Source organism: Engraulis encrasicolus, chromosome 3, assembly GCF_034702125.1.
Source record: "Engraulis encrasicolus isolate BLACKSEA-1 chromosome 3, IST_EnEncr_1.0, whole genome shotgun sequence".
In the NCBI taxonomy this organism is placed as follows: domain Eukaryota; kingdom Metazoa; phylum Chordata; class Actinopteri; order Clupeiformes; family Engraulidae; genus Engraulis; species Engraulis encrasicolus.
The window spans coordinates 5,039,162-5,105,635 of record NC_085859.1 but is presented as its reverse complement, the minus strand read 5'-3'; the positions used below and the strand labels follow the sequence as shown (position 1 = coordinate 5,105,635).

Genomic DNA, 66,474 nt, shown 5'->3' with positions numbered 1-66,474 from the left:
CAAGGCTTGAATTGGGTAGATTCATCTTTGCGAACGACGCGTCACTAAAGCCACATACGTTATCTAGGGCCAAAACTTGTTTCCAATCCAGATCCAAAAATGGCCCACCCTTCAGTGTTGTGGTGGAGGGAAGGACGTTTGTACACAGGATTGCACATTACATGTCTCCCTCCATCCATTTGTTGACGATGTGAAGTTGTCCTGTGCCTTGGCCAGACAAACACCCTCAAACCGTAATGATACCACTTTCATGCATGATGGTGAGGAGGGTGTTCTTGGGATCATAGACAGCAGTACTCTTTCTCAAAACACATTGAATTGTGATAATGCCAAACAGCTTGATTTTGGTTTCATCTGACTACAGCACCTCCTTATCATATCCTAAACCAGTCTGATGTCCGCTGACAAACCTCAGGTGGGACTGCACAGGTTCCTTCTGAAGTAGAGGTACCATGTGTGCACTACAGGATTTTAAATCTTTGTGGCATTAAGTGCTACCAGTAGTTTTCTCAGTGATTTTGGTCCCAGTAGCTTTGATATCATTGCCTAGTTCATCCCGTACAGGTCTAGGGTGCTTTCTTTCTGTTCTCATGATTATTAAATCCATACAAAAGGTCAAATCTTGTATAGACCCCAGACAGGCTGATGGACAGTCATTTTGTATACCTTACATTTTGGAAGAAATGCATCAACAGCTGGGTCATTAATACTCAGTCTCTTTCTTGTGGCTGTGTAGCCCATTTAATCTTTGTTCAGGCCTAAAATCTTATCCCTGATATCATTTGACCGCTCTTTGGTCTTTCCCATGCTGGTGAGGTTGGAGTGTGACTGATTCACTCATATTATGGACTGATTCTGCTGATTCAATGTGTCTTTTATGCATGTTAGTATGTACAGGTGTCTTTAATTCAGATGACAAGTTGATCGGAAGTGCCCATCTGGTCTGAGGGCCCGGAACTGTAATCAGTAGTCAGGAGATCAAATACTTATTTTGCTCGATGAAATGGAAAGGAATTAATATATATTCTCTTAAGTTAATTTCTGGATTTTCTTTTTGATATTCTGTCTCTCCATATTAGAATACATATTATCATAACATGTATTGACTGATCATGTCTTTGTTAGTAGGCAAACCAACGAAATCAGCAAGGGATCAAATACTTATTGGACTCACTGTACCTATCCATATCAAAATTCGACTTTAATTACTGTAATTGGCCTCTCCATTGTCTTTCCGCAGCTATATACCTGTATATTCAAGATGGGCAAAGACACACAAAAAGGATAATGAGAGACTCCTTCCATTCCATATTTGAAAGGCTGCCCTAAAACATTTACATTTTGTTACAATTTTCAATTCTTTTTGTTTATACCAAATATGGTGAAGTGTGTCCAAATGTCCTTTTATTTCATCTTTGGTGTGTGAAGATTCTGAACTGTGTACAGGTCTTATATGTAACTCAGAGACCTGTGTGATAGTTACTACTAGGTACTCCTCAAAGGGTTAACTGAGCAGCTGACACTGACAGCATTAACAGATACTGAAGGCATGGCAGCCAAATCCTCTGTTTTCATAGCACCACCAGTTGATCCCTGTTTGCTGAGGACACATGTTCACACACCTTCCCCAAACCCCCATGATCCTCATCACCAGAGGCAAAACAGTAGAACTCGTACATACAGAATGTTAATAAGGAGCCGTGTTCGTGAAGCAGTAACCAATGGGACAGGTTTCAAATGATGTTAACGTCATGGAGTCAAATGTGTCACAAGTAGTAAATCATATGAAAATCGACGAGTTTTACTGTAGTAAACATGGTTTTACCATGGTATGTTATGGTTACTGTAAGTACTCTGAACTAACCACAGAATTACTATGGCTTATCCATGTTTTTGGGGGGTAACCATGATTTGACTGAAGATCACAAAGTTACTGGTTTGAATCCCACCCTTACCTCTCCCTACACCTCCATGCATGGCTGAAGTGTTCTTGAAAAGGCACCTAACCCACATTGCTCCAATGACTGTCTCCAATATGTGCGTTGGAAAAAAAAAACGGCAATTAAGTGTAATTTAATTCAATGAATAATTATAAACCGTGGTAAAACCATGGTTCGTTTTCAGAGTAAAACCATGGTTAAATGTATAGTTAAACCAGTCAAACCATGATTGAACCATAGTAAAAAAAAGAAACCGTGCCAAACTATACTAAAAAAAAAAACATGAAAACCATAGTTAACCATGGTCGATTTTCGTAAGAGAAGTATGTTGACAGCAGAGCAGTTAAAAATGGAAGAAGTTTTGATTACACGGTGTCAAATCTACAGATACAGATGCTTAAAAAAAAAAAAAACAACGCTTGTGCAAAAAATGGCCAGTATTGTTGGTGCTCCTGGTGAGTTTTTGCTTCTACTTGTAAATTTGCAATTTAACAGAGAAGCTCTTTCTGTACGGGCGCTCTCTGTCTGTAGACCTACTCTGGGCTTGTGTTGTTGCTATGGTTATCCAAGCGTCTGCAGGAAAAAGGCGCCTCTCTTTTTGAGACACAGCTGATATAAACACAACCCTTACGAAAATAGACCATGGTTTTACTATGAAAACTGAACCATGGTTTTGAACCATGGTTTTTAGTTACTCATAGTTGTCACGTTTTTTTTTAGCACGGTTTGGGACGGTTTAACCATTGATTGACTATAGTTCATATAACTATGATTCAACCATGGTTTGACTATGATTTGCCCATGGTTTAACTATGGATTTAGCACACACAGCTTTATAAATTGGCTGTTATCAATTGCAATGACCAAGTCGTAATATATTACTAAAGGCCCCGTGCACTGTCATAGTAGTGTAGTACTATAGTAGTTAACTTTCAATGTCTATTACAGCGTGCCACAGGAGTTACGGCGCACATTAAGGGGCTACCTATGGATTTACCATCTTTTGCAAAAATTATGCAAAAATGAACCATAGTTTTACTATGATAACTAACCATGGTTAATAGTTATTCATTACATTACAGTGAGCCGACACTTTTTTTTTTTAACCCGAAGCAACTTACAGGCTATTGGTTACAGTCCCTGGATCATTGTTAGTGCTTTGCTCAAGGGCACTTTAGCCATGAATGGAGGTCTACGGAATGGTGGGGGCAGGATTCAAACTTGCAATCCTGTGATCTAGAGTCCAACTCCCTTGCCATTACACCACAGCTACTCACATGTACTTGATCATGGGTTTCGTGTTTTCTTGGGTAACCAAGAAAACCATGGTTTGTGACTATGGTTTAACCCCATCCACCCCCCCCACTATGTTTTTTTAAACCATGAGGTGGGTGACTGGTTTTAAAAAATAAAATAAAATAAAATAAAAAACATAGTCACAAACCATGGTTGTCATGGTTACACTAAAAACCATGATTAACTGTAATCCACGGAAAACCTATGGTAAAACCATGATTGGTTTTCATAGTACAACAATCATGGTTAATCTTTGTATTATGCTGTGTACAGACCAGGAGCGAATGGAGCGAATGGAGCGAACGGAGCGAACGGAGCGAACGGAGCGAACGGAGCGAACGGAGCGAATGAAGCGACGGAAGTCATTATTTCTGTATGGACGGCACGCGACCTGCGCTACCAAAGCGAAATCGCCAGGAGCGAAGCTTCTTGCGCGACCAGAGCGAATTTTGACGATTAAACTAAATCTAATCGCAGGCGAATTCGCTCTGACGCTGTTCGGCGAAAACCAATCGGAACGTTCATATCTCTGAATGTCCAAGGCTGTCAAGCCAGAGCCGTTATGTGATTAGCTGAATCAAACATGTCAATCCTGTGTCTGGAGCGAATACAGGGAATTCAAGGCGAAACTTTTTCTGCTACCTCTGCTACAGGCAGCGCAGTTCGCTCTTGGTCTGGACACGCCATTATATGGGCTACTCTACCACTATGACAGCTACAGTTCTAGAACTATGGTTGGTTGATATGCAGAAATCTTTCAAACAAGTCAACATTCGGAAAGCAGCAGGACCTGATGGGATTCCAGGCTGTGTAATCAAAGTTTGTTCAGAGCAACTGGCTGGTGTGTTTACAGACATCTTCAACAACTTCAACAACGGCTTACGTGAAAAATAAGACACTTTACCACCTTTATAAACCCCAGCCAACGATTTGAACTGTATTAAGCCCCAAAATAGTGGCATACCCCTTTAACTATTGTTGGCATCTGAGTTAGTCTGAGGTAAGATGGCAGCGTTGCGTCCTGATTTCTGCTACTGTTTAGAATGCCGACGTGATTGTTTTCTCCACGGAGTCAGAGAGTCGGCGAGTCGAAGTCATGGGTATGGCGTGAGGACGGGAGGCTAGATAGCTAAGGGGCGGGGTTGTCATATGGTCACCCTACCTGGCTGTGTCAGCTTCTCCTTCGCCTTCTGCAGCCGCTGCCATGTATACTGATCACTCCGCACTCTGCCAATCATGCTGCCGCTTTTGCACCCTCTCATGCTGCTGATGTCACACCCACTCCTATTTTTTATTTTCTATGTATTTTTTGGGCTTTTCTTGCCCCTATTTGACAAGACAGTGAAGGTTATGACCAGGGCTGTAGTGGAGGGTAAACGCACGTAAACGCCGTTTACGCACCTCTGGAATTTAGGAAATAGCGTTTACCCACCTCTAAATAGCGTTTACCCACCTCTAAATAGCGTTTATGCAGCTCTTAATGGCAATTACGCACGTCAAAGTTCCCTGCGCCTTGTGATCTGCCGTTGGAATAATCCAAAATAAATTTGGTGTCATTTTAAAAAATATTGTTGAACATACTTAACGCTTTAGTAGGAATCATTTTCATCCACTCCAGGTTTCTCCTCTACCGTTCGCAAATTAGTCACGCCCTTCTCATCAAATCTAGCCACTTCGCAACGTTTGTCCGAAAGAAGTAGGGGACAAGCCAGTGCGCCCCATGTTTACAAGCGAAAGCGCATCTGCCCGCCGGTTCTACGGACGGCAATGTCGATAGAAACGCAAATGCACGTTCGCGGTGGAGTTGGGGAAAAAATCCCGCGTGTGAAGCCAGGTATGAAAGTAACCTAACACAGGAGTAAGCCTAGTAACACCACCAAATCCATCATTTAGGGAGGTACAAGTTTTGTTACACCTTGTCACAAGACTTAGCCTAAAAATTATTTCATGATCTGACATGTCCAAGTTATTTGCAAAAGCAATTTCTCAGAGCTAGAAGGACTCATTCCTGAGTAAAGAAATTATAAGCTTCTTCTTCATCAGCTTCTTCTTCTGTCTATTTCCTTTGCAGTTGTTGATAACGCTGTATGGGTTAGCTTATGAATGGTAGGTAAAACTCCAGTTCCTCTCTTAATGGCTGCAGTGCCTATTGCTAATCTATGAGCACCATGCCACTACAAGTAGGCCCTAGCCTAGCTAAGTAGGCCTAATGGATGATGGTGGAGGGGTAAATTGTGAGGTGTCTTATAAAAATATAAGCCTAAAATGTAGCCTAATAGCACTTCATTATCAATTCAGTTGAAAACCACAAATGTTGTTTTTATATTTAGTTTCCAATGTTATATAGCCTAATGCCATGCATATTTGTGGGGAATGGCTGAGATGGGCCTACAGTACATGATGGTGAATCTATTTTTAAAAACCTAATGCAGAAAGTGGAATAGGCCTATGAAATTGAGCTGCATTGTTATGCTGTTGAGCTACTCCAATATAGGTGTTAGGCCTAGGCCTACTATCTAGGATTGTAGCAAAGGCACACTCTGCATCATATGATCACACAAATTATGTGATAGGCCTAACTGAAGAAATTTTAATTGTCATTTATAGTAGACAAATGAATGTGCATGCCAAAAAGTGGCTTTTAAACAAATGACCATTTTGGATGCGTTGATACCGATACTTTATAGGCCTACTATCATGCCTGGCCTCATACCCATTTTCAAACCTGTAGATACACAGATACACTGATGACACACGCGTCGCGTCGCGGTCTGTCTGATCAAAAAAATCATAGTTTACCCACCTCTAATTTGACCACTACAGCCCTGGTTATGACCAGAAGTGAGTGGGGAGAGAGAGACGGGGAAGGGATGGCAAAGAACCCAGGCCGCAAATCAAAACCAGGTCAGCCGCATAGCAAACGAGTTCCCTACCATTTGCGCCACGTCGTTGCACCCGATCCTGATAATGCTGCAGCGTCTTCTGCAGTTGCCGCGCTAGCTTCTGCTGCTGCTCCTGCTGCTGCTTCTGTTGGTGCTTCCGCTTCCGCTGCTGCTTCCCTGCCTCCTGCAGTTGCTGCGTTAGCTTCTGCTGCTGCTGCGTTAGCTTCTGCTGCTGCTGCTCCTGCTGCTTCCCTGCCTCCTGCAGTTGCTGCGTTAGCTCCTGCTGCTGCTCTGCTTCCGCTGCTGCTCCCGTGCCTCCTGCAGTTGCTGTGCTAGCTCCTGCTGCTGGTCCCTGATATGAGAATATAAATAAATGTAGCCTAAAACATGCAAGGACATGGGGGTTATCTAACATTTTGAGCTATATAAACTTTGATTACTGTATATTTTTGATATGTTTAATCTCAAGATATATACACTGTTCAACAAATGCCCAATTTAATCATACTTCTGTGAAATCAACATGTCCAGTTAGGAATCAGCACTGACTGGGAATCTATTTTGCAAGTTTATACTGCAAATTGAACCGGGAACAAGTAGAATTGAAAGGCAATAACCAAAACACATACTAAAATAGAGTTAATCTGCAGTTGGTGTCCACAGACCATTTCTCTGTTTTAATTCTTTCAGGCTGAAATTTTAAGTCACTTCTAAATTCTTAGAGTGTCCCACCCCCACCCCTGGAGGTACCATGAGGCGGTGTTAACCACTCACTGAAATCTTTCATTCAAGATGGCACATCATTGTGAGGTGTTTTGCTGTGTCGTCTCGCAAAGTTTCCAGAGCTTGCAATACAGTACTACACCAGGGCATATGGAGGGGGCTCTAGCGGTGCACTTCCTGTGTCACCTGGTACAAAGGAGATTGGGATCCCGCTACTGGGTTGTGAACCCTCCTATGGCCAAATGCAATGTAATGTAATGTAATGTGAACCCTCCTACCCACCTCCATATCTCCTGTAGTACTAGATTGCCCCGTGGTATAACCTGAAAGCTTTAGACACTGCTGAGAGACACAGCAAACCTTCTTACCACACCTCACAATGATGTGCCATCTTGGATGGACATCACTGCCTGAGTGACTTCAGTGGATGATAAACACCTCCTCATGATACCTCTAGGGGTGATAAACACCTCCTCATGATACCTCCAGGGGTGATAAACACCTCCTCATAATACCTCCAGGGGTGGGATACTGTCAGACCGCATCCAAATAATGCATATATGAACAGAATACATGTTTTGGGTAGTGTCCATCATTAAAGTTACACAACAGTAGGCAAAATAGATTCATAATCACTGCTGCTTCTGTGGTGAATGTTTTATCTTATATGATTCATATGCAGATTATTATATGTACATGTATATGCAGGAATATTGAGATATGTGTATATGACTATATGTATATGTCTGTGGCTATGTATATATCGTTCCAGTGTGTCAGCATTGTAATTTGGGATGAGTGCCAGCTCAGATGAGGTGTGATTGAGCTAATTAGCATCTGTAAAGGGCTGGCAGGGCCATGCGGCTGTGTGAGCCCAGAGTATAAAAGACTCTGGAATGACACAAGTCAGTGTGCATTCCTACCTAAGATCAGCGAGAATGGTACTTCTCGTTAGGATGTTCCATGTTACTGTTCCATATTTCTATGGGGCAGTAATGAATAAAGAAATCTGCAGAAACTCACTGGACCCAAAGTGCTTGTCTGACAGTAATAGAGAAGAAACCCACATTTAATGGTGTCAGAAGTGGGATGATGATGGAGCTGCAGACAGGGGAAAGATGGACTATTCCAGGAAGGACAACATCTCAAAAAACTTGGCCAAGTAAGAAGTGGAAGGAACCTACTGGAAGAAGTTCATCAAAGACCTGCCGACGGCAAAAGTTGGGCTGCACTCTGGGCCCGGTGAGTAGATTCCAATAACGTTAATTATTTCAAATAATTGTATTATGTTAGCTAAGGAAGTGGGAAGTTAAGCTGAAATGTACAGTTGTTTGAAATGATGAGGTTGGGGACGATAAAGAAACCAAAAATGGATGATCCAGCATATTACCGAGAATGAGGGAGTGTTTGAGTTATACAAATGGCGGGCACTGCACACTTTTATGTGGCCTATTAGAAGCGGTGTACAATATGAACGGCGTATGTGGTAGGTGGTCGATTTCAAGGTCTTAGGTTGGACAGGCTCATTTTTGGATATGAATTGGACGATCAGCAAAAATAGATGCTCAAAATATTGTTCTTTAGGTGAGGGAGAGTTGCGTAAACTAGGGTAGCACACTGCACACTGAAATATGTGGCCTTAACACTAGAACTACCAGGATTTTTCTGCCTACCTAGAAATAGGCTACCAGAGAGGGGTCATTTGACCCGCCGGCTTTTACCTAATACACTAATGACTCATTTTGTTATGGTAATGAGGCTGTTAGGGGCCATGTGTGGGGTGAGGGGTGAGGAGGTCACACCTTACAGTGGTAACAGCCAAGCCAAACAGGGACAGACAGCTTCTTCCCAAGGGCTGTCAGCCTCAAAAATCACCACAGGTAAATAGCAACTTGCATGAAGATATCAGCAGCAAAGACAGATAGCACAGCTTGGCGGACAGTGTGTTACAGTTTTTCTCCATTGGTTTGGCTCATTTCTTGAAACTGAGATGTCATTCTTTGGGACAAATCCCAAAACTAATTTGCAGTTCCTCACAACAGAATGGCATTTATCATTGCTTTCATCAAATTTCAAATGCTTTTGTACATGTCTCAATCATGTAGTACATCCTTGCAAATAGCTATGTACAAGTATCCTACAGTTAACACAATCAGCTTACATTTAGTACAATTTTCAAATGAATGTACCTTGCTGATTTATCCCAATTGGTTGATTGTCAGTGTAATGGTTGTCCTGAAAACATGTCAGCATATTTTCTTCATATAAGTCATCATATGCAGAATAGTCTGCTCAATTTTCAAGATAGTGTTAGGGAATTGGGATAAAATATTTTGGAACGTTTTGGAAGATGTCATATCAAAATTATGATACTCAGGTTAGTATATAACAAGTAACATCATTTTTGCCTAACAAATGAGGAGAGTTCCACATTGCAGGTGACTAATCTATTTGACCAATCCAATCCAGAAACGAATCGCTATGAAACAAATATACAGAGTATCAGTTGATAGAAATACTGGCAGAGTAAGAGCTGTAGCACCAGTATGTGCAGGTAAGTCAATTATTCATTGTTTATCATTTTGAAACATATAAGTAGCCAACACTGTGCAGACTGGGTTTCCAATTCTGAGGGTGTCAGTATCCTCCTCTTTACATTTGGAATCCAGCTTTACAATGCAGTGTATGACCAAAGCATTACGTACATTATGTGCCTGTTCTCTTTGTATCAAAAACTACCCCCAAAAAAATCTGCATATGCGTGCACTCTAGGATTGGAAACACAGTGGGTTGTATTGACTGTGTGAAGAACATATTGAGCAGCATTGCTGTGACTATATGACCCATCTACATGATTGTTTTTGTTTTACCTTATTCATCTCGTTTTGAGAGACTTCTAGCGCTAGAGGCAGGGGCGGGCCTATAGGGGGGGCTGGGGGGACAACTGCCCCCGGGCCCGGGCCCCCCAGGCCTGTGAGGGGGCCCGAGTTCGCCCCTTCCTTGGCCGACGGGCCCGGGCCTGCAAGTACTCGAATAATCTAATGCACTTCCATTAGCCTAGCCATAGCCATCGGACGCTATTATAGACCAGCAGGGTAGACTACAACATGACGGTGGTTCATTTAAATTATAACAACAGCAAAGTAGCAAGGTAGCCTATGTTTAATTACTATATTTCTTTAGGTCAATGATGGCAACCATTATCCACACAAATATGTTTGAAATAGCAATATAGATATGTTTGTGTATTTTATTTTTTTAAAACATGGTGAGCTGGACTTGTGGGATATATCGTAATTCACTCTCATTGGTTGTATGCAGAGAGCGTGCAAATTGCTACTATTCATAACCTACCTCAATACTAAAAGCTTGCCTTGGGGTCCCCTTCCCCACACAGGCTCAAGCGACTCTGTGACTCAAGTGACAGCTGTGAGCTGCTAACAGCCCCATTTCCACAACAAAAGGAGTGTCCGCAGGGGGTCCAAAGGGTCAAATGACCCTCTTGTGGGTCTTTTAGGTAAAAAGGTCAATTGACCCCTCCGTGGTAGTTCTAGTGTTAAAAGCAGTGTTTAAATTCTGAAGGGCATTCATGCGAGAGGTGGTCGATCCCAAAGACGTATGATGGGCAGTCGTATTTTTGTGAGAATCGGCCAAATGGAGCGCTGAGTGATGAATGGATGATCTTATGTAAGGATATTATCGAAGGGTGTGTGGCGAATGACAAGGTGGCTAGATCATGTATTTTATGACAAGAAGCTATGATTTATGAACGAGGTTTGAATTGGTAGAAGGACTTTCATAATATCTTGGATGTAAGACAGGCACAGTTCATTACGAGAGATCTCGGTGTGTATGAGTGTAGGCCTACTGTGTGTGTGTGGTATTACTCAGGGAGCAGAGGAATAATTGTATGGACAAATTTAAATACTAGGTGAAGATGTTTAGCTTTTTCCCCGTCGGAAGATGAAAAATAATTTTAATTATGGATCAACCTCTGGTGTAATTGTAATAGTGGAAGTTAATAATTTTTGCTGTATGTGAATTTGGCCATAAAGAGAGAAATATATAGAGAGAGAGTATGCAAATTAGTGGCGCAACGGATCATCATTGATCCGTGGTCCGTTCGGACCAATCATTTCGGTTCGGCACACACATGGTCCGCGGATCGATTTATGAAATTGTGCGCATGTTCAATCTAGTCGTTTGGGACGTCTACCTCACGCACTGCATGGAACACAAACAACAACACAAACTGTTCCCGAAATCTTGCCTGTGCCATAGTTGCAAAACATTCCGTGTGATAGCCTACTGTAAATGCATTTTGAAGACTGACTGTCAAACTCAAACTGTCAATGTCTAGAACTACTCTCGCTAAATGTTTGTGTTGCGATCGGTTGAGTTCAGCGCATTTGCGACGCAGTGAGATATGCTCATGTAACGTACCGCGATTGTCGCGTGTGATATAAAACTTTGGCAAACTTCATTCATTTCGTGTTGTGACTCCTCTGACATTTTGAGGACAGCGAGCAGGTTAAATCATCTGGTTAGACATTCTGTGCGCTCTGATGTCCCTGCAGAGTCTCCGCCTTCTTAAAGCAGCCGCTGCCCTTTTTAACAGTCAATGCCGATTCTCTCTCTCTCTCTCTCTCTCTCTCTGAAATGCTGAACCGCTGAGGCAATTGTGTTTCAATAAAAGATTGATGCATTTATCTGCATTTGCATGTACAATTAAGGACATGAGCTCTGGTCTATGCGCCATCTGTCAGTAAGTCACAAGACTTTAAGCCATTATTTTGGTAGTGTGCATATTCTGAATTAGACATTTTGATATAGATTAATCTAGATTAATTTCATAATTGCAATGAGATTAATCTACATTCAAAAATTATCTATGCCCACCCCTAACAAATACACAGCTTATGTTTATTTGTCTTATCGATTTAAAAAAAAATAAAAAAAAATTTGCTGATCCAAAAAATGATCCGATCCGTGGGCTCTGATCCGAGGAACAATCCGAACTGTGAGATTTCTGATCCGTTGCACCCCTAATGCCAATGTGTGTGAAGTGTTATTGTGTGTGTGTGTGTGTGTGTGGATCCACAAACAGAATGTATGTGTGTGTGATTTGTGTGGCTCTGTATATGGTGTGATATCAGAGAGAAGAAAAGAAAAAGAGAAAGAAAGGAGAAAGAAAAAAAAGAGAGAAAACATTGATTGGCTTGTAGGTAATGATTGGATTGAAAGATGAGAAGAAAGTACAGAGAATTAAAAGGTTTTTGAAAGTGTGAATAGATGGAAAGAATTATTTCTTTTGGATGGAGGTATCTAGTGTAGAAGGAACAGGTCAGGTAGGGATGAAAAGCAAAGGGCTGAGAGGCCATATAGACTGTGTTGGCTGGAATTATTTCAGTGTATAATATACATGGCAAGATAGAAAGATAGCCTACTTTGATAGAATAAGAATGGAAGAAGGAATGAAGTGGAGCAACAAGGTAACTAAAGAGTGGGAGCTAACAGAGTGGTGACATGGCGAGTAGCATGGTTGGTGGTTGCGGCTGTATATGATCTGTTCAATAAGCTTTGACTGTGTGTTGAATGTGAAATCATATAGGCTAGCAGGAAGTGTGGAAGTCAGAATGGCTATGCAGAAATTTGAATTGGGGTGAAAATGCATGCAGTGTGAACTGATAAGGTATTTTAACATCATACGAGGAGAAAAAGTACATTTCTGTGGATGTGTGGTACTCTGTTTGGCCACTAGAGGTTAATTACCATGGAAATGGGGAGAGAGATGGAAGCTGAAGTGACTATTTGGAAGCTGGAAGCCGGAACTAGCTTTTAATTTTCATTTGGAAAGAGCGGAATGGAATGGAATATTCCTTGTGGGAAAAATAAAATAAAATAAAATAAAAAAGGAGAAACATATGGGCAAGAAAATAAGGGTTTGAGAGATTCACTGAACAGAGAGTTAGTGCTTGGTTTGGGTGAGAGAGAGCTGTGTCTGCCCCAACATAGAGGGGGTTGAGTGTTTTAAGATTTAAATGGAGTGTGGCAAGGAGAGGTGCCGACGGTCTGGAAGGAAAACATTAACATGTCTGATCTTGAAGAATTAAAGAAAGCAATGGATGTTAAGGTGCTGGCAACTACAAAAACTAAGTTGAGAATACTTAACATAGATTTGCAATGCATTGATGACCAGGGGGCAAGGAGTGGTTGACAGTCTATGAGGAGTGGAGACCCAGTGTGATTTAACAGGTGTGGGAGCACTCCCAGACTGGCTGGGCCCTGTGGGCAATTGTGTTATCACTGGTCTGAAGTGGTTCTTAGACTTTTAAAGTTGGCTGTTAAACATTTGAAAAGGAAGAAGTGACTGGAAAGAGCTCAAAGTTAACAAACAATTTAGCATGGAGTGAATGACGAAGACAGGAAGGTCTTATCTTAAATTGGATTATGATAATGGGCTGCGATGGACAAAGGGTGGAAGTGTTTGTCTGCTGAGAGAAGAAAGAATGGGCCAACTTCAAGGCTATGATCAATGCACCAGTGTAGACAAAGGTACCGGTAATTGACAGAGTCAGCATTTCTTGGCAAGGAGAAAAGATCAAATAGGCTAGTGACACATTGGTAATGGGCGTAGCAGAAATTGGTGGATTTAAGGTGAGAGAACATTTGGAGTGATAAAAGCAAAATACTATAGAGTTTCATGGGTAGCATAGAGGTGCATTAGGCAGCACAAATTCAGGATACAATGCTCAAAATTCAAAGTACTTATTGTCTAATAGGTTAACATGTTAGATAATGGTCTGAGATAAGAAGCTTGTATGTATGAGAGTGGGTCAAATGCAATGAGTGAAAGAGTGAGGAATGACTGTGGTGTGTCGGCAGAGAGAGATGGATATTTCTGTGTATGGTTGTATTAGATATGCCAAGTTTAAAGATATCAGGAACTACAGAAGAGTGTAATGGCATTTGGACATCAATCCATAGCATAGAAATTCTATGGAGAGAATGTGTGGAATAGGTGGCTGAGAGAAATGTGGTTTACAAATTGGAATGCAAATATGAAAGTGAGCGAGATTGAATGTATGAAGTACAATTTGAATGGAGTATTTGGAATTACCGGATATTTATCTGGAAGTGGAGGACAGATTGGTGAAAAGGAGCTGACATTTTAGCTAAGAGCGGGAGAGAGTCACCCAGGAAGAGGGGTTTGCATATGAATACTGAATGGCCACAGTCTTGATTGAAAACCCTGATTAGCTGGACGAAGTCACAGAAGGTGTGAAGGGGGCTCCAGCAGGAGGTGAAACCAGTTTGAACTAATAAATTGCAAGCAGCCAGACTTGCAAAGGGAATAGTTGATCTGATATAACTGGTGAAAAATAAAATAAAAATCTGAACGGTGCAGGAAACTTTGGCTACTTAAAAAAGGAAGCAAATTTGATTGGGGAGATATGGTAGTGAACGAAGGGAAAACATTTTTGGAAATACAGGGGTGTGTTTGCAAAGGAAAAGGGGTTGAATCATTTCAATGGAATCAATTCAAGCAAGCAATGACTGACTGAACGAAACCGACTGACAGATTAAATGTGTTTTGAAAACATTTATAACATCAGTTGGAAACGCCCTACTGCATGTCATATCTTTGCATGAAGCTATGAAAATATCTAACACTGATATTAACCCCAACTAACATCTAAAATTAACATACTGATGTTTCCCCACTGAAACTAACAATGGGTCTGTTTCCAACCGCTAAAATAGGAATCCAATGACCGTATTCCAGTGAGAAGGCTGGAGAATTGGGAGTTACAAATGTAATTTTCACAATTGTAGCTTAGGCTACAAAAGTGAAAAAAGGGGGGTGCATAGGTTGATTAAACATGGAAAGAAAAAAATAGAAGATTAGAAAATTGGCAAAGAAAAGTGGGAAAATTTACAGAAATTAGAAGAAATTTGAAGAAATTTGAAATTTATAGTTGAAAGAGGTTTACATAATTCAGGAGGTAAGTTAAAGGAGAGGATTTAAGAAAATTGCTATAGAATTTGACTGGAGAGTAGAGAACAAATTGTTTAGATTGATGATAAAAGTGTTAGTAGATTAGACAGGAATTAAGAGTGTTTAGAGATTGAATTGTGTGAGAAATGTGAAAGTACTAGTTAGATTGTGTATGTCTGAGTTGGCTAATGAATGAGAGTGTGAAATTGAGATAGTCTATCCGAAGAATTGATACTGCGCTGTTTGTGTCTTTACAGATCGACCAGGGCGGAGATGGTGGCCAGTGACTGAGGTTTACAACGGAGGTGACAGAGGTCGATCCCAGGGAGGGGACAGTCGTCAGCCAACGAAGACGAGGGAGCCAGCTGAGAAGGAGTTAGAGGACACGATGGGAGTCAGACCAGAACAGGAGGCCAGTACCCAGGACACACTGGAGACCAGGGGCTGGAAAACCCACCAGGCGGACAGCAAGTCATTTACAACTGAAAGCTAATCAAGATGAAGAACACCGAACGGCAGTCTATCCATGGGCTGACTCGGGGGGTTCAAGTCAACAAAGGAAGAAATTTCACACCTGAGGCAAAACTAGGAGGGATTCAAAGTGAATTAACAAACCATCAAATAGACTGGGCACATCTACTGTCGAAATGGGGGAGCTGTTTTCGATGTGTAGCCGAAGGAAGAAAAGGCATCAAGACAATGCATACATTTCAAAGGACTTCAGAAATCCCTAACACATGAAAGCAACCGAAACACAACACTTGGGAACACAAATGTTCAACCTCGAAAGGAGCTAAGACAGGATTAAAAGTCATTAACATCTTGATAACAAAAGACGCAACAAACAACAGCAAGCCAAATTGCATACATCACAGAGAACAATAGACTCTGGGAGACTGAGCCATGGAGGAGGAAGCAGTGACAGAAGCAAGAAATGACATGGGCATATCAGTGAATGAAATTGAGTCACTGTGGTTGAACTTTGAAATGAGCACGATGAATCAGTTAGGAATGTTATGATGAGAAAGTTGATTAAGTTCTGACACAGAGCTAGACAAATTGCCATATCATTCAGAGTTAATGTACAGAATGTCAGATTCTTGCCACTTACACAACTTGAATAGTTAGCAATGTAAACATGAATCATATAACAACAGAATAATTAATTAGAGGTCAAATCACGGCAATAGCTGAGTGGAAACAGTGTGATATTTCATATTCATTGATAGGATGACAAAGTGTGTGCAATGTATTTGTGAAATGATATGATTGGATATTCCTGGTAGTTTGAAGACAGTAAATTGATAAGCAAATAGCGAAGAGACATATAACTAATCAAATATTTAGTGTAACTCAAGACAATGTAGAATGGTCAACAGAATCATGGGTTAATCATAGATACATAAACCATAATGTAATGTGTAACACTGTAACACGGTTAAGGGTTGCAGATGGCCTACAGTACCCAGTTAAAATTTTAATGCAGAATGGTTACAAATTCATGTTAAATCAATTCTTAACTGAACATGCAGGGCTGTCATATTGAAATGAAGCCATCGTTGGAATTTTCCCTTCACGTCTTGTTTTTCCCTTAAATTGGCAGAATGGGGTTTTTGCAAGATGTAAGGTTTTCGCCACGATTTAAGAATTGAAATTTGAAGATTGAATATTGAAGGCATATAAGATAAAAAATTGTAACCCTTTGTGAGTCTTTTTGAGACTCAAAATGGGGGGGTTATGTGGTGAATTTTTTATCTTATATGATTCATATGCAGATTATTATATGTACATGTATATGCAGGAATATATGTGTATATGTCTGTGACTATGTCTATATCGTTCCAGTGTGTAAGCATTGCAATCTGGGTTGAGTGCCAGCTCAGATGAGGTGTGATTGAGCTAATTAGCATCTGTAAAGGGCCTGGCAGGGCCATGGGGCTGTGTGAGCCCAGAGTATAAAAGACTCTGGGATGACACAAGTCAGTGTGCATTCCTACCTAAAATCAGCGAGAATGGTATTTCTCGTTAGGATGTTCCATGTGACTGTTCCCATATTTCTATGGGGCAGTAATGAATAAAGAAATCTGCAGAAACTCACTGGACCCAAAGTGCTTGTCTGACAGTAATAGAGAAGAAACCCCACACTTCCTTATGGGACTGGCTGATTAGAAGCATGATTAACTTGGAATAGCAACACATTATGATGATGTTCCCTTAATTTTTGGGCAGTGTACTGCATGTGATCTTTCTTGACCTGGCAAATGCCTTTGGATCCGTCTCCCACAATATCCTGTGGACAGCCTTCAGCTACTCTGGGGTGCCAGAGCACATAATAAAGTTGGTCAGGAGCTACTTTCAGGATCTACAGTTCTGTGTCAAGGTCGACAACAACACAACTGATTGGCAACATCTGGAAATTGGCATCATGGCAGGCTGCACAATTTCCTCACTGGCCTTTGTCATGGCAATGGAGCTAATTATACGGGCATCCCGGTGGGTGGTGGGAGGTGAGAAGACCGGCCTGTGTCTTCCACTAGCAAGGGCCTACATGTACGAAATGACCATCATTGCAACTACAAAACCTTGCACCAGACGTCTGCTTCAGAAGCTCCAAGCCAACATCCATTGGGCAAGAATGCAATTCAAACCATGCAAATCACGCAGCATCTCCATCATTGAAGGACACCTAAAAGGCGAGCAGAGAGGAGCCAATTCCAACGGTCCTTGAGAAGCCCTTCAAGAGCCTTGGACGGTGGTATACCGCAGATCTCAAAGTCACCCACCAACATCAGTAACTCCAGCAGGATTTGGTGAACGGCCTTAAACAGATTAACAACACTGCACTGACAGGGAAACTGAAGCTGTGGTGTTAGCAGTATGATCTGCTACCCAGAATGCTGTGGCCGTTGACCATGTACGAGGTTTCACTTAGCCATGCCAATCGTCTGGAAAGGCTGGTGAACACGTATGTATGTGGGTCATTTCGTGTGAAATCAGACCACTTTGGGACCCGAGCCGACACAGATTTCAATCATAGTTGCTGTGCCTGTTTAGTAGCAAGATAGAACCCCAGAACTGCATTTATGTGAATCTGACACCAATATTAAGGGAGAAACAGACTAGCAAAGGTTTACATATGAGGGGAGGACACTATGCATTCAGCCTCGATTATATCAGTCAGTGTAAGTCACAAAAGGATGTCTGAGGTGTGAAGCTCTTTTCTGGCTCTACAAATTACACACAGCATGGAATACAACAACCTTCACAATATGAATTATGATACATTGAAACATTAAAAATTGAACATCAAAAAACATACATTTGGTATACATTTTAACATACAAATGGCCGGTTTCTTGTCTACACATTGCCTCTAATGTCATGAACAACACCTAAAAATTGGGTGTTTGGTTCTTTATTCATTTCACCCCTATCACCATATTCTGAGGGTTGCTGTGTTCCATGCTGTTTGTGTAATTTGTAGAGCCAGAAAATAACTTTCAAATAACACCACAGACATCTTTTTGTGACTTACACTGACTGATATAATCAAGGCTGATGCATAGTGTCCTACCCTCATATGTAAACCTTTGCTACTCTGTTTGGTCGAGAGAAAGAAACTAAGCTGGAGTGAACTGTGGGGCATGGAGTCCAATCGGTTGAGTTTCATCATCCGAGCAACGTATGATGTGATACCTTTTCCCACTAATCTCCACTTGGACCCATCCTGCTCCCTGTGTACAACCCCTGCAACACTCAAACACATTCTGGTTGGCTGCAGGAGCAGCCTCACTCAAGGGAGATACACTTGGAGACCCAACCAAGTTCTCAAGTGTCTGGCTGAAAAACTTGAATGCAAGAGAGTAAACAGACAGCAAGCCCAGCAGCATCCAGAATGTTCACACTCAGCAGCCACTGTTTGTGCGGGAAGGGGATAAGCACAGAGGGGGTCCCTCAAACCACGATCTCTCCTCATTGACCAGAGGCTTGTTGTCCCTCCAAAGATAGCAACAACAACTATGCGTCCAGACATTGTCCTCTGGTCTAATTCCTGCCCTTGAAGAAGCCTTTGAGCGCAAGAAACTCCAACCTTGCAACTGAAGCATAGGACAAAGGATGGAAAGTAAAGGTGCACCCAGTGGAGGTTGGATGTAGGGGGTTTGTGGAAAGCATGGTGGCGAAGCTCCTTAGGGAAGGGAAGTTGGAGTTAGGGGGCAGGCTCACAGACACGGCGCCACGGCGCCAACTCATTGTAATGGTGCAATACTTGGGATACTCAACACCACATCCTTTCAGTTTGTTAGTTTTCACCAGTTATAACATTAATAGGGGGAAAGCTGCACTTTAGGTAGTATGCTTTCTCTGACAATGAAGTCTCCATTGTTTTCACCCTTGTGTTTAAATTTACCTGATATTTTTCTCCTCCTTTCTGACTTGTCTTTTGAGTTGACGCATCTCCTGCTGCATGGCAGTCATGACATGTAGCACTGGGTCCTCCTCTTGACGATGTCTCTTCCATGAGGGAATTGGTGACTCACCAGAGTCACTCCTGTGAGGCTCCTTTAAACATAAAATGTTAACCAAATCAGTTTTTTCAACCAAACCAGACAATACAAGAATTTGCATAGAGAGAGAAAAATGTTTGGGTAGTGCTGCTTAAGTGAGATGATGAACTCATTTTCAGACAACAGTCAATCTGAAACACTTTTGGAAGCATTCTACATACATATGAAACTGTATTTTGCAGCATCATTTCTGTTTTGCATATGATTTTTTTTTTCAATTTGTCTCCATCCATGTATTTCTTTGTCTATCCACAACAAAAGCACAAATCACTTCTCATACCTTCAATTCAGTGTGGACCATTTTCTCCTCCATGGTTTCAACAGCTTCCACTAATGTGTGTCTCTGCAGTGCTGGAATAGTGTAGTGCTCTTTCACATGGGTGCCGCAGAAGGAGGCAGTGCAGGTCAAACAGGTTTTAACAGCCTTCAGTTTCCGCCCGGTGCAGAAATCACACTCCACATCTCCAGGACCAGCATAGCTTTGGGCAGGCAGGACAGGACTGAAGTGCTCTAGCTTGTGGACCACCAGTGCCAAGGCTGAGTTTGAGTAGAGTGCCGGGTGGGAGCTGTATGTGCGTGGACACTGGGGACAGGCGTAGTGGCCTGCTTGGCTAGGCTGTTCCCAGTATGAGGTGATGCACTGCTTGCAGTAACTGTGTCCACAGGGGATGGACACTGGGTCTTTCAGTACACCTGTGCAGACTGAACATTTGAAGTCTTCGTTGGTCAAGAGACTGACAGCCAACTCACTGTAGAGACAAAAGCAGTGCTTAATTTCAGGCTCACTCTCCACGCCTCATTTGAATACAAGACAACTGTGATGATCATACCCAGCTCAGTGAATCAGGAAATGATGGAATTTACCTGGCATGAGCTGGTGTAATAGATTCTCTTTTAAAGTCTTCTGAATCCACTGAGTGTAGTCCAGATGAGAGGAACCGTTCCAACTTCATCAGTCTGAAATCACAATATAAACACTATTAAACAGCAGTAGATTTTGGCACACCCATCACATACTATCACATACTGTAGTGAAACAGGATATGTATGAACACACTGCCTTAAGAGAATTCAATGTGATTTTGTGAATTTAATGTGAACTGAAATGAAAGAAACTCTCTGAACCTTGAGTCAGGAGGTCTATGGTCCTGTTTGAAGAATAAAGGTTCATCCAACAAATGCAAATCATCTTTATGCTCACTTTGGGTTGGGTTCAAATTCTCCTGTGAAGTTTCGTGGTGGATCCATTGATTGGTCAGACACACAGCTGGGGGCAGGTGAGTCTGACTTCTCCATCTTTACACTGAAATCACAAAATGTTGACATTCATAAAAAAAGAAAGGCCTATAGAGCTGGGCTCAAAATAATAACAATGCCTTTACAAAGTTGAACAAATAAAAAGTCTTCAAATAAATTGTACTTTAATGAGCAAAAATGCATTTGGGACACTGCACATTCACTACAGATGTTATTTCAATGCAAGAAAATTGGGAAAAGTAGAGTGGAACCGTTCCAACTTCATCAGTCTGAAATCACAATATAATCACTATTAAACAGCAGTAGATTTTGGACCAAAGAACCGGACCAATCAGATCAAAGCTGAACCATGATAATTATATCAGTAAAGTAAAATTCTTGCTCCCACTAGTTTTTGGGCCCTATGACATGGCTATATTTTTCTGACACAGAAGGTACCACATTCCACAGTTGATTATTGGTGATTCTTTCAGTTGATAATTTCCTTCAATTCAAATTATAAATAACTAGAAATGCACTCAGAGAGCGCAGACCTCCGCCAAGGAAGTTCAGTTCCTTTTTAGACACATAAGATATGTGTGTCATGATGTGGTGTCATCCATGTAGATGTAGACCTGTTCAGAAAATTGATCCGTGAAGTTGTAACCAAATTATAGCCTATCTGTCTCCATTATAATTACAGTCCATGTTCCTCTGGTTAGCTGTGGCCTGTTTAGTTCACCTGTGATTGTGGTAGGCCTATTGGCAAAGTGATTGTGATTTGCAAATGCTTATTGAAGCTCACAGGTTGCTATTTGACACATTTTTAACATTTATAAAAGACATATGATAGACAGCATGCCTTTCATAGCCTACCTTTTAAAATCTCAAATCCAGAGAAAACATGGTTGTCAAGTGTATTTCACAGAGGCTAATATCTTTTAATAGTCCAACTATTTATACAATTCTTGTTAGTTTATTTGCATGTTTTACGGATAAGTTTTGGCTCGTAGAGGGCGTCGCCGAGTTCACTGATGCCACCGTCATTCCATAACCGTAAGCTTGTCAATATGATTTTCTAGTCATTACATACAATTTAATTTGCCTGTTAACAGATGACTTGCATGGATCCATTCATTCATCCCATGTTTGTTCACCAACTAGGCCTAGTTGAAAACTTAACTTCGAGCTTGAAAGACGTGACCCCTTTCCTTTGTTGCCAACGTCTGCAAAAGCGCAGAGCTCAGAGAGCTCGCAGTGACAATGTTGCCGGTAATTTCGCCATCATTTTTTTTGAGTCAGATGATGGAGTACATGAATCAATCAGTGGATGAGCTGTAGACCTATTGAATTACAATATATACAGGCCTTTATGTTTTTTTAGACATTAAAATTGGGATAGAATGAGGTAGGATTTGGAAAGCTATTGCGGGGAGCGGTGTGCGCGTGTGTCTGATGCTTTGGCTTGGACTTCACGTTTCACAGAGGCTATAATAACTTTGAATGGTCCAACTATTATAGCCTACAATTCTTGTTCGTATTTCATTGCTACACTTTGGCTCCTTGAGAGCATCGCCGGATTCACCTGCTTGACGCGCTCTCTTTCATTCAAAAAACAAATGGACAGAATATTCTTAATACTATTGAAGAGGCATCCCCTGCTCCCTATTCCTTCTATTGAAAATCACTGTTCGCCGTTATGAATCTCTTCACCGTTGATTCTGAAATTAAGTAGGCCTACAGCAGTGGCGGCTGGTAGTCTGTCAAACAGGGGAGGCTGTTCAATTACAATATGTCCAGAACGCAAAAATAAAGGGGGGGGGGGGGGGATTTTGACACACATCTTACATTGGTCCTGAGCCACATATGGCCTCACACACTAAAGGACTCTTGTTGAAACAAATTTGTTAATCATTAATCATTATCCCCCTTGTAGCCTATTCATAGGGAAATGTTTTTATTATTATTATTATTATCATTAGGCCTACCTCCGCCACATAATGATGTGATTTAGTTTGCCTTCGTTGTCTTTGTTCATTACTGGGTGCACGGCTTAACTTACCACTAGAGGTCGCAAAATCTTTAATTATTTACCAGACATTGCCAACACAGTAGGAAACAAGGACTCGCCACTCACGGGACTTGGCAGTTAACCAGTTGATAAGACACCACGAAAGCTCAAAAGAAACGGTTGTTCTTCCCTACCCTTTTCACCAAGTCAATATTAGGCAGTGCTCTGCTCTGCTCCTTGATATTCATTTTCTCCTCATAAGGACGACTGGAATTCGCCAGAATTTAATCCACAATGCTTGGCATTTTGCATAGCTCTCTAGCTTTCTTGCAAGCTAGCCCTAACGAAAAGTAGGCAACTTCAACTTTTGAATTGGGAGATTAAAAAGGATAAGGACATGCCACTATTAAGACTTTATTCGCAACACTAGTGGCACTAGGTTTACAAGAATATGTACACAAAACTGGAGTACACCGCAATGAATAGCTTCCCCACTGGTTACCACGACGAAACTTCTCAGTCAAATTAATAACATATCCGCATTTCGAAATGAAATCAACTACTGTAGCCTACTGACACGGGGTTCACCCAATCACAAGTCGGAGCTCCAGTCTCCGGTCCCTCCCCCTCCTCTCTCTTCTCCATTCACTCCCAGTGAGGCTCAGTCTCAAAATCAAAAAAAATTCACGGCAATAGCCAATGACCGTTTAGCATTTTGCCATTGAAAAATCGTACAATCCCACATGCCATTTAAGTCCATTGAGACTCGACTCGCTTGCGTTGTCATGAGCGGAAAAAAACTCGTGCGAGCCTCGGGATCTTATAACAGATTGGTTTCATCTCTAAGTTGAGCACATGCATTTTCTATGGAGCTGGGTCTGAAATAGCAATGTTATTAAGTTGTGTAAAGCATTAGTTTACATACTATTCTCCGTGATTTTGGACAGGAGGCGGCGCCTCCCTTGTACTCAAAGAGGAATCGCCTCTGGCCTACAGCTAGTTATAACAATCTATGAGTTCAGCATATTATGCTGGAATGTTTTGTGTTGCTGGCGATATGCTATGCCTTCAGTGCGCTGTTACAAATCTCTTCACCGTTCGTTCGTTATGAAATTAAGTTCAGCATAGTAGGCTACGCTAATGTTTTGTGGTAGGCCTACTGATATGCTATATGTCATCAGTGTGCTGTGAAGCAACAAATCACCACGGACTATTCACTAGTTGCAATTCGCGCAAAAGACAGTCATTCCCTTGGGTCGGTCTCACAAACTTGGAGGAAATAGATGGGGTGTGTGTGCGCGCGCGTTTGCCTGTGTGTGTGTGTGTGTGTGTGATATTCTTGCCGCGTCGCGTTTCACAGAGGCTGCTTAGTGCGCTGTGAAGCAGTAATTAGCCTAAATCACCACGGATAAAACACTGGTTGCAATTCGCGTGCAGCAAATAACCACGGACTATGTGGCAGTCTAAAGACAATCCCTTAAGAATTGTCCAATTCCCTCGCGCAGCCGTGGTTGTATGCCAAATACATGCGCTGTGGACTATAGGCTTTGATAGTGGTTGGTGTAAGCGCTCTCGCGGCAAAGACAGTCCCTTGAGAATTGTCCAATTCACCTCGCACACCCCGTGGCAGTCCGCGAAGGTGCCAGGACACCCGTGGCATATTCGACAGTGAGCCAGTGCTCAGGAGAAGCTGCCCTCCAAACATAGTTGGTGATCAGTGCTGATTTCACCTCGTGCATCTTGTTGCTTATGACACTCTGACAGGTGCAGCAGGACGTTTTATACTCGCTGGGACGTGACGTCATCACACCCTGTCCAGCCTTTATAAGGGCTCTAATTCGGTCTGATGACTTTGCCATTGTGACGTGGCGCAAGAGGCCAGGTGCGAACACACGAACAAACAAACAAACAAACAAATCAGGCGATCACATAACCTCCTGGCGGAGGTAATTCTATAATGTGGAATTCACCCCTTATACAGTGTCCCGCAGAATGAATATAACTGCCTTCTGTCCAGTTTATACTCGTACAAGAAGACCAAATACATCACACACATCACGTACTATCACATACTGTAGTGAAACAGGACATGCACAAACACACTGCCTTAAGAGAATTCAATGTGATTTTGTGAATTTAATTTTAACTGAAATGAAAGACACTCTTTGAACCTTGAGTCAGGAGGTCTATGTTCCTGTTTGAAGCGTAAAGGTTCATCCAACAAATGCAAATCATCTTTATGCTCACTTTGGGTTGGGTTCAAATTCTCCAGTGAAGTTTTGTGGTGGATCCATTGATTGGTAAGACACACAGCTGGGGGCAGGTGAGTCTGACTTCTCCATCTTTACACTGAAATCACAAAATGTTGAGATTTATTAAAAAGGCCTATACAACTGTGCTCAAAATAATAGCAGTGCCTTTACAAAGTTGAGTAAATGTCAAAATTCTTCAAATAAATTGTACTTTAATGAGCAAAATGCATTTGGGACACTGCACATTCACTACAGATTTTATTTCAATGCCAGAAAATTGGGAAAAGTAATTCAATATTATACTTTTATATAGAAATGTTGCCTAATGGTAAAAAAAATAGCAGTGTTGACATTGGTCTTTGGAAACTCAAAAAAGGTCTGTAGAAACTATCAAATACTTGAAATTTCAACTTTGCTGGGCATCCTAATCTTATATTTTGTTGCATAACTATGGTTTATAATAACAGTTTCACATCTGTGGTGCATATGGAGTCGACCAACGCCCAGGCCCAGCAACAGTCAACAGGTATTGCAGGCCAGGTCTGTTGCATTACATTCCACAATTCCACTGTGTTTCTTGGTTTTGCCTCATGAACAGCATATTTTATGAAGTCAAAGGGCAACATATTCTAATACAAACACAAAACAAATGTCTGAATTTACTGGATTTTATATAAACTGTTTCTACCAATACATTTGTAATTGGTGTTTTTTTTTCCCAAGAGGTACTGTTTGGAATATGAGAGAGGGTATTTTCTCATATACATTACTCCCCTTTAAAGTTTAGAAAACCATACTTACATATTATGTAGAACTAGTGGTGTGGATCGGCACTGCCCTCACGATCCGATTCGATCACGATTCGGGAGGTAGTAGATCCGATTCGATTCGATTCTATTAGATCCAATCCGATTCGATTCAATTCTACAATGCATTGCAATGCATTACATTTCTACTGAACGCAAAGCAAATGTTCAGCCATGATGAGGAAATACAAGTAGTCAGATACTGAGCAACAATTTATTGGCTGTTTTCTGTATCAGTCTGTATTACAGTAGTCTTGCAATGTTTTGAAGTGTTTTTATTTAATTTAACATTCATTTGCTGCCGAAATATCCATGGGAGTAATTGAAACTTAAAAAAATTGCCGGATTGATTCTGGAACTTGCTGGATCTGGATCTGGATCGTCCATGCCCCGGATCGATTCGGATCGCCGAATCGATCATTGTTGACACCACTATGTAGGGCTGGGCGATATTGAGAAAAACAATAATCTCGATTAGTGTCTGCTATATCTCGATATACGATATCTATGCAAGGGAAAAAAAACCCACGAAATTCAGCAAAGGTTTTTCTTTTTATTTAAGTGAAAACAGGTTGGCACCCAAGTGCCTAGAGGTAGGTACTACTAGTAACAAAGTGCTTGTGCACCATTTTTAACATAAAACCAAGGAATTAGTATATTGGCTTATTTTAATTGTAAACATAAAACACAGGAGTAGCCCGTTCTTATAAAGTGCTTCTTTAACTTTTAAGATAAAGACAAAACATTTTTATGATAAGAAGACAAAAGAAAACAAGTCCGACAGGCGGACAACAGATGCGTCCATCTATGCCAGTGGTTCTCTGCCTTTTTTTTTTTTTTTTGAAAGCTCGGTGGCTATCTAGCCAAAAGATGTTCAATGTTGAAATTACAATGTCATTTTTTGTTCTGTTTGTTATTTTAAGGAAGATAATGTACAAAAATTAAAAATATAACAAAGGATCAAAATGCTTAAACCATGTGAGATCAAAGGCTAGACTAGAGTCAGACAGGAGTCAGGCCCGTTGCTCCGGACCGCTCCCACGAACGGACGGACCAATGGACAAAGCAGTCTCTTGCATTCTCTGCAGAATGCCTCTTTCTGCTCCTCATCAGAGCATCAGAGGCTCTAAATCCGAAATAACGCCATATTATTGAGCCGTTCGTCCTTTTCTTTGGAACAAATTCTGCTGTTTCGGCTTCTTCTGTGGGCGCCGCCATGTTGAAAGAGTTTATCAACACAAACACATGCCGCTACACGCAAGGGGAGGGGGAGGAGGAGGAGGAGCAGGGGGAGGGGAGCCAGCTCTGTTGGGGAAACACACGCAAGGAGGAGGCGGGGAGGACCGCTCCACAGCACAGAAGGGAAATCAGAGTGGCGAAATCTTACGCATTTACAGCCTAAACTCGAGATATTCGATATGTCAAAATATTAATCGATTTCATAAAACTTCTTGAGAAACCGTAAAACTCGATTAACCGCCCAGTCCTAATATTATGTGCACTTTTGTTCAAAACCCATAAATCCGATTTATTTATTGAGTAAAAGTCATTTGGGTTCAGAATTTGGTAAGTAGGATTAGCCTGCTAGTTTAAAAAAAAAAAAAAATCTTAGACCTATTGTGCTTACGGGGTTGGAGGGTATACTGTAGCTGTAAATAATACTCTCTAAATTGTTTGTGGTAGTTGTGGATAAGGCTCTTAATGTTCTCAGTTGACTGTAGCTGTGAATAATACAGATTAAACACTATACAGATTAAACACTATACAGATTAAACACTATCAGTTACTCTGGCTCCCTTCATTGCCGTTCAGCTACCGTAGACTACCGGCGTGTCAGATCCAAATCTCTGTGTTCTACTCTTGTGGTGCTACTGGCTATTCCAGACTATTTCCTATTCGTAGAAACTAGGGATGGACATAATTAATTGATGAATTGATTATTTATTTTTAAAGATTTGATCAATTCTGTTTGATTCCGCCGACCAACCAAATGTAGTTTGTTGTCCCTCGTTGTGTATAGTTGAAGTCTTTAAGCAATGCAATGGACTTTGCAGCATGGCATTGTCTGGGTTCACGCTGTATTGCTATAATCGTAATGGCGCACCCCACCCCCACCCCGCACTTCACTGAGCTCCTATGTGGCGAGAAACGGTATTACAGTCCTGTTTCCAAGGCCAGCAGCCCTCCAGCCTCACTAGCTTGGCTCCCCTATGATCGCAAATGAATAGTTATAAGGAAATATGAGCGACCATGCAATCAGCTTTTGACTACCCATCCAGTGATTCTAGTAAGATTTTATTGTCTTGTATTCTCTCTGACCCGTCTGTGATTCGACGGAACAGCACGAGTCGAAGCCACCAGGCATTCTTTCAAAATGCAATCACAACAAAAACCTATGTACCAAACGTCAGAGACTTGAAGACAGCAGCATAAAGTAGCCATGGGCCGTGCATGTTTAACGGAAGCTAACTAGCAGAGTTGATCAGTAAACCTCTTTCCCAAAGCCTCATACAGTGTCGATGTCGTTGGGCTGTGGGACTGGTCCTTTAGTCCAGCAGTATCGTACTGTGCCTCCCATTTCCAAACCGATGTAGTTGACGAGGTCGCCGGTTCGCGCCCCGAGGGGGACGAACAGGTGCAGGAAGACCTCCGTCAAACATGGCTAATAATGTTGACACACACGGCCGCACAACATTGAACGGCGCTTTTCTTCCCCCCGACTGCAAGTGTTAAGGTGAGTGTTACAGATATGTAATTAACTAAGAGGGCTGATCAAGTCATCTGTCGTTTGAAAGTTTGGCTGCACGATAACCCACAGCTCACTAATGCTGCTGGCCTGTTGCTAGCTAAGCTAAGCAGTCTTACCTTGGCTGTTCTACCGTATGCTACTTGACTGTCAAGTCAGTAAACCTGTTCCTTCAACAAATAATTGATTGAATTGGGAAATAACTTTGTTTTTAGCTATGGATATTTGTTTCAAGTGGACATCATGGTCGGAAGTATTGCTTTTGCTACTGGTGATCTTTAACTGCATCTTAAGGTGCAACAAAGATTCAAATATTTGTGGAGGCAGTAGGCAAGGCCTCCATCCATGTTGATGTCGCAAGGTCCTTAAAAGTCAAAACAAAATGTAAAGCTTGGAAATATGACAGTTTATACGGAGTGGCCCAAGCAGACATGTGGACTCGAGTCCAGTGACTTGGACTCGAGTCTGACTCGAGTCAGCAGTGTGAAGACTTGCGACTTGAAATTTCAAGATCAGAAAGGACTTGCGACTCGACTCGACTTGCACGCCTTTGACTCGGGACTCGACTTGGACTTGACAGTTGTAACTTTCAATGACTTGGCGTGACTTGCCATGTTGGGTCTAAAAAAAACCTCCATGTCCAACCCTTGTTTTCAGAATGCAACAGCCCGCCCACATTCTTTGTTTGAATCACGTCATTGTCCTAAGCGGTGCTATGCCATTGGCGGCGGCCAGATGCGGCCGGACGCGGCTGGCCTGGACGCGGCGACCAGCGGCAACAGTGAAACACCATTTGCGAGTCTCCAGAACAAACACAACCTACATTTTAAACCATCGCGGAAGTTAATTTATCTCCCTCTCTGCCCCAACTCCTTTTGCATTCTTAATAGGGTAGACAATGGAAGTTTGCAGTGTGATCAACAAATAGGCTATTTTCTATCAGTGTTGTAGGAAGTGTGTGTGGTGGGGCGTGATGTGCAACACGCGTCTGTAGGCTACACACGTGAAGCTCTCGCTCTCTCGCCCCTCGCTTACGACAGAAATTCAGTGAGAACCAAGCTGTCTAAATATTTAGCTAAATGGTGATGGACATTGATTGTTGAACATAGGCTATTTAAGCAGTTGAAAAAAAAAAAAAACACACACTGCTGACATAACCGAACCACAGGACTTAATATATTGTTGTTTTGTAAAAGAGTACGCCTATCCGTTTTGCTTTCCCTGTCCTTTATGAATGCGCTTGCCTTCAGCCCCCGAAGGCTGTTACAGTAGGATGTTCCGCTCCCACACACTATGCTTGCGAGTCAGTCGCGAGTTCAAAGTGAAGTGCAGCCTTGCGAATAATTTCCACCATCGCGGGCAAAACCACGTTATGATGGATATGTGGCGAGGTAAACGTTACGAATATGGCCTGCTCTTAAGTTTCCCCCAACCCAGGATGTGTCCGTAGGCTATGGCAGGTATCCCAGGGCTATTTCACGACCACAACTCCACGCGCTGAAAATGCATGTTAAGCTCGCGCTTCTCAGTCTAGAAAGAGTAACCTCTCGGTAACATTATTTGCATTGACCAGCCACCATCGGTTGAGTATTAGAATCAATACAAAAAGACACGTTTATACATGGCTTATAGTCCAGCGGATGGGTGATTTGATCGTGCACTTTTGAGTAAAAGCATGAAAATCGGTACACATATCCTTCTTGATATGCTGATTAATGTTAGCGTTGGAGGCGTCGCGAAAAATGCATCGTTTTCAAGATGGCCGCCAAATCCAATATGGCCGACCCATATTGATGAATCTACCTGACACTTTGTAGTAAAAGCATGAACATCGGTACACATAACCTTCTTGATATGCTGATTAACATTAGCATTGGAGGCGTCATGAAAAATGTATTAATTTTCAAGATGGCCGCCAAATCCAATATGGCCAATTCATATTTATGAATCTACCTATCTACCTAACACTTGGTAGTAAAGGCATGAAAATCGGTACACATATCCTTCTTGATATGCTGATTAAGTTTAGCATTGGAGGCGTTGCGCAAAATTCATCGTTTTCAAGATGGCCGCCAAATCCAATAAGACCGACCCATATTAATGAATCTACCTGAGACTTGGTAGTAAAAGCATGAAAATCGGTCCACATATCCTTCTTGATATGCTGATTAACATTAGCATTGGAGGAGTCACAAAAAAAGTCATCGTTTTCAAGATGGCCGCCAAATCCAATATGACCAACCCATATTAATGAATCTACCTGACACTTGGTGGTAAAAGCATGAAAATCGGTACACATGTCCTTGATATGCTGATTAATATTAGCATTGGAGGCGTCGCGGGAAAAAAAATCATTGTTTTCAAGATGGCCGCCAAATCAAATATGGCCAGCCCATATTAACTACCTGGTAATTTGTGGTAAAAGCATGACAATTGGTACACATAGTTACTTCTTTACATTAGATGCTTATTCATATTAGGGGCCATGAACAAAAATCAAATATGACTGACCCATATTACAATACAATACATTGCAATATGTATTTATGTAGCACAGTATCACAACTATGAAGTTTACTCAAAGCGCTTTGAAAAAAGACATACACGCATACACATTCACACACCAGCTGTGCACAATGTGCAGACTGCCGTACGGCACCGGTTGTCACGCGAGACACAGACACAGACAGACACAGACAGACACAGACAGACAGACAGACAGACAGACAGACAGACAGACAGACAGACAGACAGACAGACAGACAGACAGACAGACAGACAGACACACACACACACACACACACACACACACACACACACACACACACACACACACACACACACGCCAAATCTTCACATCATTATCCTGGTCTAGAAATGAATCCTAATACTATAATAATAATAATAATAATTGTATTTGTATAGCACTGTGTCATACAAGGCATGTAACTCAAAGTGCTTAACAAATGAAAAAAAAAACATTTTTAGAGATAGATTTAAAAGGAGAGGTATAGAGGAGAGGCAGAAAAAGCAGGAAGGCAGAGGAAGAAGAGATAGACAGAGAATGTAGAGTCATAAGGTCAACGTAGGATAGGACCAGGATTCTTAGATGTGTAAGGTCCATAGTGGCTGGGCCTATCATAAGTCATAGATAGTCACACAGAGATTGGGCGCTCAGGTGCGGCCCCCGGTGGCATCAGGGGTGAGGAAAAACTCCCTTTCGCTTGATTCATAGTTTGTAAGGGGGAAAAAAAAAAAGCTCAGTGAAGTCTGAGAAAAAAAGACCCCCTATAGTCAGGAAGAAACCTCAGGCAGAGACCAGCGGCCACCTAGGGGAGCCCCCTGCCAGGGCTGGTTGCGAGTAGTAAGGGCGCTGCGGCAGCTGGGACGCTATGACGCCTTGGCAGCTAAGAGTTGGCAAGGATGAAGAGGTGGGTCTTCAGCTGCTTCTTAAAGGAGTCGACGGAGGTGGCTGATCGGATCTCGATGGGGAGGGCGTTCCATCTCTTGGGCGCATAGCAGGCAAACGCGGCGTCGCCGATCTTCTTCTGCGGGGGGGTGGGGGTCCTTAGCAGCTTGGCATCAGTGGACCTGAGAGCTGTACTGTGAGCAGAATCTTAAAGTCGATTCTGTATGAGACAGGTAACCAGTGCAGGTGTGCCAAGACAGGAGAGATGTGCTCTCTCATTCTGGTTCTTGTTAGGATTCTTGCCGCAGAATTTTGAATGAGTTGCAATTTGTCAATTAATTTTTTTGGGAGACCAGAGAAGAGAGCATTGCAGTAGTCTATCCTACTGGTGACAAAGGCATGAATAAGTTTCTCAGCGTCTTGTTGGGGGGCCAAGCCGCGCACTTTGTTAACATTTCTGAGATGGAAAAAAGCAGATTTTGTTATCTTGTTGATGTGAGGCTCAAAGCTCAAATCCGAGTCTATGACCACACCTAGGCTAGTAACCTTATCTTTAATGTGTATGCTTAGGTCACCTAGGCTAGAGTGGAGTTTTGCACATTTTTCCTTAGGCCCAATGAGCAACACTTCAGTTTTATCCTCATTTAATTTTAGGAAGTTACTGTTCATCCAATCTGTGATGGCAGACATGCATTTAGTCAAGGCATGAATGGCAGTGGTTTGGCTAGGCTCGACAGAGATATATAGTTGAGTGTCATCGGCATAGCTATGAAAATCAACATTGTGCTCTCTGATGATGGAGCCCAGGGGCAACATATATAGAGAGAAGAGGAGAGGGCCCAAGCAACTACCCTGAGCAACTCCAAAAGGCACATCATACTTGTTGGAGACGTGTTCTCCGATGGTGACAAAAAACTGCCTTCCTGTAATATATGTACATGTAAACTTTTCACTCAAGTTATATTTTACATAGGCCTACCCTGAGTTGGCTTTTTAGATGGCCATCAACTGTGCCATTCACCATTTATTCAAAGTTTATGTCAATCTTTTAATTAGGCATTATTGGCAGTTTGATTGATGTTGGCCATAGTATATACCATAACCTGTGAAATCCTACTACTTTACACAATTGTTCTGATCTGAAATGTAGCATGGATTCATCCCTCAGTGAGGGTACCAGATCTTGGGGTGCAATCAGGAGAAAGAGTAGGGGTGTAAAGGCGATGGCTGCAGTTTGTTTGAATAGATACAACTGACATGATTGGATATGGGCTACACATATGCCAAATACCACATTCTTAACGACCTATAAACTGCCATGGGCAATCGTAAATCACAACTTTACTATGAGAAATTGCATAACCACCAGATTATATCACTTGTGAGATCAACTTGTGTTAACCAGGCAAGATATAAGCTTACCATACAACTTGCATTGGGTGCAGGATTGCAGTTTGTTTGAAAACCTTGTGCAGCTAGAAGTAGTCATCAACAATTTCTTTGAAGTAAGCAATCATAAAAATGTCCATGAATTAACAAATCAAGTTAACTTTCTGTCTAGCAATCTTGAAATCCTGGCCCTTTTGGAATTTGTACAAGGCCTATGCAGTTATCACTAAGCGCTAGAGGTGCTGTACATCCCACAAGCCCCTCAAAAGTCTTGGATTTGTACATAACGCTACTGCCGTATTACCTATTTGAGGCCTCAAGAATGCAATCAGTGTACCGATTGAAGAGTATTAGCAGAGAACATTTCATACATATCTGTCCATCTGTACAAAACCTATAATGCAAACAAAGTCAACAATCTTCAAAGTGTAAGGCTTTAACACTTCAATTCATGTACCTATTATAGAGTGGTAGAACACAAGAGGTGGTGCAAACTCTTGCACCTATTCTAAAGTTATCACATTGCAGAAAATAATTTATTGTGGTGGTGGCAGACACAGTTTGTGCAAAACCATAACATATGCATCACTTCATTTGATGATATGCCAATAATGTTTAATCATTGTCGATGGCATTTTCTGAGTGTTAATAATATCCAATGCCAAAATATATTTTTGTAGGTAAATATGTAATTTCTCATAACTACCATCTTAGTTGGCCATTTTGAAAATGTGCTTTTTTCCCACAATGCCTCAATTTCTAATATTAATGAGCACATCAAGAAGTAAATGTGCACCAGTTTCCATGGTTTTACTAAAAGTGCCTGAAGGATTTATTAAAATGCGTTTGCCATATTTGATTTGGCAGCCATCTTGAAATGTAAACTTTTTTGCAAAGTATCGAGTTCTTTTATCAATCAAAATATAAAAAAGTAACTGTGCACAAATTTCCATGCCTTTACTACAAACTGTCAGGTAGCTTCATTAATATGGGTTGGCCATAAGCTTAATGGATGTGGAGGCTATCTTGAAAATACAGCATTTTTAGCAATGCCTCCAATGGTAATATTTATCAGCATATCAAGAATGATATGTGTACCGATTTTAATGCTTTTAATACCAAGTGTCAGGTAGATTCATTAATATGGGTCGGCCATACTGGATTTGGCGGCCATCTTGAAAACAATGCATTTTTCGCTACATCTCCAATGCTAATATTAATCAGCATATCAAGAAGAATATGTGTACCGATTCTCATGCTTTTACTACCAAATATCAGGTAGATTCATTAATATGGGTCGGCCATATTGAATTTGGCGGCCATCTTGAAAACGATGCATTTTTCGCGACGCCTCCAACGCTAACATTAATCAGCATATCAAGAAGGATATGTGTACCGATTTTCATGCTTTTACTCAAAAGTGCACGATAAGGCCCTTTTGCGTGTCCCATCCGCTGGACTATTAGTCTTCCAGCATGCAATCGAAAATAGACGAGCAGAGAACACTTGGTCTTGCATCCATCAAAAGAGCTCCACCGGTTGCCTTATGCTGGGGGAATGGAAAGGGAAATAATTTAGCCTATAGCCTATTCATGAAATTGTCAAATAATTGGTCAAGGCGCGAGATGAGGAATACTTCATGGCTATTGGAAAAACTTTGAAGAAACTAAGCGCAAGCAACACTGCTTCCCGCGAAGCTTGCGCTTGAGGGCTATAAACAAGCTATGCGCCCCGAACCTCACTGCTTGTTGTTCGATGACTTGAATCGAAACATTTCTAAGGACATCAGGGCTATCTTTGATTCCTGGAATACCGCATCAGCCAGCTGAAACCAGAGTAGCAGTGTCCCATGTGTCAAATGGTAAGATAATGCCACATGTTCCTTGAAAGTTTTAAAACTCAGCCTTGACACACTCTCATGTCAGCCACATCAGTTCAAACGCAATCTTTAATGCAGCCTATCGTGAAATTTAAATGTAATGCGTCTGCTGAGCAGCGCAAGACACACATGGGCATGGGTCGGCTCTCGTGGATAAAAAGCATGTTCTCTCTCGCGTGCTGCTCCCAGCCCAATCCTTGCGCGCGCGAACCTTGTCGTGGTGTCGACACCGCTTTATCTTATGTTTCTCACAGTTCGAACTACATGCTTTGTTTGGTATTTTGGGGGAGTGTGTGGAGTCGCAATTACCGCTGCTTGGAAATGACACGTTAGAGCTACACGACGCCAGCACTGGAGAACTGGGATGTAACCCTGTTTTCCAAATTAACAAAAATTAGGAAACATAGAAGCAGAACTTTGTTTGGCTACAATCTATGACCAGGACAGTGAACTTAATCTTTTTGAAGAGGCATGAACAGCATGTAAGTGCCTTTGTGGGGGAGGAGAGGGCGATTGGGGAGAACACGGAGACAAGAGCATGGTGCGAGGCGCATATTCGTTCGGGAAAAATGAGAGCGAAATGTTGGATAGGGCATTACACACCTTCCTGCTTCCTACACTGTAGAAGCGCAGAACAAGGTTGCCTCGTTGCCATAACTGACATTCTGCAACGCTAACGCCATGTTTATTTGACAGCGTGCTGGCGAATAGTCTAGTAGCCTAATATAATTAACAAGACGTGGATTAATGACTGTGCAAACAAAGTTCTAGTTAACTTGGACTGTGACGCAGTAAAAATGGTTGGTGAAGGCGGAAAGCGACAATGCCGATATCAGCTTCAACTATAGTAGAGTAGAGTAGAGTAGTAGAGTAACTTTATTGGTGCCCAGGGGGGAATTCAGGAAATTCATCATTACTTGACCAGGAATTTAATCCAACTAACTAGGCCTACTTTGTCCTCATTTCTTAGCCCATATGGACAAGTGTCTAATAGTCTAAATGCTGGTAGCCTACAGCAGAATAGCCTAGTGCTGCACCATGCATGTGTTCATTGGTGGGTTCACAGTTATGACACTGTCAATGCTCAGCTTTTGGTTCACAGATAATGGGATGAAGTGAACATCATGGACCAGCTGAGACAGGGCTGCCTGCTGAGCTTTGCTGTTAACTCATCATCCTGTCTCACATGTGTAGCCCCACCCCCCATACGCACACACACACACACACACACACGCACGCACGCACGCACACACACGCACACACACACTGGGCTCAATTTTTTTTTTTAAAGAAATTGATTACCCCTGCTGTATGTCATATCTTGATGAGAATGGTGAGCTTAATATGGTACCTTAGGGAAAATGGCGTCTTTTAAAGCCAAACCAAAATGTTTACATTAGTCGAGTGTTACACTACAGTAAAGAGAGGGGGGGGAGCACCTGTAAGACATGAATAGGCTACTACTTTCACCCTTGGCCTTTGTGGGTAAATTCAAACATAGTACGCTGAAAGTGTGAATCCGCGTTTTCAGGTCGGAAGTGTAATATGCCCCCCTAATGTCTTGACAAAACCTTCCAGCCAAAGCTGCAGCGGCCCTGCCTGTGCTCCTAGTGAAAAAGTTAACCATAGTCCTGTACTTAGCGTTATGATGCTGGAGTCTGTATAACTTACAACCTTGACTAGATATGACCGGCCCACCACAAAGACCAGGGTGGAGTAGTGGAATAGGTTTATGCCATCAGATGATGGAACGGACACACACACATACGCACACATTCTTGCAAACAGGACTATTTGCCCACTGGACAGTAAATATTTGGCATATGGTTGCTCCTTTGTTTAAGTACAAATTCACATGAAATGTATTTTTATGTGAAAAAAAATATGAAATTAAATGTCATTTTACATACACAGCACAAGCAGTAGTTTGGTTTAGACTGATTTCTCAGCAACTGTTTTAGTAATTGTCATCAGTTACAGTTTTTTCTGTTCGCTAAAGCACATTTTTTGGAACCTTTGGCTGCTTTTGCTGAACTCCTCACACAGATGCACAAACTTATAACCAAATCAGCCAAACTGATAGCACAAAAACTGATTAGCACTCAGTTTGTAATGTTACAAAACACACTTTGCAGAACTGTAAACACAAATCACTGCTTTGCACACAATTTGCAAAATATGAACACACTCCTAGAAAAAATATACACACTCGTTGATATTTTGTACACTACAATACTAATTATTACACAACATGTGACAGGGGGAAACACCTTTAGATAATCTCTTCACTTTGCAACCGGCATACTGTATAAATAAGACACAGGTAAGCTTTCTGTGTAGAAAATAATGGAAGGAGAAAGAAACACCAGAAGATTGAGGATCAGAGGAGGGTGAGGAAAGGGAGGAAGGAGACAAAGGCATATAGGCCTACACGTAATCACAGATGACACATTCGTTGACCATGTCATCAACCATGGCATGAGCTACAGGAAAGCTGGTGAAAAGGTTCAACCCAATCTGAGCCGCTACACTGTAGAGAGCATAAGCAGAACATTTCACGCTGAGAACCGGTATGTAGAGTCATTTCATACTCAGCAGTGCAGTGTAGCAAATATGTACAGAGTGTATATGAAAGACAATATAGTATATACTGACTGTAATGTGTGAAATACAGTAATGTACAAGTCAAGGGATTGCTACTTTACAGAATTACTAGAATTCTGAGAGCAGGTGGCCGAGAACAACTGTGTGTTCACACCTGAGCAGGAGACCCACATATGGTGATGGCTAACAATAAAGCTGCAGGAAATTCCCTAGGCCTAATAGAACATGGCAGAACCTTTGCAAATATAAATAATGTGAGCATCTCTGCAATATCACGGCTAGTTGAAAGAAACAAAATTCACATGAAGCAGGTCTACAAGGTCCAGAACATATGTTGATATGTGCAGATAATCAACAATTAGTTTTGAATATACTGTAGGAGTCCATACTGATATTGACCAGACGGCATGTGAGGACTGGATACAAGGTGATACTTTCTCCGCTGTCTTGCACTTGAAGACATAGCATGTGATGTCAAGGAAATTTTATTGTCGGATCCAGCAAGGCATATGGATGTTCAGTAATTTCCTTTGTTAGACTTACATTGTGTTTTCTTGTATATTTGAATTACATGTCAAAAACATATTTTTAGTTTGCTCTGGGGAACGTAAATAAACATCCATGATTGAAGTCTCCTCCCCTGTGCCTATATCACAAGTATTCATGAAAAAAGTGTGATCTACAATTGATTTGCATTGTGCAAAGAACAACACAAGCTAGATGTGTGTATCATTTATACTGCATGTGTGTAGTTGCAGTGTGTGTGTGTTTATTATAAGATAGTTTGTGTGAATGATTTGACACAAAAATGCACATTTTCAAAAAGTGTATAGCGTTTTTCAACCTTAGTTTGATTTTGCAACACATCTACAGTGCTTTGCTAGATAGATGTGAAGTTCTTGTAGTTGTGTGTAGAGTTTTGCAAAAGCAGCCAAAGTTGCGAAAATTGAGCTTTAGCAATCAGAAAAAACTGTAACTCAGGTCTCATTATTATACTAATGAATGTATGATCGAAATTGTGATTGCAAATAGAAAATCCCTTTGTGACTTGTTAAGGACTTGAAAAAAAATGAGACTTGGACTTGGACTTGACTTGGCTGGGGTACGACTTGGACTTGGACTTGACTTGGTCAGATGTGTCTTGACTTGTGACTTGACTCGGACTTGAGTGGAAAGACTCGAGACTTACTTGTGACTTGCACATTAGTGACTTGGTCACACCTCTGGGCCCAAGTTAGCTGTGCTGAGAAAATGGTCATGAGCGCTCTAAGCAGAGCCGCCACAAGGAGCATCTACAAACACAAAGTATCTTGCCATGATTATGTCTATCTTCCTATGTGTGCAATATAAGTAATGCTGATATCTTACCTTGGGCCAGAGTGTGGAGGTTCCCTGCTAAAATTAGGGGGCTCCCACAAAGACCTGTCACTCTTCCTGGACAGACAGCTGGACACTGGAGACACTGGTCTGGGTGTCTGTAGCCTGGTAAAGTACACAAACACAGCAAAGCTATTGAGAATGTATGGGCTGGGCTACATGGAAAACATGGAATCACACATCTACACTGTAAATATATTTGTTTGAATTGTATTTCAAAGAAAAGCGCCTGAAATCAATACCCAGGTGAAAAACCCATATACTTAAAGTGTACTTTTTTTGACCGTACTTAGTACAAAGTGTACTATTTTCGGCGATTTAAAGTGCGCTTCATTGCACTATTAGTGCGCTGAGGCACTACTAAAGCAGTACTTCAGCACACTTGCAGCACACTGAGGATGCTAAATTGGCACCGCTTTTGGACAACTTTAAGTGCACTACAAGCATACTTTTGAAAGTATGCTCCAAACATGCTTTTCATGCATTCGTATGGCATTAATAGTGTGCTTGAGTACACTTCTATAACATTTTATTGTTACTAGAAGTACAATAAAAGTATATTAACTTCATGCTTCTTTGGACTACATTGGAACATTTTAAGTATGTAAAAAGTATATCATATTAAGTATTGTAAATATATAACAGGTATGCTTGAAGTATATTTACAGTACACTCCCAAGTACAACGAATAATATAAATGTAATACTACAATCCATGCTGGACAGCCACATGTCACAGTAGTGATACAGTATGCATGCCTAGCACGACTGACATTTACAATCATTGCATTGTTACAGAGATTTCAGATACACATTTCACTTTATTTCATTCTTGTTCCACCTTCCTGTAGTTGATCATTTGAATTGATCACGAACGGTGACCCTTAATACTTTCTTTGAACAACTAGTTCCAACTTACCTCTCACCATGATGTCATGGGAAGTGTGAGTCTATATATACCAGAACATATACGTGACCATCATAATGACGGTGGGAACATGGCCATTTTTTGTGTACCACTTTAAAATGTTAAAACTCCTACAATAAATGCAGAATATAACAATGAGTAATATTTTCATGCAAACCAAAGATATTCCTTAGAGGTAAATGTATTTCTGTTTGAGAAATTTAGCTCCAAGAAGTGCATTGCATGATGGTACATGCATGATGATGCATGATGGGTAAATGCACTTTGTGTAAGCACACTTTGAATATATTTGGATGAAGCACAATCATGGTGCACTTAGAAAAAGTATACTTCCAATATGTTAAAGTGATTTACTTTAAAGCGCACTATAGAAAATCACACTTCGAAGTCACTTGGGTGAAGTATAATCAAAGTGCACTTAAAAAAATTGCAATTGCAACATGTTATTAAAAAATACACTTTTAGTAAGTTCACTATTAGAACACTATTAGTATATTCCTCTAAATACACTTTAGCCAAACATCTTCTAAGTGCACTTTATGTATGGTTCGCAAAGTGTACTTTCTTTGAGAGCAACTTAATTACATCTAATTTTAAGTACACTTTAAATAAGCATATTGTAAACATACTTTTTCTTAGCACAAAAAGTGTGAGTGCGCTTTTAACATGCTAAGTACACTTCAGTCGTGCTTTTATTGTACTAAATTGAACCACTTTTTCACCTGGGTATGCATCTACAAACACATAATATATTGCCATGGTCATATTAAAGGGGTATGCCACTATATTGGGGCTTAATACAGTTAAAATCGTTGGCTGGGGTTTATAAAGGTGGTAAAGTGCCTTATTTTTCATGTAAGCCGTTGTCTTGCTGCAAGACAACGCTTAACATGAAAAATAAGACACTTAACCACCTTTATAAACCCCAGCCAACGATTTTAACTGTATTAAGCCCCAAAATAGTGGCATACCCCTTTAAGCTTCCTATGTGTGTAATGTGGGCAATGCTGATAAGCAATGCTGATATCTTACCTTGGGTCAGAGTGTTGAGGTTCCCTGCTGAAATTAGGAGGCTCCCCCATAGACCAGTCACTCTTCATGGACACACCGCTGGGTGTCTGTAGCCTGGTAAGTACACAAACACAGAAAATCATTACATTACATAATATCTCTAAAGGCACACTGTACATGTGTGTGAATATGTATGCATTGTGATTTAAAAAAAACATTAATGTGGGGAAAACACACGTCATGGAAATGGAGCAATTTAGCACACGTTACATGTGTTTAGCCTTGTAACGGCAATGGGATCGCCAGTGATTTTCCACTAGCCAACATTTCACCTGCATTTCGTGGGTTGGTGGGTGTTAATTTAGAGCACTATATGTGTAAAGGCCATTTTCCTACCAAACTTTTCTGGCCATGTGAGGCAGAGTGTGAAGTTGCTTTGACGCGCATTCCATAGTAAGCACGCACGGAGAGTGAAATGAAATGAGATGGTCTTTGTATTTATTTTCAACAGTCCGGTTGACTTTCCATTGATTCAAGTAAATAAACAAACAAAGGCTATAAACTTAAAGTACACGCTCTGTCTGCCAGGCACCTGTGAGTGTCCTAATTAAACATCAATCTGTGAGTCGCGCCACCAATGCACATTGGAGGGAGGGCTTCATAGTGTCAATAAAAAAAAATTACATCACAGGTGCGTTGGCAAGACAGAGGGTGCTTAGGTCCGGGTAATTACACATAAACAAGAGGTAAATGTGACACAAGCAGATAAACATAAAAAGGTAAAAATATAACACAAACAGGTAGCAGGTAAGTATTTAACCAACTGAAAAGTATCTAATTTATAGTTTATAGTAAAACCTATAGCAAATGAATATAAATCAGGAATATGGCTCCAACAATCTGTAACTAACATTTCTGTGTGATGAGAACCCTTCTGGAGTCACACCTAAGTTAGCGTTATCAGCTGTTAAAGGGACACTGTGTGAGATTTTTAGTTGTTTATTTCCAGAAGTCATGCTGCCCATTCACTAATGTTACCTTTTTCTTGAATACTTAACACCACCATGAAATTCTAAGCATTCATTATGACTGGAAAAATGCACTTTTCATACATGAAAAGGGGGATCTTCTCCATGGTCCGCCATTTTGAATTTCCAAAAATAGCTATTATTTAGCTGCAAAAATGACTGTACTTGGACCATAGTAGAAAATATTTGTTTATTACTTTGTAAACTTTCATGTAAATATCTAATTTGGCAATAAGCAACTCAGTTTCAATGAGAAGCATAGTTGCAGTATCCTTTGTCCATTTCCTGCACAGTGTCTCTTTAAAGGGACACTGTGCAGAAAATGGTCAAAAAAGGTACTGCAACTATGCTGCTCATTGAAACTGGGCTGCCTATTGCCAAATTTGATATTTACATGAAAGTTTACTAAGTAATAAACTAATATTTTCTAGTATGGTCCAAGTAGAGTCATTTTTGCAGCTAAAAATGGCTATTTTTGGAAATTCAAAATGGCGGACCATGGAGAAGATCCCCCCTTTTCATGTGTGAAAAGTGCAATTTTTCCAGTCATAATGAATACTTAGAATTTGATGGCGGTGGTAAGTATTCATGAAAAAGGTAACATTAGTGAATGGGCAGCATGAATTCTGGAAATAAACAACTAAAAATCTCACACAGTGTCCCTTTAAAGTGACACACCCCCATACAAATGAATGCTTCTAGCAGAAAATGTATGAGAGAGCAAGATATGTTAAAACCTGCCGATCCAATGCAAAGGAGTGGGCTCAAAATTCGGTCATTCGGTCTGTCTCTCATGCTTTTAGGATGGCTGCATACTTCTCTACTGGCCTATATTTCAATTTCATATGTGTGCAATGCTTATATCTAACCTTGGGTCAGACTGTGGAGGGTCTCTGCTGAAATTAGGAGGGTCCCCCATAGACTTGTCACTCTTTATGGACACACAGCTGGGCACTGGAGACACCGGCCTGGGTGTCTGTAGCCTGGTAAGTACACAAACACAGAAAATCATTACATTATGTAATATCTCTAAAGGCAAAAAATACAATCATTTGAGGAAAACATTTGTATAAAAAATATACAAATTGAACAATTGAACCCATGCTACCAACAGGATATCTTTGAGCTTTATACACCAACTAGGTCACTAAGATCAATGGAGAAGAACTTGCTGGTAATGTCAAAACAAAGTAAGGAAAGGCATCATGTAGCTGCTACGCTGCAAAGCTCTGGAACCAGCTTCCAGACAATGTAAAAAACACTCACCATTGATAGTTTTAAATCCAGACTCAAGACGAAGCTGTTGTCAGAGGCCTTTCTTTATCAGCTCTAAAAGATCAACCTTTGAGTTTACTGTTGTTTTCCTTTATTCTAATGAATTATGTCTCATTTTATTGTTTTAATTTTCTTTGATTCCTACATTTAATGATTTCATTCTCTCTTGTGTTCTCCACATTGTTGTTTGGTCCATCTAACTTGTACCCAGCAGATACAATTTTGTTAGTTTTTTAATTATACATTTCCAGAAAATATATAAATAATGAAGAGACAAACCACTGCTTATGTTGCTGTAACAAGGCACAACGTTTTCTAATTTTGAGGTCTATAAGATAAGCAGCATTTTCATAATTTCATCATCATTTTCATTCATTTATGTTGATGAAGGTAGTAAGGTTTGTGTTATTGTGTAGATCAGGGTTGCCCAACCTTTTTTAATCAAGATATACTTTTGAAGTTGATTGTCTCCCGCGATCTACCAAGTCCAAGTTAAGGATGTCACAGTACGAACATTTAAGATGACAGTAACCGCAGGAATAAACCAGTCGCAAACCTGAGCAAGGCGAGCAACAAAAGTGATTGACTTTGTATTGCAAGCGAGCGACAGTTTGTAGTTGAACCATAGATTCTTTAAGACTGAATACGCCAGTGGTTGGTTTCACGGTGTATTTCCGGTTTCGGAAACAAGACAGGTTTGTCTTGGTTCTATGGAATATTTAGAGCTATATATGTTTTTTTTTCTCGTGTAATTCGGATGTTGCTTTTGAAAGACTATATATAGAAAATACCCACGGCTGAATTTAGAATTTTTGAGCCACGAATATGCTTAAAAAGTCACATCCTTAGCAAAATGCTAGAGAGTAGTGAGCAACAAAAAATCCTCCTGTACAAAATCAAACAGACATATGTGCTTTTGTATTAAACTGTTGAGTGAAATCCTTATTGAAGTCTGCAGAACGACATTAAAATCGGAGCTTGGTTGAGGAGACCTGGGTGAAAATTAAGATTTTTAGCATCTAGCTCCACTGGGTCCCATTCAATCTGGTCTCCGATGCGCAACTAGTGGAGAACTCATTGCAGAACTGCAGCCAAAAAAACATAGAACTAATAGAAACAACTGGTACAATGGGCTGTAGCTGAACTCCTGGGAATATTATGCAAATTAGCTATGTTCGGCGACACAGCCAATGAGATTGTTGGAATGCTTGCATTCTGCTTTTAATGGACATAGTCGCTTGAATCGCTCTTGCTGCACAGAAGCGATTCTCTGTCGCTTGAATAGCGTCACGGCCAGTCTATTCGCCCAATTTAGTTTCTTAGAAGTAGCCCTATGTATTTGAAACTTTCCACACGACATTCCCAACGAGTTTCAGACAAATGCTCTAAAGTGACACACTTTAAGTATTTCCCAGCGTTTGGTGGAGCGTGCGAAAATAGTGAAGGCCTACACCCTCGCGTGGAAATTTTGGAAAGTAGCCACGCTTGCGACCTTGCGACCTGCCTCCCTCTGTTCCCACTGCAGGCAGGCACACATACAGTCCCAGGAAAAAGTTTGTACACCCTTTGAAATTTCTTACATTTCTGTCAAAATTGGTCATAAAGCATGGTCTGATCTTCCCGGAAATCACAAGAAGGAACAACCAGAGTCTGCTTTAACTAATTCAACCCAAACATTTACAAGTTTACATATTTTCACTGGCCATAAGATGTAAACATTCACAGGACAGAAAGGCATAAGTAAGTACACCCTTGCATTCAATAGGTTTTAACCCCAAGTTTTTCGCAATAACCTCAACCAGATGTTTCCTGTAGTTGCAGACCAGATTAACAAAACAATCTGGATGTATCTTGACTCCCTCTTCTTTAGAAAACTGCCCTTCTTCAGCAAGGTTTCTGGAATATCTGGAGTGAATAGCTTTCTTGACTTCATGCCATATCATCTCAAATGTTTTTTGTCAGAGCTTTGACTGGGCTATTCCAGAATGTGTATTTCATTGTTATGCAGCAATTCAAAAGTCAATTGCCTCTAAAGTATGGGTTGTTGTCCCATTTCAGCACCCATCCTCTTGTGTGCCTCAACTGTGTGACAGACTACCTCACATTTTTTCTGTAAAATATCTCGATAAACTTCTGAGTTCATTGTTCCACTGATAATAGCAAACTGACAAGGGCCTGAGGCACCAAGGTAGCCGCATATAATGATGCTCCCGCCACCATACTCAAAGGTGGAGATGATGTTTTGGTGAAGGTGTGGTTCTCCAGTTCTCCTCCAAACATGATACTATGTGTTCCCCTGAAAAATTCAACTTTGGTTTCAACGTTGGTCTGCAGAATATTTAGCAGTAATTTTATGAAGCATATAAATGCTTTTTCGCAAACCTTAAAGGTGCAGCAATATTTTTTTGGACAGAAACCCCATTAATTTTAGATTGGCAGAATGAACCCCATTTTTAGTTATTCTTGGTTACATCTCCACTTCTGAGTATGGTGGCGGGAGCATCATTATATGCAGCTACCTTGCTGCCTCAGGCCTTTGAAAGTTTGCTATTATCAGTGGAGCAATGAACTCAAGTTTAATGTGATATTTTACAGAAAAAAACGTGAGGAAGTCTGTCACACATTTGAAGCACATAAGAGGATGGGTGCTGAAATGTGACAACAACCCATACTTTAGAAGCAAATCGACATTAGAATGGCTTCATAACAATGAAATACACATTCTGGAATAGTCCAGTCAAAGCCCTGACTAAAAACAATTGAGATTATATGACATGAAGTCAATAAAGCTATGCACTCCAGACATCCCAGAAACCTTGCTGACGAGAGGCAGTTCTCTAAAGAAGAGAGAGACAAGATACATCCAGATTGTTTTGTTAATCTGATCTGCAACTACAGGACAAGTCTGGTTGAGGATATTGCAACTACCTGAGGGTTAAAACCTATTTAATGCAAGGGTGTACTTACTTATGCCTTGCTGTCCTGTGAACGTTATAGCCTTATGGCCAATAAAAATATGATAACATGTAAATGTTTGTGTGGAATTAGTTAAAGCAGACTCTGATTGTTCCTTCTTGAGATTTCCGGGAAGGTCAGACCATGTTTTATGATACATTTTGACTGAAATGTAAGACATTTCAAAGGGTGTACAAACTTTTTCCTGGGACTGTATATAAAAAGGTACACTGTATAAGATTTTTTGTTGTTTATTTCCCGAATTCATGCTACACATTCACTAATTTAAGCAATGAGCCACGATAGGCCGTGGGTTGTGCTCGATTGATAACGGCCAAGGGCACGACGCGAAGCGGAGTACCGTAAACGTCCCCTTGCCCGTTATCAATAGAGCACAACCCACGGACTCAAGGGGCTTATTGTTTATACTTGTATTGTTACACTTAATCGCTGACGAAATTTCTGTAAAAACGCTTTAACGACAATTGATTTCATCTGCGACAAGTTGACAAGTTGAGGAGGTGATTGTGGTTACTAGTGTTGCACCCATACCATGTTTTGGCCAAGATACCGATACCCGATACCTGGCTGTGCAGTATCGGCCGATACCATATCGATACCAATACCACCCTAATTGAAATGTATATATATTAAGGACTGTAGTGCATACTACTTGGATGTAAAATCATTGCATAGCTATGTCAGGCTGCCGCCTACCTTTGTGAAACAGGAAAAAGACTAATACAAAGTGAATCGAGCAAAATGTTTTATACTTTTTAAATACCTCTATGAAATGACTAATTTAAGTGTCATACAAGCACCTGTAAATGGTATCGATGCCCTATTTGTTGGTAGACCATCCAATCACCTCAAGGATGGTCTAAAACTCCAGCAGAGTGTTGTAGGAAACTCATTGATGGTCACCAGAAGTGCTTGTTCGCAGTTATTTTGTCTAAAGGCTGTGCTACCAAGTATTAGGCTGAGGGTGTCAATACTTGTCCGGCCCATTTTTGGAATTTTGTGTGAAATGATCATTCATTTGACTTTTTTTTTCATTCTCTTTTTTTGTTTTTTCATTGCAAGACAAACGAATGAACATATTAATGACAAAGCATTTGTGATTGCAATCATTTTCTAGAAGAAATTGAGTATTATCTGACAGAATTGAAGGGGTGCCAATACTTTTGGTGCAAAGTGCAATTTTTCCAGTCATAATGAATACTTAGAATTTGATGGCGGTGGTAAGTATTCATGAAAAAGGTAACATTAGTGAATGGGCAGCATGAATTCTGGAAATAAACAACTAAAAATCTCACACAGTGTCCCTTTAAAGTGACACACCCCCATACAAATGAATGCTTCTAGCAGAAAATGTATGAGAGAGCAAGATATGTTAAAACCTGCCGATCCAATGCAAAGGAGTGGGCTCAAAATTCGGTCATTCGGTCTGTCTCTCATGCTTTTAGGATGGCTGCATACTTCTCTACTGGCCTATCTTTCAATTTCATATGTGTGCAATGCTGATATCTAACCTTGGGTCAGACTGTGGAGGTTCCCTACTGAAATTAGGAGGGTCCCCCATAGACTTGTCACTCTTCATGGACACACAGCTGGGCACTGGAGACACTGCTCTGGGTGTCTGTAGCCTGGTAAATACGCAAACACAGAAAATCATTACATTATGTAATTTAAAGGCAAAAACATACAATCATTTGAAGAAAATATTTGTATAAAAAATATGCAAATTGAACAATTGAACCCATGCTACCAACAGGATATCTTTGAGCTTTATAAAACAACTAGGCCACTAAGATCAATGGAGAAGAACTTGCTGGTAATGTCAAAACAAAATAAGGAAAGGCAGCATGTAGCTGCTAGGCTGCAAAGCTCTGGAACCAGCTTCCAGACAATGTAAAAAACACTCACCATTGATAGTTTTAAATCCAGACTCAAGACGAAGCTGTTGTCAGAGGCCTTTCTTTATCAGCTCTAAAAGATCAACCTGTGAGTTTACTGTTGTTTTCCTTTATTCTAATTAATTATGTCTCATTTTATTGTTTTAATTTTCTTTGATTCCTACATTTAATGATTTCATTCTCTCTTGTGTTCTCCACATTGTTGTTTGGTCCATCTAACTTGTACCCAGCAGATACAATTTTGTTAGTTTTTTTAAATTATACATTTCCAGAAAATATATAAATAATGAAGAGACAAACCACTGCTTATGTTGCTGTAACAAGGCACAACGTTTTCTAATTTTGAGGTCTATAAGATAAGCAGCATTTTCATAATTTCATCATCATTTTCATTCATTTATGTTGATGAAGGTAGTAAGGTTTGTGTTATTGTGTAGATCAGGGTTGCCCAACCTTTTTTTAATCAAGATATACTTTTGAAGTTGATTGTCTCCCGCGATCTACCAAGTCCAAGTTAAGGATGTCACAGTACGAACATTTAAGATGACAGTAACCGCAGGAATAAACCAGTCGCAAGGCGAGCAACAAAAGTGATTGACTTTGTATTGCAAGCGAGCGACAGTTTGTAGTTGAACCATAGATTCTTTAAGACTGAATACGCCAGTGGTTGGTTTCACGGTGTATTTCCGGTTTCGGAAACAAGACAGGTTTGTCTTGGTTCTATGGAATATTTAGAGCTATATATGTTTTTTTTCTCGTGTAATTCGGATGTTGCTTTTGAAAGACTATATATAGAAAATACCCACGGCTGAATTTAGAATTTTTGAGCCACGAATATGCTTAAAAAGTCACATCCTTAGCAAAATGCTAGAGAGTAGTGAGCAACAAAAAATCCTCCTGTACAAAATCAAACAGACATATGTGCTTTTGTATTAAACTGTTGAGTGAAATCCTTATTGAAGTCTGCAGAACGACATTAAAATCGGAGCTTGGTTGAGGAGACCTGGGTGAAAATTAAGATTTTTAGCATCTAGCTCCACTGGGTCCCATTCAATCTGGTCTCCGATGCGCGACTAGTGGAGAACTCATTGCAGAACTGCAGCCAAAAAAACATAGAACTAATAGAAACAACTGGTACAATGGGCTGTAGTTGAACTCCTGGGAATATTATGCAAATTAGCTATGTTCGGCGACACAGCCAATGAGATTGTTGGAATGCTTGCATTCTGCTTTTAATGGACATAGTCGCTTGAATCGCTCTTGCTGCACAGAAGCGATTCTCTGTCGCTTGAATAGCGTCACGGCCAGTCTATTCGCCCAATTTAGTTTCTTAGAAGTAGCCCTATGTATTTGAAACTTTCCACACGACATTCCCAACGAGTTTCAGACAAATACTTTAAAGTGACACACTTTCGATCTAAGTATTTTCCAGCGTTTGGAGCGTGCGGAAATGGTGTAGGCCTACACCCTCGCGTGGAAATTTTGGAAAGTAGCCACGCTTGCGACCTGCCGACATTCTCCCACTGTTTGTTCCCGCTGCAGGCAGGCATACATATTTAAAAGGTACACTGTGTAAGATTTTTTTGTTGTTTATTTCCAGAATTCATGCTACACATTCACTAATTTAAGCAATAAGCCACGAGAGGCCGTGTGTTGTGCTCGATTGATAATGGCCAAGGGCACGACGCGAAGCGGAGTACCGTAAACGTCCCCTTGCCCGTTATCAATATAGCACAACCCACGGACTCAAGGGGCTTATTGTTTATACTTGTATTGTTACACTTAATCGCTGACCAAATTTCTTTAAAAAACGCTTTAATGACAATTAATTCCATCCACGACGAGTTGACAAGTTGAGGAAGTGATTATGGTTACTAGTGTTGCACCGATACCATGTTTTGGCCAAGATACCGATACCCGATACCTGGCTGTGCAGTATCGGCCGATACCATATCGATACCAATACCACCCTAATTGAAATGTATATATATTAAGGACTGTAGTGCATACTACTTGGATGTAAAATCATTGCATAGCTATGTCAGGCTGCCGCCTACCTTTGTGAAACAGGAAAAAGACTAATACAAAGTGAATCGAGCAAAATGTTTTATACTTTTTAAATACCTCTATGAAATGACTAATTTAAGTGTCATACAAGCACCTGTAAATGGTATCGATGCCCTATTTGTTGGTAGACCATCCAATCACCTCAAGGATGGTCTAAAACTCCAGCAGAGTGTTGTAGGAAACTCATTGATGGTCACCAGAAGTGCTTGTTCGCAGTTATTTTGTCTAAAGGCTGTGCTACCAAGTATTAGGCTGAGGGTGTCAATACTTGTCCGGCCCATTTTTGGAATTTTGTGTGAAATGATCATTCATTTGACTTTTTTTATTCTCTTTTTTTGTTTTTTCATTGCAAGACAAACGAATGAGCATATTAATGACAGAACATTTGTGATTGCAATCATTTTCTGGAAGATATTGAGTATTATCTGACAGAATTGAAGGGGAGCCAATACCTTTGGCCATCACTGTAGGTGTGTGTTTGTGTGTGTGTGTGTGTGTGTGTGTGTGTGTGTGTGTGTGTGTGTGTGTGTGTGTGTGTGTGTGTGTGTACTATTAAACGAATAGTGTGTACTAACTGTAAAGTTAGGACTTGTATAATAAAGGGATAAACCGTGTTCTCAGTCGGAGTCTTTATTTACGTGGCTTCATAGTTTGCCTGTTACACTTGTTCTGCTGTCTTGAGTACAGTTCCAGTATTACAGTGCAGTAACCCCACATTGCCACCCAGTGGTCATATGATATCATTACACTAACCAACCCTTAGCATCTGCACTGTTCTGTATATTTCCTGTGCACTTTGTATCTGCTAGTGATGTTGGCTATGATTATGTCCTTTAAAAAAAACAGTGGATCGCACTCGGGTTCTTCTTTTTTCTTTTTTCTTTACATAGCAGCAGAAGTGTAGACAAACGTTTCGGCTGTTGCCTTCGTCAGTGGAGACACATACAGTCAATCCGGAAAGTAAACAAAGTATTAAGCAAAGGCTGTGAATACTTTGTAAATATAATTTTTGTTTTTTATTTTTTATAAATTTTCAAAGCTGTCAAGACAACTTGTTTTTCGCATGGTCATAATGAAATAATTTGTGTAGGGTTTTGACAACAGAGATTCATTTGTAGCATTTGGAATAAGGCTGTAAGATAATCAAATGTGAAAAAAGTGAAGAGCTGTGAGTACTTTCCGGATTGACTGTACGTCAGTTTGTCTACACTTCTGCTGCTATGTAAATAAAAAATAAAAAAGAAGAAAAGAAGAACCCGAGTGCGATCCACTTTTTCACCTTCCAAGTTATTCAACTGGAGACGCACCACACGGAAGAGCGCGGTGTATCTGAACTACTACTTAAAAAAAATAAATTAAAAAAACCTAATTGTGTCTGATGCTATTGACAAAATCAAGTAAGAGCCTTATGAAAAATGGGGGAACTTGGCTAATACATTCGTTGCACAGCTAAGACCTTCACAATATGCGTCTATAGCCTATTTTGGATTTGAACTTTGTTTTCTTTCCCAATTAAAACCTGTTTCTCAAGACTCAGTGAGACAGCAGTAGTTGTAATACCTACTCAGGCCACCATCCTACACAGTGCACCTTAACCCTCCTGTTATCCTTGGGGTCTATTTGACCCCATTCAATGTTTAACATCTGAAAAATACATGAAGTACATCATTCTTTTGCTTCATCTTTGATGACTTTTCCTAAATATATGGGGTCAATGTGAAAAAAGTGAAATTTCCACAAAAATGTTTTCCCTAAGTGCTGTACACGTTTTGGTTACATCTGTGTTCCTTGGGGTCAATTTGACCCCAAATTATTTTAAGTATATTAAACATAAATGGAACATCCATATTTTCCTAATACATGTTCCAATCTGTCTAGATTATGTAAAATACATGAACATAAGTTATTTATAACAGAACATTTTTTCTTTATTTAGGGCTCTGATAACTAACAATATGTCTGATGTGTACGAGGGCCAAAACTAATTCAGGGCAACTGTTGGGCAGTTGTTGCACATTTTTGCCCAGTCATATATTAGTTTGTTTGGTGAGTGGGGGTGCTATGACTTATCTAAAGGGCTTTTTATGTCCCCAACAGAGCAACAGTAAATATCTGAGGCATGAACTGGTGCAAAAGTTTTTGCTTCAACAGATTTTGTAGACATTTAAGTGGCTGGGGTCAAAATGACCTCAAGGATCACGGATGTAACCTAAATCTAAGGGTAACAGGAGGGTTAAAACTTTGCTACTGAACTACTTCTTATAAATGAGCCAAGTATAATACCTGACACAACTATGACACAAACAAAGGACACAGCTCGCCATTGTGCTGTTTCCACAATGACCTACGCAGTTCGTTTTCAGGAACAGCCATGTTGTGTTGAACAGAAAGTTAAAGTTCACTGTTACTTTGGGTTGTCTATCTGGTTAATCCCAAAACGACGAAACACTTAATTCATGGTTTCCTCACTGCAATAGCTGCACAATCGGTTAAGACAATGGGTTTGTGGTACGTATGTAAACAGATCAAATTGTACTTAAACTGTGCGCTATTCGCAACTTGACTGGTCTACTTATTCGGCCTAAATAGAGCCGTACACCTACAGCCTCTCCATTTCAGAAATTGCCTGTCACTGACTGATCTGTAATGATAAACAAATGTAAACGACCTCCCATGTACTTCAACGGAAAAATAATATTTCCCCTGCGGCCCAATTCTGGCTAAGCACAGTATCCAGCCGCGGTAACCAACCTGACAGGCGCGCTAACCAATTGCGCCTTCACTGCAAGTCCGAGCCATTGACAATATAGGCCTATGGTCCGAGCGCTCCGAAGTCTTCGTTTCTTCGCGCAGCGGAGCGCAGTTCAGTTCAACAACATGGGGCAGCCTAAACTATATAGCCTATTGTTTCTTCCTGTTCTCCTGTTGTGTATTATCGATCGTTTCAGATGGTAGGTTTGCTGTCTAGATCGAGAATATTCTGGTTGTCAACAGATAAGGCTACTTTCGATTTTGAATAAAATGGCTGAAGTTGTGCTGTATCACACCCACCGGTCTAACCCACACCCACAACCTTGTGCGGCTGTGTAGAATTAGGCCTGCCTACGCAGCTCCTTTTTTGGTTTCTAGACTAGCAGGGCCAGGGACACAGGGGGCCCTCATTTATAAAACTTTGCGGAAGAAATGCGCCAAAAGATGGCGCACGCACGAAACTCAGGATGTGCGTGCGCAAGAAAATATTCAGATTTATAAAGCATGGCGCACGCACGTTCCACGTCGATTTCCCTTTATAAATCCCAACTGACTCTGAAGTTGCGGCAAATGTGCGCACCTGTGGACACACCCATAATTATCTATGAATATTCAGTGAAACGCCCAAAATGAATATTTATATCTGTGGACGGAGTGCGGAAAGCAGACGAGATAGCCTATTTACCACATGTGGAGCAAACAGTTTTATTAGATAGGCCAAAGGTTTATTAGGTTGGGCAAAGTGGAGCGGTGAAGTTTGGGAAGTCGTAGGCTACAAAAATAAAACCTTGAATTGCAGCATGTGGATGGTTATGTTGACAAAAATCACGCTTTACCAGAAGTAAAAAAATAGAATAAAATAAGGATGGCATGGACATGAACCTGCCAAGTCATGGACATGTAGGCTAGTAGGCCTATTAATTGAGTTGTGAACAAAGGGAAAAATAGCTGCGTCAAGGAAACATCTCACATGGCATGTCCCCATGTGAAATTCACCGGTAGAAAATCTATTCGCTGTCTCATCGCACCTCATATGCACCGGGTTTAAACTTTTTTCAACAATTGCCGTTGGTCACTGCGCGCAGCTGTCTGCTTTCAGTTCAAAGCGACGCCCCAACTGTCGATCGACATAGGCTATCTACAGACAGCATGACATATGGGCATTTTCTAGTCTGTATTTATTAAATGTGTGTATTATAAACGTACATTATCAGTGTATAAGACCAGCTGTCAAATGCACACCTCTGCTTTGATGACGAATAACCGCATGGAAAAGAAATGACATGCAACAAGAGAAACGAAGCTGTCCATTAGTAGGCCTATGGCACTTGCGCTTGCCTGTATGGCTGAGAAAATCAACCATTACAGATGCACTTGGGACTCTGCATGATGAGATGATTCTGCAACTGGCTTAAATGTTGACGTAATTCCTTGCAGACTCGGAACACTTTATAGCCTACCGATACGATTATAGCCCGATACTGGAAAGGTCCGTGGTTATTGTTAATAAAATGTAGGGTATTTCCAAATGTAACGTAGGCCTATCCTAAACGTACAATTTGAAGCGTCTATTACATGCATGTGGCTATGGATAGGCCAGGTAGGCCTACTTATTATTTTCCACCATTACCAAACAACAAACAACCGCGTTTTCGTTGCGAACTGGATTAACTAATTGTAAAGTGGCTATCGTGACATGTGACCTTTGATTTTTTTCTTCAACCAATTTCGGGTCGTTCTTCCAGCTACCTCCCGAGGTCGCGCTTTCCGCGTTTGGTCTTTTGTTTAGTGCCTACGCATGGGTCAAACTTTGCGTGGAGCTGCGCATGTTTACCGCTAAGTTGTTTTTCTATAAATACCAAACCTTGCGGTGAACTTGGCGTGCGCAGTCTTTTGTGCGTAGGTCCTACGCACCCGTTATAAATGAGGCCCAGGGTCTTTCTCAAAGCCTAGGCCAGTGTCCTTCCAAGTGTATCAGCCTAATTAGTCACGCCCAGTGATTGGATACTTTTTGGTGAACTCTACAGAATATCCAATCACTGGGCGTGACTAATTAGGCTGATACACTTGGAAGGACACTGGCCTAGGCTTTGAGAAAGACCCACTATGTGGAAACAAGCCGCCAGCATGCTTGGGCATATTCATTGTCATGTTGCATGCAAGTTTTTTTTATACATATAGGCCACACTGCAATAACGGTTTGCTGTGAGAAGTAGGATAGTATGTGGTAAAGTCGGGGGTTGCCTGCCAGTCATTTAGTAGGCCTAATTAGGCTCTTGACTTACTAGTCTGCATTTAACTGAATTTAGAACAACAACTGCAGACATAGGCCAACCTATTGTATTGTAGCCTACTTCACTTTTTATATCATCTTTGGTTCAATTTTTCAATAAACAATACATGGACAATAAATAAATGTAAGCTGCACTAATAAAGTGGTATTCTCAGTCCAAGACATAAAGGAGAATGCATACCAACTAATCAGAGGACAATACTGGTGCAAGGGACCAAATCCAATAATGTTGTCTTACTTTAAACATGTTTGCAGAGGCCAAATGCAAATGCAGTGGCCAGCTAATCTGCCATTACTATGCCTATATAGAATTGTACTTTATTATTGACACTCCTGCCTACTACACACACACACACACACAGAATTGGCCTACTTGGAATGAAACAACATAAATAACTTATTAGTATGTAGACCCATGTTTGTGTCCCTTAACTGAATTTAGAACAAATATCATATATTCTGTATTTTAATAGGCCTATTTTCTTTTTGGTGCAGTAATAATAATGAACAATTGATGCCTTATAAGAAATGAATGGCAAAAGATTATGAAATAATATAAAATGTCAAAAAAATCAATGTCAGCTGGTTCTCAAAATAAAGATGCACTGTGTAGGATGGTGGCCAGAGGAGGTATTGCAAGTTACTATGCTGCTCATTGAAACGGTGCTGCCTATTTTGTAGCTAAAAAATGTCTGTCAGTTCAAAATGGTGAGGACAAACATCTTCTATAAGAGTAAGGCTGAATCTCAAATGATGCACTTGTGCACTTTAGTGTTCATGTTTCAGTGCGTATGCCGTATTAGTTACGCACTGAAACATAGTGCCCGAAGTGCACAAGTGCGCCATTTGAGATACAGCCCAAGAGACTTAAGGCCTGTGTATTTCCTGGATCCATGTGATGTCAGGTGAATGGCTCTTTATATTTAGGAGACCTTCGGGTGGGACGGGACGGGAGACCTTTGGTTGAGAGTGAATGGAGTTCCGATGGCACTGTAGATGGCAGTAGTGCACCAATCATGATGAATAATCATAATCATAATGAATACTAAGGATATGATGGTGTTGGTAAGTATTTGTAAAAAAAAAAAAAAGTAATATTTGTTAACAGGCAGCATGAAGTATGGACAAACTACTAAAAATTTTACACAGCTCAACTTGAACATGCATGAGAAAGTGCATGTGTGCTGCTTGTGTAGCTTCATGTGAAATCGGATATACCACATGAATCAGCATGAACCTGCTTATGGGTGGACTGCAATGTTCTCTTTGCATTGCATGAAGTCAGAATAAAACATGGCATTTTTTCTGCCATTTTCTGCCAATAGATGTTCTAAATTACAATATTTTAATTTGAAATTCTGTGTAAATGTCATGTATACAATGAAACAAAGATGTTTACTTAACTGAAACACACACTGATAAACAGAAAGAAACTGATAATTTTGCAGTTGAGGGCTCCACTCAAGAAAACTTCAATAAGCATCATATCACTATGTGTGTGTGTGTGTGTGTGTGTGTGTGTGTGTGTGTGTGTGTGTGTGTGTGTGTGTGTGTGTGTGTGTGTGTGTGTGTCTATTAGTAATAAACAACACAAGATCACAAAATAATTCCCAAAATCATTTTCATTTATTTTGACTGGCTTCCTGTTGACAGTACATGTCAAAAACAAGTAGTATCGACAGGAAAAGGTAAAACTGACGTCTCAAATAAGAATTACATTTATGCCACCGTGTGTGTGTGTTTTCACTAGAATCACACATGATCACAACCATTTCTAACGTCAAATTGTATTTAATTTGTCTTCATGTTGACACAGTATAAGATTAATAAAAAAGAAGTCGTAGGTTTGGGGTTTTTAACTAAAAAATGTCAAAGTAATTATAATGAACTCCAAAGTGTTACAACAGGAGAGAAGAGAGCAGAGACAGACACTCAAGAAACTAGGGATCTAGCACCAGGGATCCAGTACTTTAGGAAGCACACACACACATTGGGGAGAGGAGACACATCACATCTTCGCTGTGTGTGTGTGTGTGTGTGTGTGTGTGTGTGTGTGTCTAGTCTGAGTCGCTGTCTCCTTCGCTGTCGGCCTCCTTGACGTCTACACTACACTATGCTGTGTGTGTGTGTGTGTGTGTGTGTGTGTGTGTGTGTGTGTGTGTGTGTGTGTCTAGTCTGAGTCGCTGTCTCCTTCGCTGTCGGCCTCCTTGACGTCCACGTTGAACTTGTACTCCTGATCGCAGCCCATGTAGGCGTCGCTCATGAAGTAGAGAGTGTAGTGGTGCACACCCTGAACTGGAGCCACGAAATCCAGCTTCACCTGCGCGCACACACACACACGCACACACACACACACACACACACACAAAGACAAACAACAGGTTCAGTCATAATATACCACAGAACAGGGATTATTAACCTTTTTGAGCTCGAGGCTCATTTTTTCCAAAGCACAGTGTCCCGGGGGCCATATTACCCATATATTTATATTATTATATTACATTATATTAGGCTATGTTACATTACATTACATTACATTACATTATATTATATTATATTATATTATATTATATTATAGGCCTATAGGCCTACTATTGATATAAGTTATGAATAAATAGGTTATTATTACTGAAGTATTTTTTCCACAAGAAATAGCCCTATATTAATTAATGCTAATGTTAATCTCCTTTAATCTCACTCATCAAATCCACTCACAGTTTAGCAAGTCAGAGTCATTCACACATTTGAATGCCTCTCTGACAGCTCAAAGTTTTCGTGACAGCTCTTGACTTGCGCTTTGTAATGAATCTGCTGTTCCTAAATCCAAGACGTTTTTCTATACTAGAAGAAACGCAGCGCGGGAACAACAGAAATTCCAGAGCCGGACGGAAAACTTTCCAATATCACGCAAAATTCATGAAAGAACTGTCATGTTGGGGACACTTGGACAAGTATAAGGGATAAAGATTCAGTAACTAGAATTATTTTGAGCAGCCTAACCGTTGAACACCAATTTGTAACCAGCCTACTAAAGCGTGAGGATATTAGAACACAGAAGACGTCGCCAAATCAGCTGGGAACCGTAACCGGTTGGTCATTTATTTTTTTCAAATAGCCCACTGCAAAGAGTGCTGCCATCACAGGCAGCGTTACTGTTTTGTTCTTAATGAATCTCCCCCCAACAACAAAAATGCGGGGTGTGATCATTGCGTTATGACAGAGTTGCGTTTTAGGGAAAGACGCTAGTAGTCTATTTAATAAGGTAGCGGTCCCACGGCCCAAGCGGCCCAATGGTGCGAAATTGAAAGTTTACTGCGGCCCTGGAGGTTGTGAGCGAATTAAGAGTCCCTGCCACAGAATACATCACCGTTACTGTGTGTGTGTGTGTGTGTGTGTGTGTGTGTGTGTGTGTGTGTGTGTGTGTGTGTGTGTGTGTGTGTGTGTGTGTGTGTGTGTGTGTGTGTGTGTGTGTGTGTGTGTGTGTGTGTGTGTGTGTGTGTGTCTAACCTTGGCCTTCTGCTGCAGTGTGAGTCTCTTGATGGAGATGAGACTGTTGGATTTGGGATCTCCAATCACCACCCACCAGCCCTCCTCACGTTTCTGGGGGAACAAGAACACACACACCATTTAGACACTCAGAATAATACACACACGCACGCGCACAAACACAAACAAACACACCATACACACTCAGAATAACACACACACCATGAAGACACACAGAATTACACACACACCATTAAGACACACAGAATAACACACACACACAAACGCACGCGCACACAAAATAACAATAACATAGACACTTGGAATAACACTCACACCATTCAGACACTCACAATAAACCATTTATTGTGATATCTGTGTAACTGCAGGTGTGTGTATGTGTGTGTGTGTTTGTGTGTGTGTGACTGACCTGGGGGAAGAATGGAGCGATAACAGGGCCGTGTGTGTGTGTGTGTGTGTGTGTGTGTGTGTGTGTGTGTGTGTGTGTGTGTGTGTGTGTGTGTGTGTGTGTGTGTGTGTGTGTGTGTGACTGACCTGGGGGAAGAATGGAGCGATAACCGGGCCGGTGACCTCCTCCTCTCTCTCCAACTGAACCAACACCAGCACAGGACCACCACTAGAGAACACACACACACACACACACACACACACACACACACACACACACACACACACACACACACACACACACACACACACAGTTAAATAAATCAAAAACACTGAAACACCCATTCCAGAACCACACTTCACTAGTTGCAGTAGAGAGCAGAGGCTGCAAGTGCGCACGCGCACACACACACACACACACACACACACACACACACACACACACACACACACACACACACACACACCTCTTGATGGAGCGATTACAGAATCACATCACACACACACACACACACACACACCTCTTGATGGAGTCCTTGTCTGCCAGTTCGTAGGAGAGTTCGATGTTGGGGTAGCGATTACAGAATCGCGCCACGTCGGCCATTTCTCCTTCGCTCAGCTGCAGCAGCGCGTTCCTCTCCTCATCCTCCAACTCCATGATGTCAAAGATGCTCTCCACACCCTGAAAACACACACACACACACACACACAAACGTATATTAGTACAAACACAGTTCCTCTCCTCATCCTCAAGCTCAATGAAGATGCTCTCCACACCCTGAAAACACACACACACACACACGTATATTAGTACAAACACAGCTCTCAGAGAGTGAGAAAGTTTGTGTGAGAGAGACAGAGAGAGAGAGGGAGAGAGAGAGAGAGAGAGAGAGAGAGAGAGAGAGAGAGAGAGAGAGAGAGAGAGAGAGAGAGAGAGAGAGAGAACCTTGTATGTGACCTCACCTTGTCTGAGCATATCTTGACGTGGTCTACATTAAATGTGTGTGTGTGTGTTTGTGTGTGTGTGTGTGCGTGTGTCTCTGTGTGTACCTTCTCTGAGCACCTCTTGATGTGTTCTGCAGTGAAGTGAGGCAGCTGCTTGAGGTAGGAGTCTTTGGAGCACATGGCCTGCGTAGCCATCTGGGCCAGCTCCATAGCAGCCAGCGCCGGGCTCAACCAGCCATTACTGGACAACACGTCCACACACGCCTGGACCAAGCGCACCGCCTGGAGACGCACGCACACACACACGCACACACACACACACACACACACACACACACGCGAACACACACACACACACAGAGAGAACGAAAAGAGAGCATTTAGTACTGTTGTGTTACTGGACAACACGTCCACACACGCCTGGACCAAGCGCACCGCCTGGAGACGCACGCACGCACACACACACACTCACACACACACACACACGCACACACGCACACACGCACACACGCACACGCACACACAGAACAAAAAGAGAGCATTTAGTACTGGTAAACACATCATCAACACGTGCCTGAATACAAACACATCTGGGCATCCGGATTTGGCATACTGGCACCATCGATGAGAAAAATTATATTTCATTAGTTACACTTCTTTTGCAAAGCCTTTGCAGTTGAAGAGCTTGCAGACACAGGTCATGCAGGAGTTCGCCGGAGTTCAAGGTCCATACATACAACATTCATACGCGCACACACTCACACACACACACCCCTTCCACACACACATACACACACACACACGACTTACACGCACACACCCCTTACACACACACACACACACACACACACACACACACACACACACACACACACACACACACACACACACACACACACACACACACACACACACACACACACACACACACACACACACACACACACACACACACACACCCCTTCCTACCTTGCTGAGTATGTCCTCGGTGTCGGACTGCAGCTCTGCGCTCAGCTGCATGCGAGACAGGTGGGCTTGCAGCAGCAGGTTGGTCTTCACGTGCGGGTCGTTAAACTTCGGGTTCGTCAGCTTGTGAGGCACCTTCTGGGCAAGCTGAAAAACACACACACACACACACATTATTGTATTGGGCATCGCATTGCAAAATACATTTTGTGTTGGTTTAAAAAGTGTATTCTCAAAATATTTGAACGGCAAGAATTCACACGTCAGATGACGGGACGTTCGAACTTTCATTTCCAATAATGAAATGCAAAATTAAAAAAAAATGTTTCATGTTTCAACGAAAATGTATTTGTAGGTCAGCTGTACTATTGCCGCATTCCAATATGCAACCAGGAGGCAGCTACCTCCCACTTGAAAGCGTTCCAACCAGCAAGTCAAACTTGAACTATTTCTATCACTGTGCACCCATGCTGTGCACTGTCATTGCTGTGTTGACGTCACGATTTCGAAGTCGGGGTACTTCGATTTGGCCCCAGCTCGCGACTTGAACATTCCGCTTCAACAGGCGTTCCAATGCATTTCAGCATGTAGGAGGTCAGAAATATCCCATCTCCCACCCTCGGGGAATGCTCCATAAATAACACTCATGGCACCATGTATACAGGTGTAGAGAGTTGCTTGACCATGTATACAGGTGCCAATTACTAGTTCCACAGCAAGGCGCCTAGTGCACCCCGTTGACTGTGTGTGTGTGTGTGTGTGTGTGTGTGTGTGTGTGTGTGCTACCTGTCTGAGCAGGGCGTCCTCGTGGTGTCTGATGGGAATGTTCTTGTATTCCGCTGCGTTGGAGATGATCTCGATCAGGCCGCGGATCTTCGTCTTGGCATTCAGAGACATGCTGAACAACTCTGAAACACACACACACACACACGTTTAAAACTCAATACTTCAATGGTGCTGGGGCGCACTGCGGGTACAGTAGGATACCCCCCCCTCCCTGCGAAGTCCGAAGTCGCGGGCCAAACTCAACAATTATTTTTTAAAATGGACTAAAATTGTGCATGGATGCACCTCATACTCATAGTTGAATTTCACATACACTCTTTCCCATCATATTTGTCAGTTCAAATGTGTCTGCACATACTGTGACACAGCAAATTTCATGTTCAAATTGTGTTACTCTACATTAATGGTGTATATGTGACAACTTTGAAACGATCTCGCGGGCCGAATAGAATGGCACCGCGGGCCAAATTTCATCCCCGGGCCTGAGTTTGACACCCCTGGCCTAGCTGATAAGGCAACACAGGAGATGGCAGTAGGGCTAGGCGGAGAAGAGAACTGATAGGGTGTCCCCAGGTTTGACCACATCAAATTTTAGACCTTTTTTAGACCTATTTTAGACCACAAAAATTAAAATTCAGACCAGCATCGCTCCCATTCCCAGTTCCCGGATTTGTGTTGGCAGGAGATGGCAGTAGGGCTAGGCGGAGAAGAGAACAGTCTACGCCAGAAACGGAGTAGTATGCTGCGATCATGCCCAGGTTAAGAGGTGTGTGTGTGTGTGTGTGTGTGTGTGTGTGTGTGTGTGTGTGTGTGTGTGTGTGTGTGTGTGTGTGTGTGTGTGTGTGTGTGTGTGTGTGTGTGTGTGTGTGTGTGTGTGTGTGTGTGTGTACCTATGGTGGTGTAGTTGATGTAGTAGTATGCTGCGATCATGCCCAGGTTAAGAGGTGTGTGTGTGTGTGTGTGTGTGTGTGTGTGTGTGTGTGTGTGTGTGTGTGTGTACCTATGGTGGTGTAGTTGATGTAGTAGTATGCTGCGATCATGCCCAGGTTAAGAGGTGTGTGTGTGTGTGTGTGTGTGTGTGTGTGTGTGTGTGTACCTATGGTGGTGTAGTTGATGTAGTAGTATGCTGCGATCATGCCCAGGTTAAGAGGTGTGTGTGTGTGTGTGTGTGTGTGTGTGTGTGTGTGTGTGTGTGTGTGTGTGTGTGTGTGTGTGTGTGTGTGTACCTATGGTGGTGTAGTTGATGTAGTAGTATGCTGCGATCATGCCCAGGTTAAGAGGCGCCACGTCCATCTCGTCCTCGATGCTGATGCATTTGCTCTGCTCCAGATCCTGAAGAGTGTTCTCAACCAACTCAGACAGGTGGTCAGACAAGTGGCGATGGGACATACCTGAGAGACAGACAGAGAGAGAGAGAGAGAGAGAGAGAGAGAGAGAGAGAGAGAGAGAGAGAGAGAGAGAGAGAGAGAGAGAGAGAGAGAGAGAGAGAGAGAGAGAGAGAGAGAGAGAGAGAGAGAGAGAGAGATATTCTGGGTCATGCGTCTGTAGAGGAATGTCCATGTGAAATGTCCATGTGAGGTGTGTGTGTGTGTGTGTGTGTGTGTGTGTGTGTGTGTGTGTGTGTGTGTGTGTGTGTGTGTGTGTGTGTGTGTGTGTGTGTGTGTGTGTGTGTGTGTGTGTGTGTGTGTGTGTGTGTGTGTGTGTTAGAGCTTAGATTGGGCCTAAAGAATCAAACCCGACCGAAGCCTGCGCTCATTGAGCCCCGACCGGACCGGCCCGTCACATTTAGGGTATTTCTCAAAACCTAGTGCGCACACTTCCAAGTGTGCTCAGCCTAATTAGTCACGCATAGTGATTGGATACTCTTTATTAGTCACACCCCAAGAGTATCCAATCACTGGGCGTGACTAATTAGGCTGAGCACACTTGGAAGTGTGCGTACTAGGTTTTGAGAAATACCCCAACTGTAAATTATGAGCCCGAGACCGATTTAAGCCCGACCATTTCTTAATATTGTGGACCGCTAGGCCTAGCTGTTTTCAACTACAGTTTTAAGCAGATTGAAGTGAACCAAAGAAATATTTTTCTTGATAAACAATGCAACAAGGACGACACATGTAGCATGTGGGACGCAAATAAAATACATTCAGAACTCAGCAGCTAGATTACTTGCACACACCATCACATTACCCCTATCCTCTATCAATTACACTGGCTTCCTATCCATTCACGTATCCATTTCAAAATTCTCCTCCTCGTATACAAGGCCCAGCACAACCTTGCACCCTTCACAAGTCTCCTCACCCCATACAATCCCACCCGCACACTACGCTCCACTGACTCACTCCTCCTTACCGTTCCCTCCACACACCTGTGTGTGTGTGTGTGTGTGTGTGTGTGTGTGTGTGTGTGTGTGTGTGTGTGTGTGTGTGTGTGTGTGTGTGTGTGTGTGTGTGTGTGTGTGTGTACCCTGCAGGTTGTAGTAGTTGGGGTTCTGCGTCATGCGTCGGTAGAGGAATGTCCAGGTCAGGTAGTCCACAGCGTCCTGTTAAAAAAAAGAATCATCCATTTAAAACCATGCATCCATCCTACAGGCCATTTTAAACCATGCATCCATCCTACAGGCCATTTTAAACCATGCATCCACCCTACAGGCCATTTAAAACCATGCACCCACCCTACAGGCCATTTAAAACCATGCATCCACCCTACAGGCCATTTAAAACCTTGCATCCACCCTACAGGCCATTTAAAACCTTGCATCCACCCTACAGGCCATTTAAAACCTTGCATCCACCCTACAGGCCATTTAAAACCTTGCATCCTACAGGCCATTTAAAACCTTGCATCCACCCTACAGGCCATTTAAAACCTTGCATCCACCCTACAGGCCATTTAAAACCTTGCATCCTACAGGCCATTTAAAACCTTGCATCCACCCTACAGGCCATTTAAAACCTTGCATCCACCCTACAGGCCATTTAAAACCTTGCATCCTACAGGCCATTTAAAACCTTGCATCCTACAGGCCATTTAAAACCTTGCATCCTACAGGCCATTTAAAACCTTGCATCAACCCTACAGGCCAGTTAAAACCATCCATCCTACAGGCCATTTTAAACCATGCATCCATCCTACAGGCCATTTAAACCCATGCAGCAACCCTACAGGCCACCATTCAAGTTATCGATTCCTCTACGACACACACACACTATAACATCTGCAGCACGTCATAGAAGGGGTAGTCCAACACACACACACACACACACACACACACACACACACACACACACACACACACACACACACACACACACACACACACACACACACACACACACACACACACACACACACACACACACCTGTTTGTTCTCCACTGTCTTGGTGACGATCTCGGCGTTGAAGTGGTCATGGAGACAGTGGTCAAGATGGGACTCCACTGGCAACGGCTCATACAGGAACTTCTTGAAGAAATCCTACAGAGGGAGAGAGAGGGGGGGAAGAGATGGAGAGATGGGGAGAGAGGGATGGAGAGAGAGAGGTAGAGAGAGAGAGGGATGGAGAGAGAGAGGTAGAGAGAGAGAGAGAGAGAGAGAGAGAGAGAGAGATGGGAGAGAGAGAGATGTTAGGTACCAACCAGTAGCATTTATGCCACATACCACTAAGAATTATCCTAAAATTTTAACCTACGACTAAGAATTATCCTAAAACTTTAACTTTAACCTACCACTAAGAATTATCCTAAAATTTTAACCTACGACTAAGAAAAATCTTTAAAAATACGAGATCACCCTTGAGCTCTGTAGGCGTGTTTGCCTCGCAGAAACAGTTAGTTCATACAAACAACACTCTTCATATTATATAGTAAACAAGCCTCTGAACAGAGAATCGTGTTCATATTATACAGTAAACAAGCCTCTGAACAGAGAACCGTGTGAATTTACCTCATCACAACCTGCACCAGCACAAAGTGTTGCATCAGCCCCAGACAACTTGAGCGACAAAACAACAAGGAGAAACTCATATTTGGTTTATTTTATACTGCACATGTTCCTTTTTTAAACATGTGCTGTGGAGGGATTTTGGACAGGACTCGCCGCCTCGCACACGGAAAAGCAGAGTAGAACGCACTGTCCGACTCGTCACTGTCGTCCCGTTGACTGTCAGAATTTGGCCAATTGAAAATGTCCTGATTTTTGGCCTAAAATCTGGGATTTTTCACGTTTTTTGTAGTACGAAGTTGACAAGTATGGTACACACACAGACACACACACTCTCTTACCTTCTTGGATCCCTGGCACATGATGACGCAGCGTCCTTCATCGTCCAGCAGGGGGCGATTGGCCTTGCCCACCATCTGCAGCACGTCATAGATGGGGTAGTCCACATAGCTGTTAAACACACACACACACACACACACACACACACACACACACTATTACATCTGCAGCACGTCATAGATGGGGTAGTCCACATAGCTGTTAAATACACACACACACACACACTATTACATCTGCAGCACGTCATAGATGGGGTAGTCCAC

At 41.6% G+C, this 66,474-nt stretch overlaps 3 protein-coding genes across 3 annotated transcripts in view; all 3 read right to left on the bottom strand.

Moving 5' to 3' along the window:
• LOC134446468 (cytolytic toxin-beta-like) overlaps nt 1-4,474 on the bottom strand; it is a 7,681-nt gene extending 3,207 nt beyond the window's left edge. The window contains exon 1 of the mRNA XM_063195836.1: nt 4,399-4,474. Coding sequence (XP_063051906.1) covers nt 4,399-4,474 — 76 coding nt within the window. The remainder of the gene's footprint in view (nt 1-4,398) is intronic.
• Nucleotides 4,475-6,391: 1,917 nt separating this feature from the next.
• LOC134446467 (E3 ubiquitin/ISG15 ligase TRIM25-like) lies at nt 6,392-50,178 on the bottom strand. Its single transcript, XM_063195835.1, has 6 exons — nt 50,138-50,178; nt 47,843-47,956; nt 42,950-43,063; nt 19,686-20,139; nt 19,249-19,400; nt 6,392-6,470 (listed from the first exon to the last, which is right to left on the bottom strand). The coding sequence occupies exons 1-6, from the start codon at nt 50,176-50,178 to the stop codon at nt 6,392-6,394; spliced, it is 954 nt and encodes a 317-aa protein (XP_063051905.1).
• A 6,766-nt stretch (nt 50,179-56,944) lies between these two features.
• Nucleotides 56,945-66,474, bottom strand: part of snrnp200 (small nuclear ribonucleoprotein 200 (U5)) — a 57,940-nt gene continuing 48,410 nt past the window's right edge. Inside the window, exons 37-47 of the mRNA XM_063194653.1 lie at nt 66,214-66,322; nt 65,294-65,407; nt 64,398-64,473; nt 63,155-63,319; nt 61,929-62,050; nt 61,146-61,289; nt 60,282-60,458; nt 59,753-59,913; nt 59,379-59,460; nt 58,845-58,937; nt 56,945-57,657 (exon numbers count right to left, since the gene is read on the bottom strand). Coding sequence (XP_063050723.1) covers nt 57,508-57,657; nt 58,845-58,937; nt 59,379-59,460; nt 59,753-59,913; nt 60,282-60,458; nt 61,146-61,289; nt 61,929-62,050; nt 63,155-63,319; nt 64,398-64,473; nt 65,294-65,407; nt 66,214-66,322 — 1,393 coding nt within the window. The 3' untranslated portion in view covers nt 56,945-57,507. The remainder of the gene's footprint in view (nt 57,658-58,844; nt 58,938-59,378; nt 59,461-59,752; nt 59,914-60,281; nt 60,459-61,145; nt 61,290-61,928; nt 62,051-63,154; nt 63,320-64,397; nt 64,474-65,293; nt 65,408-66,213; nt 66,323-66,474) is intronic.

Bases quoted from the DNA above. Each gene is read 5' to 3' on its own strand.
- LOC134446467 (XM_063195835.1), bottom strand. From the start codon at position 50,178: ATGGTATCGGCCGATACTGCACAGCCAGGTATCGGGTATCG. The intron at 19,401-19,685 runs GTATGAGAAGTG...TTATGTTTAAAG, and splicing joins TGGTCCACACTGAATTGAAG to GAGCCTCACAGGAGTGACTC. The intron at 6,471-19,248 runs GTAAATTTAAAC...TTCTCATATCAG, and splicing joins AAGGAGGAGAAAAATATCAG to GGACCAGCAGCAGGAGCTAG.